This window comes from Stegastes partitus, unplaced genomic scaffold (assembly GCF_000690725.1).
Source record: "Stegastes partitus isolate 25-593 unplaced genomic scaffold, Stegastes_partitus-1.0.2 Scaffold7, whole genome shotgun sequence".
NCBI lineage: Eukaryota > Metazoa > Chordata > Actinopteri > Pomacentridae > Stegastes > Stegastes partitus.
In genome coordinates, this window is record NW_007577738.1 from 1,576,844 (window position 1) to 1,647,736 (window position 70,893).

The 70,893-nt window shown below is 40.0% G+C and overlaps 4 protein-coding genes across 7 annotated transcripts; 1 reads left to right on the plus strand and 3 right to left on the minus strand.

Annotated features, from left to right (window-relative positions):
- Positions 1–1,348: 1,348 nt before the first annotated feature.
- Positions 1,349–22,745, plus strand: ppp2r3b (protein phosphatase 2, regulatory subunit B'', beta). Of its 3 annotated transcripts, XM_008282367.1 has the most exons (14): positions 1,349–1,521; positions 1,994–2,387; positions 12,371–12,556; positions 12,917–13,020; positions 13,692–13,794; positions 15,213–15,287; positions 15,379–15,465; positions 16,080–16,236; positions 16,894–16,942; positions 17,030–17,119; positions 17,217–17,392; positions 18,886–19,004; positions 19,093–19,199; positions 21,404–22,734. In XM_008282367.1, the coding sequence occupies exons 2-14, from the start codon at positions 2,034–2,036 to the stop codon at positions 21,540–21,542; spliced, it is 1,746 nt and encodes a 581-aa protein (XP_008280589.1). In that variant the 5' UTR covers positions 1,349–1,521; positions 1,994–2,033; the 3' UTR covers positions 21,543–22,734. The 3 variants fall into 3 exon arrangements, with proteins under 3 accessions (XP_008280589.1, XP_008280604.1, XP_008280596.1); XM_008282382.1 differs by lacking the exon at positions 1,994–2,387 and having other exon boundaries at positions 21,404–22,740; XM_008282374.1 differs by lacking the exons at positions 1,349–1,521; positions 1,994–2,387 and adding an exon at positions 9,070–9,428 and having other exon boundaries at positions 21,404–22,745.
- Positions 22,746–22,837: 92 nt separating this feature from the next.
- On the minus strand, positions 22,838–43,526 carry LOC103357720 (cohesin subunit SA-2). The gene is made up of 32 exons (XM_008282394.1): positions 43,407–43,526; positions 42,919–43,014; positions 42,716–42,803; positions 41,388–41,552; positions 41,009–41,105; positions 40,851–40,927; positions 40,695–40,766; positions 39,308–39,512; positions 39,062–39,213; positions 38,874–38,947; positions 38,654–38,777; positions 38,411–38,509; positions 37,970–38,049; positions 37,776–37,883; positions 37,581–37,701; positions 37,370–37,487; positions 34,841–34,944; positions 34,659–34,751; positions 34,447–34,533; positions 32,980–33,180; positions 31,619–31,695; positions 31,428–31,515; positions 31,264–31,344; positions 30,173–30,265; positions 29,911–30,085; positions 27,600–27,736; positions 25,240–25,341; positions 24,992–25,143; positions 24,776–24,904; positions 24,507–24,697; positions 24,354–24,429; positions 22,838–23,960 (listed from the first exon to the last, which is right to left on the minus strand). The coding sequence occupies exons 2-32, from the start codon at positions 42,966–42,968 to the stop codon at positions 23,825–23,827; spliced, it is 3,552 nt and encodes a 1,183-aa protein (XP_008280616.1). The 5' UTR covers positions 42,969–43,014; positions 43,407–43,526; the 3' UTR covers positions 22,838–23,824.
- A 2,417-nt stretch (positions 43,527–45,943) lies between these two features.
- LOC103357839 (uncharacterized) lies at positions 45,944–52,063 on the minus strand. Its single transcript, XM_008282568.1, has 11 exons — positions 51,910–52,063; positions 51,586–51,704; positions 50,095–50,155; positions 49,938–50,005; positions 49,696–49,798; positions 49,168–49,242; positions 49,011–49,078; positions 48,769–48,871; positions 46,718–46,836; positions 46,449–46,594; positions 45,944–46,360 (listed from the first exon to the last, which is right to left on the minus strand). The coding sequence occupies exons 1-11, from the start codon at positions 51,968–51,970 to the stop codon at positions 46,252–46,254; spliced, it is 1,032 nt and encodes a 343-aa protein (XP_008280790.1). The 5' UTR covers positions 51,971–52,063; the 3' UTR covers positions 45,944–46,251.
- Positions 52,064–55,523: 3,460 nt separating this feature from the next.
- On the minus strand, positions 55,524–69,838 carry med14 (mediator complex subunit 14). Of its 2 annotated transcripts, XM_008282407.1 has the most exons (29): positions 69,407–69,838; positions 68,893–68,919; positions 68,664–68,769; positions 68,357–68,530; positions 68,104–68,233; positions 67,456–67,584; positions 67,181–67,288; positions 66,156–66,288; positions 65,846–65,996; positions 65,626–65,737; positions 65,229–65,354; positions 64,890–64,968; positions 64,376–64,535; positions 64,058–64,252; positions 63,561–63,695; positions 63,389–63,465; positions 63,102–63,262; positions 62,645–62,791; positions 62,012–62,256; positions 60,950–61,219; positions 60,101–60,347; positions 59,488–59,610; positions 59,088–59,264; positions 58,535–58,773; positions 57,494–57,673; positions 57,188–57,295; positions 56,746–56,871; positions 56,454–56,643; positions 55,524–56,312 (listed from the first exon to the last, which is right to left on the minus strand). In XM_008282407.1, the coding sequence occupies exons 1-29, from the start codon at positions 69,580–69,582 to the stop codon at positions 56,239–56,241; spliced, it is 4,305 nt and encodes a 1,434-aa protein (XP_008280629.1). In that variant the 5' UTR covers positions 69,583–69,838; the 3' UTR covers positions 55,524–56,238. The 2 variants fall into 2 exon arrangements, with proteins under 2 accessions (XP_008280629.1, XP_008280639.1); XM_008282417.1 differs by lacking the exon at positions 59,488–59,610.
- Positions 69,839–70,893: the final 1,055 nt, after the last annotated feature.

The following is a 70,893-nucleotide window of genomic DNA, read 5'->3' on the forward strand; positions in this document are numbered from 1 at the left end:
TGTACTTTAGTACAATTTTAAGTTAATTAAATTATTTATAATTTTCCTACCTTACACTCCCACCTCATTTTGACAAATGTAGCCTCAGTGGCATTGTTAGGTTAGGCAAAGGAGGCTATTGGCCTGAGTGTTTATGAATAGTCCTGAAGGTAGTTTTATATTTGTTTTACAAATGTATGAATGGTAAAAAAAAATAGTCCTGGTACTAATCATCTGTTGTAGTGATTATGTGTTCAAGCCCACGAAAACAATGATATGATATAGTTGCTCAAGACGGTGAGAAATTACTTTACAGTTTATAAAAGTATGATCTGTTTACTAAAGTAAATGTTTTTCCTTTCACTAAAACACTGTGTTTTATTCTGATTTTTTTTTTCATTTCTCAGTTACACAGCAGGATATCTGCAGCAGTGACATGATTATGTGTATGGATGTTCTCCCATAGCTACATTTAGAACACAATCTCTCTAATCATTAAAGTAACTCACATAATATGACAACAGGTAGCAGAGTACCAATGTAAACACATTTTATTGTTTTATTGTAAGCTGCTGTAGGAAACTTTTCCTCTTGCCAGCAGCTGCGTCTCTTATCCTGGGTGCAAAACCCTAAATACTACTAAACAAAAAGTATGAAAACAAGTATTTTCAAGGCATGCCTTTACATGTGAGTATAGCTCTATAAAACAGTGTAATTAAGACGAATTCCAAGGCATACAGTTAGCCCTTGGTCTAGCTGGCCTGCACTCACTGTGATATTAATGTGGACTAAGCACACAAAGAAAGTGGGAAAACTGAACTTTGCAGAGAATACAGTGTCTCACATTTTATCTCCATTTTACACTGAAATAATTTGAAAATGGCGTAATTATCAGATGAAAATGTGAAAACTGCTGGGCTGGGCTAACCCCGTAATCTGCCTCTGGGTGGTCTACTTTATTTAAAATTCGACGTAAAATCTCGTAAACTTATAAAAACATAACAGCCAAGATTATTTGATTAACACATTTAATAAAAAAAAAAAAAACAAACGTCTCTGTAAGCATTGTGTCGATATTACTTACCAACTTCCAACGAGAAAAGATTTCAGGTGTAAGGCTTTTAATATTACTTAGGTTCACTGCAATATTGAAACATTTACGTTAATTAACGCTTTAAATAACCGGCTGTTGTGATGAAGACAAACGCAGCACGATACAGTGCAGCAGAAGAAACGATAAGTGGCGAAATACATGTGTGATTCTCAAACTTTTTACCTTACAGGTGAGGACCTCCTGGTGGGAAAACGTTTGGGTGACTTCACAGAGCCTACGGAAAATCTCGCGATAGCGCCTTGTGGTTACCAGGGGAACGCGAGCCTGAAAAGTTGCGCTTGTCTGTTCTGCTTTCCTCCAAATGTATGAACGCCGAAGACTCACTATTGTGCTTCACAGTTTGCTAAACATGCGTTCAACAGCGTCGCTTATGGAGGAAGAGTAATGCACAGTCGATGCATTTGGATTTACCGTCAATTCACAGCAAGGTTGGTACATTAGTTAGCCGGTTAGCGTTAGCTTGCTAAAGCCACCGTAGCTTGTAGTTTTTAAGCTAGCTTGAACACCAACTTCACCAGCTGCGTGACACTTTACTCCATTACGAGGCAGTTGTAAGTGATGTTCGTTAACTAAATACTGACCGTAACCAGCTGTGTATCCAGCTGTTGAGTTAACATAGCTCGTATTATTACTTGGGTCAGTATGAGTTCACGTTTACTTTCGCCTGTGGGCTAACGCATTGATGGTTCGCGCTAAAATTCAATAACGTTAGAGAGTGTTTGTTGTGTAGTCGAAGCAAGGGCGGCCGACATCAAGCTAATGCTTGTGTTGTTTTCTGTCATTCACCCATTGCTTTTATAGTAGCCCAGTTAGCTCCACGGCTCGTTAATGGATGTTGTTTTGGAGATGTACAACCAGAGGGGTGTGCTGTGACAGCAATCTTAATTTTTTTCGTCACAGGTTCCCTTGTCATTGGAGCAAATAAATAATATACAGAAAAATGCCGTCACCACAAGTTCTCCAGCCGGTTCTTAAAATGAAGGTGGATGAGCTGTTTCTCAACTGGTTGAGTGATCCTGCGACTCAGTCACTACTCAAAGATTATCTTGACCTAATCAAAAGTGGACAGCATATTGATTTGAGCTCCAGGGATGCCCAGGATAAAAGGTCACTGAGCTTCAATGAAAACAACAATGTGGCATCTCAGAAGAACCTGGCAGAGAAGAAGCCTGCTCCTCTCAGTATTGCCTCCAGCCCCCCATCTGCCAGCACCCTGCCCTCTCGCAGCAGCAATAACACCAGAGTGACAGGACCCAATGGCAGAGTACTACGGAGGTCTGTCAGCACAAAGAAGGTAAATTACCTATTCAAACAGTCAGAAGATTGAACAACATCTATCTGATTGGTCAGTTTTCCCAAACATTTTATCAAATGGCAATGAAAGAGTTTCAGGAGTTCAGTATAGATTGAGGAACTCTCAGAATGTCGTGCAACTTCATCCTTGGCTGCTGGTAGCAGTATAAACAACAAGGTGTGTCCTGCTGTTCTTGTGTTCATCTTGGAGTCACCTGAGGTACCTGTGACACAAGGTGTGTTGCAGATTTATAGTTTCAGTAAGCCCTACCTTTGTTCAGTAACAGGTATTAGCAGTTCAATCTCACGTGTAGATAGCAGTTATATCATTGTAATGTTATGTTTGTTGATCATATTTAATTCATTTAAATCTGTCACATACTTAAAAATTGTGTTTTTTTAGTGCCCTGCACATTTTATGGACATTTTTGAGATTTACTGATATTAAGCATTCAGAAAAAGAAAGAGCATTACATTGTACAGCTAAAATATGTATTTGTCACCGCTCTCTGGTTGACAAACTATAATAACAGTAAGCCTCTTTTTTTTAAATTACATCAAAGTTCATTTTCCATTTTTGTACCACAACTTGTCTGCCTTGTCAGTTTATAACTAGATCTGGTACACTTCTTATGTACTTCTTTATTTACACTTATTTGTTCGTACTTATGTGTACATGTCTGCAGTGTAGTGCAATACAATACAGTAGCCTGAAATGAATTCTGTATTTGAAAAGCTACGTGAATTATCACTTAGTGTGTTTACTTGACTTTGACTGCAAGATTAGGATATATTACACTTGTAAATGGGGCATCTCTGAGTGTCTTTATTTTCAGAGGTTTTAACATTTCACTGTTGTCCAAACAATCCACACTTACATCATATACACACAATGTTGCACATAGGGGACACTTCGAAATGTTCTTTAAGTGCTGCAGTTTCAGTATCAGGGTCCTGGCATGGTGTATGCTTGCCCATTGTCAGACTTTCAAGGCTGACTAGGACAAAACAGACCTATTGTAAATGTTTCGAGTAACACTTGTATTTTGACAGGTTAAACTGTCTGCTGTGAGAAAGTCTAAAAACATAACTGATGTAAATATTATGTTGATGCTAAGCAGCCCAGCCAGAAGTTGTGCCCTACTACACATAGCATTAATATCAAATTTAAAATTCATGTCAATGGACTGAGTTACAGAGTTTACAGTAGATTATTTCTGCCACTTTGTAGAGGTTTCTTATAACTTATCATTTATTAATCCATCCTAAGACTGATTTAACTTTAGTTTTTCACGCTTTGCAGTAATGCAGTGGTTCTAACTTTTTTCCCACAATTTTTAACAATCTTTGACAATGATAGGGGAATAAGCTAATAGAAAAACGGGCTCCAAGTTTAATTTTCATGAATTAAGATCGGCACGATACCCTCAGCAGACTCTTATGTTTCTTATATAAATCATACTCATTTGAAGAAGTTTCACTCCATTTTTTTCCCCCCTCGGCCATCCATGCCCTCCTTGCACTGGTTCTGTGTCCACTCAGGAGGGCCTGGTTTAAAAACCGCTGCACTCATGTATCCTCTGGGATCTTTAGTTTCCCTGACTGGCCACAAGAGGCTGCTGAGCCACCTACAGTATCAAAGATGTTGAGAGGCTGTCCACTCTGGGCTATCATAGTGGGGCTTTCATGTCTGTAGGCATATTTAGTGATTATTAGTCAAATACCAAATGTTCAGGCCTCACCCAGAAATTAGTGCAGTATGGGAGGTGGGGGTGTCTGAACCAAGCCTATCCCTGGCACTCTGTTTTTTAACCTATGTGTTGTGGATCTAATTATGATGTGACTGAGGTCTCCAGAGAGACATAGTATTTTTTGCTTTGGACTGTTTCAATTATGAGACAAATTACAGCTGCACAAAACAATTAAAATGCTTCAGATGTTTGTATGTCTTCTCAAGGACTCACACTATGTAAAGATGAGAAGTGCAACGTGAAAGCACGGGCTAGTGGTGGATTGTGGACATGAGTGTAAGTGTGATGACAGTGAGACAGCCAGACAGCTGGGGGCACATGCTCCTCAAGACTCCTCCTTCTACATGTTGTTGACATGCTAAAGATGGGCATAAGGCGACGTTCAAGTAGCCACCAGTGCGACATCTGTTCTCTCTGTGACTGGAACGCCAGGGGCAGGAGAAATAGACCTAAACATAGACTCAGCAAGACATTTATTTTTTTATATCAAGATGATGGCAATGGTCATTATTACTGTGTTTTGCATATAGCCATACTTACGCATGGATTTACAAGTTATCATGTGGGCTTTTAAGCATGCTCTTTCGTATTGTTTCAAACCGGAATACAGTGTCAGTCAGTACTATAAAGAGTCCAAAATAGGGGATACCAGCTCACATAGTACATATTCATAGATTATTAATCCCAACTCTAGAATTTCAGCTTCAAATGCAGATTGCATTCTGTTTTAGTAATCAAAGAAAAGTAAAATACTTCAAGTTAAACATCCATTTAAATTTTTCATCTTCTATATATATGTATTATATTGGTCTAACTGAGGCCTTTTGTGAACTGATGAAAAATAATTTATAAATAATGTAACCTCATAACAAGAAGAATTTTAGGTTGCAGTTTTAGTTTTTCCAACTAAAGTGATCAGTTGACTTTGAATCTTTACTCAGATTCCATCCTGTTTGTTTATCATGACTCCTTATGATAATAACTTAGGAGTGTTGCCAGATATATGCTTATTTATGTAAACTGTAATTTTTCACATCTTTCTTCTCAGTGACCTTTGCCCCTTAATGCCTTCTCTCCTCAGATTAATGTAAAGCATCTGCTGGACAGTGTGTGTATTCTGCTGTGATGTGTCATGACATGTGGCTACTCTGTGTCACTCAATATTAAGGGGATTGTGAGGTTGTATAAATGTAATACTTCTATTTTAAGACAACAAAACGAATTCCTGCATACAGATGCATTCTTCAAAGGATTACTCAAAAATTCGATTTATGTCACACTGATGCAGCCTGGAACAGCTGGTCTGACTTTGACATCAGACACTGATATAGATAGCCTTGGTTCCCTTGTGTTGGCATTAGATACCCGGAACTCTGCCAGTGAGATGAGGTGTGGCAGCACATTCATCCTCTGTGTAATTTAGTTTGAAACTGCTTCTATTAGATGCTGCTCATTGTTAGGATATGTGGTCGTACATCTTTCATTTACACTATGTACAGTAAAGATCGGCTCTTCATGCTTTGGCTTTAAGGTCTGTTGTGTAGCTCAATACGAAATTGCCTCTGTGTTAGGAGTGCAATAGGTCACACAAACATCCAATAGTATGAAATCCAGAACAGTAAAAATACGCTTTCTTTGAGGGTTTGTTTTTTTATTCTGTTCTCTGTATCTGCATTTAGGATGACAGATTCCTGAAGATGTCTTTTTATAACATGCTTGGTTGTGCTCAGTAACATAGAAGCTATTTGAAGCAGGGGCTTTGGGGTCACGTTATCAGTTGCCTGACCTGTCAGAGAGAACCTGGTGTTAAACTGTTTCCCGCAAGTGCTTTTATTTTGGAATCTTAGTCTCTTGTGAGTCAAGAGTGTACAATTGCAAACTGTGGCTTTTAGCTAGGAATTGATCTAGGACTTATGTGTACTGATGATGTTAGTAATGCAATAGCAAGGTAGTAAAGAAAGAAAGAAATGTGCTTTCAAGGAATAACTCTTAAGCACTGTAGCATATTGTAAATTTATCAAACTTAAGCCAAAGTCTACTTTTGAGTCTATTAGTCTAACTTTTTAGATTTCAATATCTATGTTCTAGTTTTGTCATTAGTCATTTGGTATTGTCTTATCGCTGTTATAGATGCTGTATCTTTTTAAAAAATATAGTCTGGAGAATTTAGTATAGGAATATGTTTAAATCCTCTCAATCTCCAAAGCTACTGTCATTAATAACTAGCTGCCTTAAGTATACATTTATGTTACACTGTTGCGTATAGGGGCCCCTGTTTACTGTGACTTTTTATCTTCAGCTGCTGCTTTCTTTAGTACTCTAGACCCTTTGCTCCACTTCTCAAGCCATGTAGGCTACATAGATCTTTCACCAAACATCTATGAGTTGAACTCCACCATTGCATTATTACTCTTATGTAAGCTGGCTGATCTGCTCACATCATGTTCTACTTTTTGGCCTCCCCTGAGACCACTATGTTGTCAGTCAATGAGCCCACCATGTTATCGGTCAATCAGGCCTATTTTTGGCACACATTCACATATATCCCAAATCCCTGTCTCAGACATCCAATTGTGGTGGCTTGAGCTGGAGCTTTCTGGATTTCACCACAGCATTGGTTCTGTACTCATGCTGGTAACCAGCTGTGGCTCCACTAAAAGGTTGTGAGAAGGTTTGAATTTCCTCTGTTTGGATGTAACGATAATGTCGCTGGTTGAATCGTGTTAGTAAAGCCAATACTGAAGCCAATAGTACATAGTATTTGTGGGACACCATTTATGCCTGTATTGATTGTTTGGGGAAGGGGCAATTTGACTGGTTTTGCCCCACCCTGTTTTAATGTATTTTTCCACGCTTGGTTGTCTGTTTGCCCTGCATGTCTCTTGAATGTGACAGTTTTAGAGTAACAGTGTTGAATACCATGTCACCTGAACCTCAAGTGAAATGCAGCCTCAAAAAAATGTCACCTGACTACGTGGAATTCTAGCATCTAGACCTGTCAATGGTCACTATCTCCAGACAGTGTGTTTCATAATTTCATCTCTTACGCAATGAGGTGAACATGACTGGACATGTGTTTGTGTACAAATCAGATTTAGCAGTTTACAGATTAGACACATTGCAGGGTCAGCCTGAGTTTTCATGTTTTTCTGTTTGCCACAGTGACCCATCAGGCTGTAACCATAGTACTTCAGCAGCTTGTTTTACTGATAGTTGCCTCTCAGGGTGATTGTTGTTTGGCAAACCTGCCTATAATGGCCTTAAGATGATTTGGTTAGTAATAATGCTCGCCGGATCCTGTCCATTTTAGTTATTTAAAAAGCACATGATTCATGCAATCCTGTAGGACGATTATATATTGAGAACCTGTGCACTGTCACTGCTGTTTTCTCCATGTGTGTCTGTATTTCAGAACACTAATGGGGCTATTTTTACATGTGTAAAACAATACATTGTTATCCCTGCTGTGTTGTGATGCCTCTGTTTATGGAACAGACTTCAGATTTTGTTTGCTCAAACCATATACTGTACATATACAGTCTCTGGCTCAAATAGAAAAATGGACTGAACAGTACAAGCCAGTTGATAGTTTCATGACGCCCACCAGTTTTTTTGGCCTTGGTGCTTTCCTTTCCATGTTTTGTTTGAACTGATGAGCATGAACAAAAGGCAGGCAACGTGAAAAGCCTTCATACAAACAGCTTATCAAGCATGTGCAGTGTCCTGTGTGGAGGACAACAGGAACTGGGTTTGAGCAGAAACCAGTGGAAAACTGTGGACTTGGTGATCCTGTCATCTAAAAATACTGAGGGTGTGCTTTTTGTTTCTGTAAACAGTAACAGTGACATTAACAGATATGAGTTTATTTATGTAATCCTCTTATGTGGACATCACTATGCCACTTTTGTTTAATTGGCCATGTAGGTGTTCCTATGTGCCGTCTGTGCAGTGAAGGCACCTCCAGCGCTGTTAGATCAGAGTTTTTACAGAGAATTGATGTAATTGCCATCATTCCCTGATAGCACAACCGGAAGTGGATGTTTGTTTGGGGACTAAAGATACACTCTTGTTTCTCCAGATCCAGTTTCTTGGATTGACCAAATGGTGCTTGGTGATGCTTTTAATAGGCGCAGACTGGTTCGGTCATCAGTCTTTGAATTTGACATGTCCCGTTCCCCCCTCTATTGCCCATCAACTATAATAAGACACGGAATGGCTGGCAGCCCAAGCTTGCTAAGGGAAGGCAAAACAAAGACCACCATAAGATAGGATGCAGAGAAGTTTAAAATATGTTTGTCTTGTAGTTGTGTTGACTTACGCTCTTTTTATCTAATATCAAATAGTCATACCTTGCTTATTGTCTTGATTTGTCTATGCCTCATTAGTTAGTTTTGTCAGCCATTTCTTCTTGAGAGTTATGCTTTCAGATTTACAGACTTAGGTAGAAGCAATATGTAGCTTCTATCACTTCAGGAGGTTTATTTTGAATTTTCTCATTAGCATCTGCATATCTTGTCCAAAGGAAAGGGGTTCTAGTTTTCAGGGCACGTAGCACAAGCAAAGTTTCTCTGAAGTATTTTGTTGTGTGGAAGCTTCTCAGAAGGAAAGTCACTAACCATAAGCAGTGTGTCGTCATGGTACGGAGGTGCATCCTTCAATTGAACCCTACGGCTGCTGCAAGCCGCAACAACAGGTCTGTCTCTTTGCATAACCTTCCATGAGCACTGAGGAATGCAAACTGCAAAGGGCAGATCTCACACCCCTCCCATCCCACACATACAGTAAGTGACTGCCACACACATGCACCCAGTCACTCCTTATCTCCCCAGCAGCTTTGAGGCAAGGGCTCCCTGACCCTGCAGTACATGTGTGTATGTGCATGTTGGGTAGAGACTGGGACAGAGCAGCAGGCTGAGCTGAGATTGTGCGACCAGATCTGGAATGGGAGAGAGAGTCACAGTAGCAGCTGCTCCCTTGCATTAAGAGGCTCTCACTCTGACAGAGGACAATCACAGGGACATACACACAGAGGACCTCCACTTGTTCCACTGCCTTTTACTCACAGTGCTGACTGCAAGTGGTTTGTACAGTCGAGAGGATAACGCTGGATTGAGTGTTGTGCTTTTGTATATGTGCACCCCATCCTGTCTGGAGCGAGGATGAGGATGAGGGAACTGTCTCTGCGTCAGGACCCTGACCTGAGGAAGGAGCTGGCTCTGCTGGCACGTGGATGTGACTTTGTTCTGCCCTCTCGGTTCAAGAAAAGGCTCAGAGCCTTCCAACAAGGACAGGCAGGTGTTTGTATGAGTGTACGCTCTCACACACAGGCTTTGCTGGCCTGTCAGCCAGGCAGCAAGTCTATTAATGTGGACTGGTATTTGTGGGCTTCATGTCTCGGTATTCGGATTGCATTGCAGTACAATTACTGTTAAAGTACACTAATTGTTTGGACAAGTGAAGATAAATGAGCAGCTATATCACTTTTTTTGGCACATTTAAAACTTTTATGAAACAACTACCACATATAACTATGGTGTGTAAAACCTGATTGTTGTGCAGTCGCTTTCACTTTTGTTAGTGAATTACTTTTGCTGTTGTTGGGGAAAAGATCATCTTCATCTATACAAAGAAATATGAGATGTGAGCTTCGGTTACTGGATAATGTTTCTTCTTGCGTGGTATGTTGTGCTCAGCCGCTTTGCTGTCCTCTTTCGGAGCACATCATTGTGAATGTGCAAAATGTTGTGTGGCTTAGCAGTTGTGCTCAAGAGCTCTGCTAGCGGTTAGCATTAAGTGAGAGAGAGGGGACAGTGCAGGGCAGGGCAACAGGAGATGTTTATGTCCTTTTATAGCCATGGCAGACACCAACGCACAGGACAGAAGAGCTTAGGATCAGCAGCATTTATCATTTATCAGGTTAAAATGACCAGCTTACTGCTGGCAGAATACAGCAAAACATTTTCTGCCAGTGTTGACACACATACATGAACAAATTTAAATGGAAAGATTTGCCCATGTAACATCTGACTCCATAATTGAGATATATTTGAAAGATTTATTGTTGCAGACATGATGTTATGTGTAGGCTTGGTCAAATGAACAGTGGGTGGAAAGTGTCGCACCAAAACAAACACCAAGATGATAATTTTTATGTCTTAGCAGAGCACTGTGTGGGTGTGTTTATGTGATTATTAAAGGCCACACAGAATGATTCAGTTAGCAAATTCTTGAGTCATGTAAATAGTCTTTGGCTATGAGATGATGATTGAGTGCAAAGCAGGCTGTGCTCTTGCTGTTTTTAGTAACTGGCTGATATATGCAGCATAACAACTCATTTGGCTCCTGGTGTATTCTGGCTTTATATGTGTATGACTATGAAAATATTGTCACTGGTTCATGTTTTGTAGAACAATCAGAAAGTTACTGAGATGAGATTTTATCAATGAGTGAGATTTCTTTATAGTGTATCAGCTCTGCTCAGTTGGTATGGTGACTCATACTGGTTGAGAATCTGATTTATTGTGAAACTCAGGCCTGGGCCCAATGTTACACGATGCCATTGTTGTTAGAATTAGAATAAAGATAACTCCAGTTTCCAGTGTCACGACACACACATCTCTTCCTGGTTAAACAAGTTTTAAATAAATAGAATGATGATTATAGACTATAATAGCTCATGCTGCAGAGCCCTCACATACAAATCTATTTTCTGCTGAGGTCATAGTAGTTATTAGAACAAAAACACAGATGTATCCAAGCTGTGACGTATATGATGGCTTCTATATTACTGAGAACTGAGTGCCATGTAAAAGTGTACTAAGCACTTGGCAGTGGCACCTATTACAGGTAGCTACTGGGAACATTCAATTTCTTTTCATTTAAGGCATGTATGCAATACATGACTCCTACTTAAGAAACCACATTCCTACTGTGCCTCCCGTCTGAAGTTCACACTTTGTGCATACTGTACATAGATGACATGCCTGCCTTAATTGTATCTCTAAGGCTGTAATTGACAACTACTGTTTGCCATTAATCAGGTATGCTGCTTATTTCAAGCCAAGGCTGTTCTTTTATCTTCTCTATTGCTTTGTTTTTGAGGCACACACATTCTTGCATCATAACAATCACAATCACTTAGTTCTTTATTGACTACAGTCACAGGTTTAGGTTTAATTAATTACATTAATAAAGCTGATATATATTTAATTTAGACTTATCTAATTTAGACTCCGTTTGGAAACCCTGACATTGCTTGTTGGCTCTTGGTTTACTGATACACTTAAATGTATTGAATTTATTTATTATCAATTAGTTATTAATATGTGCATGTTCTGCTATGTCACGTAAAATTGTCTCCTGTGAAAAGGCTAAGTTATTGATTTATTTTCTTTTGTAGATAAGTGCAGTAATAAGGCTGTAATAAGATGTAAAGATCTAGCCAGTATTTGTGAGCATATGCTATAAAAACATATTAACAGTTAGATTTTTAGATGCAATCAAAATATGAATAGTTTTCCTCAACTAGAAACAAGAAATGACTAATAACAAAGTTTTAATAACACCTCTAAGCATAAGTAGATTTGTTTTTTTTGCTGCTATATCTTTATTGTGTTGGACCACCACATAGTGCACAATTCAGATGTATTCTTAAACTTTATAGTAAGCTATTGTGTTATAGATTTCCATAGGTATTAAGCACTGATGAATACTACATATTTCCCAAGACCAAATGATTGACTTAACTAAAATAAGGTAGTGTTCCCTGTAAATTGCTATCTAGCCCAGTCTGTTGTTATTATGTTTTATGTAGCCTTAAACTGGTGATTCTGTTAGACATAATTTAATAATCAAATTACAATAACAAGTGGCAAACATTGCGAGATCAATCACAAGTTTTAACAACAAACTGAAATGACTTGTCCAGCTACAATTTGCATATTAATACGAAATTACGCATCTCATTTGAATTCTGTTATAGAGCGAGTCTCTGCTATACAGGAATGTCAGTCACAGGGGTATCTGTTACAGATGAATGGACAATGATTATCATTGCTGAGTAGTTACAACTCTCCCCTGATAGGTCTTTGGGCTGTTTAGAGGTACAGTTACATGAGCACTAGCAATGTAGGGCATGTGTTACGGTGAACACATGCAGGAACACTTGAGCTAAGAGGTGTTAGCATTTGCTAGCATCAGTGGATAACAGTTTGTTTCTCTGTGTTTGTCTCAGGCCCAGGTGAGGACGGAGGAGCCAGTCACCACAGCACTGAGTGAAAGCATTCCCAAGTTTTACTTCCCACAGGGCCGGCCCAGAGCCAACCTCAACATCGACAGCCTCATTTCCAAAATTGAGAAAATATTTTCCCAATTCCCAAATGAAAGGGCCACCATTGAGGACATGGGGCAGGTTGCCAAGGTGAGAATGTGATTTGTAGCGCTGAGGTTCAACTGCCACCCAGCAAAGTATTTTCACTAGTGCCATTTAGCTCCTGACTTTACGAATGTTTGCTAATTTTAAATCCCCACGGAAAATATTATTTCCATGTCCCTGAGGAATGTGAGCAATGTCCTGAGGAGAACTTGAGTGAAGAGAGCAATGACAGCAAGGTTTCCTCAGGGAAGTCTTCAAATGATGCAACGCTACTTTTCTACCAGCATTATGTGTCTTTGTGCTCTTCTTTCCTGCATTAATGGTCACATGTATTTAAGAAGTTTTAAGCTCTTATTTAATGTTTTCTCCTCTCTCTACACTGCCCCATTTTTCCTGCCTCCTTAGGCTTGCGAGTGTCCCCTCTACTGGAAAGTGCCATTGTTCTGCTTAGCTGGAGGCGACAGGACGGGCTTCGTGTCCGTTCACAAGTTTGTGGCTATGTGGAGAAAGTAAGACAATAGCTGCTCTTATTCTCACTAAACCACTGGTGCATTCACTCACAGCCAAATGGCTCATACAATCTCCTCTGAACAATGATGACCACTCGCTTGGGATCACAGACACTGCATGCAGCTCTCTGCTATTATGGCTTTTTCCTTTTCATTCCTTAACAGTAATCATTGCCCTCATAAGCACCACAAGGGGGAAGTCGCTGTGCATATCCAGTATATAAATGAAAACATCCATTCAGTGTCTTTCTGCATGAAGCTGAAAGGAATACCATTGGGCTTTTTTTTTTTTTTTTTTTTTTTTTAAATAATGGCCGTGTGTTGAATGCTGTTGTGTGCAAAAGGCATGCTCTTGTATTAATGTGTGAGCCTCCAGAGAACTGGACAGACCTGGCCTTTGACTTGAGCTCATGACTGAGCCATTCTTAGATGAGAGGCCACAACAGACGCCTGCATTATTTTTGTGTCGCTACCATAACACTCTGCGCTTATAATCACCCAGCAGCAATTCAGAATCCTAATTTCAGAATGTATTATACCTACACTTGCAATTTTTATTGGAACAATTTGAAACTTGTGCTCTTGAAACAATGATAAAAAAGGATCGAGAAAACATAATAGCCAAAGTGGGAGTAACCTTGCAACCATCTGTTCTCTCTTTTCTTCTCCAGAACTCTGCAGACCTGTCACGATGACGCTTCTAAATTTGTACACCTCTTGGCCAAGCCTGGCTGTAATTACCTGGAACAAGACGACTTTATTCCATTCCTGCAGGTACTGGCTGCAGCTCACCCAGGGAGAGGGCTGGACTTGGCAGTGTGGGATGGCAAAATTGCATTGGCCTGGGTGGTGCGAACTGGACTTAATTTTTGGACTGCCCTGCTGAGGCAGTGCTTTTTCATGTGGCGGACGTCTAATTCCGGGATGTTACTGTAAGCTAGTACAGTGCAAGAGAGTATGCTGAAGGAAGAGTCCCCTGACACAGTATTCATGCTCAGTGGTTTTTAACTAGGGGGAAGTGGAGATGAAAGCATGTCTCATATCATAAACACATGATAGTACCAAAGTAATCCTAGAAAACATGGACTCATGGTCCACTTATTTGTTTTGTAAGACAGGTTTAATTGAGTGTTCAGAAATTCTTACCATGTGGACCCGCTGTGGTGGCTATTTGTATTCTCATTCCATCTGACAAGCTGTTGGTGTGCCACACTGGCTCCGCCCTACACCTGATTCATTTTCATGCTGGCAGGAGCGACCAGTCTGAGCCGAACACCCGTTAGCATACCAGCAGAGATGCCTTGTGGCACACGCTGTTTAATTTGTATGGTTCCACTAGGCGAATCGTCTTTGACTGTTTTGATGAATGAAAGGCGGATTGCAGTGGAGTAGATTTGACTGTCCCCGCCTGTTTCCTGTGCCCTGTGATTTATGTGTTTCTCTATGATTTAATTTCTCACAGTAAGAGTCAAAGAGGCACGACGGCTGCCCTGAAATAAGACCTTTTAATTTCATTGCCGCCTTCGCATTTATGTCAACAATTCTTTCCCCCAGTAGAAGGAGAGGCGATAGAATAAAGAAAAGACATGAAGGAGTTTCATGGCTAGAAAATAGCTAGTTTATTCGAAATGCAGCACACTCCCCATGACTTTATGGTGTGATGAAGGAGACGAGTTTAACAGCAGTCACCAGCAAACATCTTTTCTTTTTTTTCTTCTTCTTTTTTTTTTGGGGCCCTCCCACCACTTTGGCAAATCAAAAAGGTTTAAGCTCATCCCAAAACCAGTTGGCCCAGTGATTTGTGATTTCAAAGAAACGTTTAAGTTGGATGGCCTCTTCCCACACGGCCTGGAGCTTTTTCTTCACATTGCACAATTCATAAAGCATATGGCATGACAGAGTAATGGAGATGGACACTGGCAACTTCTGATGTTTGAATCAGTATGCATTCATATTCCTACTTTGAAAGTCATGTGTTCTGTCTACCAGAAAAGAGAGACAGATGTGGTATGCCATTTACCTCGTCTCTGAAAGTAACTACAGACTTGAACTGAACATGTGTATTTGTTAGTGTAGTAGGCGTAGCATGTCATTGAGTTTGTCTTCAACGGTTGTGTTTGTCCATTTTGTTATGGAAATGAAGCAGATGTGGAGTAAAGACAAAGTGAGCTGACTTTGCTTTATGTTTTCAGGATGTGGTGAACTCACACGCAGGCCTGGCCTTTCTTAAAGAGGCACCGGACTTTCACTCACGATACATCACAACGGTAACCCTGCACTTTACAAGTAGTAAAAACATAGAAAAATGGCATTGATCAAAGTTTGCTTATGTAGTTTATTTACTTTTTTTTTTTTTAGGTGATTCAAAGGATATTTTACAATGTGAACCGGTCATGGACTGGAAAAATAACATGTTCTGAGCTCAGGAAAAGTAACTTTCTTCAGGTAAATCCTCACATATTGTGCATCTTTTCTATTTATACTCAAATGCATCGTAGCTACTTTGCTCATTCAGTTTTCAGGTCAATAAAATATTGAAAAGATGTTTTTTTTTTTTTAAATAGGAGAATTAAAGGTGTAGTGTTTTAAATATTCATTTTGAAGAATTCTGCATTAAGAAAGTATTAACAAAGACTTAATAGATAGAAGGCCTAATGCTAACCTAATACACATGAATACAGATATATTTTTAACCAATCACTTTGCCTTATCTCCTGAAGGTAGCTGGCTTTGAGAATTCCAAATTTACTTTTGTCTCATTTTTTAAAATCATTTCTATCTTCCATGGTCATGTGGAACAAGAAACACGAACAGTCAGATGAAAAGACATGTTGTAAACAAAACAACAAGTTAGCCAATTTATCAAAACCACCATCCAGAAGTTAGTGCACCATGCACCAAAAAAACTGCATACAATTACAACAAGGGAAGGTTAAGCAAAGAAGTCTATAAACTTTTCTAAATGTTTACAGTGCCTGTTTGATTAATAGTTTATATGTAATTAATAATCAGAATAATATAATTTTGTAGTCATAACTTTTTTTTTTCCCGTTTCCCAGAATGTGGCATTGCTGGAGCAGGAAGAGGATGTGAACCAGCTTACAGAGTTCTTCTCCTATGAACATTTCTATGTGATCTACTGCAAGTTCTGGGAGCTGGACACTGACCATGACCTCTACATAGACCAGACAGACCTGGCAAGGCACAATGACCAAGGTACACACACACCTCTCACCTTCACAGTAGACTTGATTTAAAAGCCTTTTTTTTAGTTTGTTTGTTTGCATTTATTTTAGCATTGTGTTAAAATGCATGGTTGAAAAATGCATGCACAAGAGGCAGAATGAGTCCTTGATTTTTGTCAGAACTTAATAAATTTTTCCCTAAATCTTCCTGCCACTTGACATTACAGTCAGTAGGCTGAAATTACATGTAACAATAAAAGGCATTTGTAAATGTTATTTCAACCAGGTTTACTCCTCACACACAAACACATAGCCAGGAAAAAGATTAGTCTTTGACGCTTCCTCGCCTCACACTCCACACCACATGTTCTTGGTTGATGGTCTGAGAGTGAGGCAGGGGAAATGAGACACAAGATCAATAAGAGAGCAGCTTATATACTCCACTCCAATGACGCCATGTCTGGAACAATTTCTACCACTATATGGTCAAAATGATGACCGGAGGATTTATGGTATTGTCAAGATAAAAAACAGCTACCCCCGCCATTCTGGATTTACAGTCTGTGAGAATGGATTACATGTGTTGTGAAAAAGTTGTACAGTAACTGAGAGAGCTGTTGTCCAAGAGAGACTTTTTTGTCCTAACACAGTGGATTGTTAGTAACCTTTTTCGCTGTGTGTTTTCCAGCCATCTCACATAAGATGATTGAGAGAATATTCTCAGGAACAGTAACAAAGTAAGTTGATGCCATTTAGTTTAAAATGATGGTTATCTCATCTCCAGTGGCAGTTTTAAATCCTGGTTTTGTGGTTTATTCCGTCAGGGACAGACGTGTGTATAAGGAGGGGCGGCTGAGTTATGCTGATTTTGTCTGGTTCCTCATCTCTGAGGAAGACAAGAAGACCGACACCAGGTATCTTAACACTCACCCACACTGATCACATCCTCCTTTTCTTTACAGTTTTTATGTCTTTGCTAACCCCTGCCCCCCTCCTCCACGTTGTCACCAGTATAGAGTACTGGTTCCGCTGCATGGACCTGGATGGTGATGGGGTGCTCAGCATGTACGAGCTGGAGTACTTCTACGATGAGCAGTGCCAGAAGCTGGAGACCATGGCTATCGAACCCCTTCCCTTCGAGGACTGCCTCTGCCAAATGCTTGACCTTGTGAAACCCGAGGTCGAAGGTCAGACCTGTTTTACATTTATACACTCTCTCAGAAGTTCACCTACCAGAGAGTCTGACAGTTTCCACTTTGTCCACGGTCACAGCAGCGGACACACACGTACACATTTTCAGGCCAGATCATTGATTATTAGCTGAGGGAACGGTCATAGATAAGAGACTGACTGATCTACACTGCCAGCTGCTGGTGTCATCCACACTGTCAGCAAATCCCCTCCAGCACTTAGCTCTTCCACTGTGTCATTTAGAAGATACTAGTGCACGGTGAGGGTGAGCATGTTCGGTATTGACGGCCACAGCAAGAATGTGACCCTCAGGCAGCCTGGTGGTATGCAGCACTAGTGGAGCTGTGTAATGTGACATGTAACATGAGATGGAAAAGCGTCTTCATGGAATATTCGACATGTTTTCTTGAACAGTTGAAAAGACGGTACAACTTGTCCAATTGTAACAGATGAAAAAGACAGCTAAGATTTCACATTTAATGATGTCGTTGGTGAGATTTTGGGTTTCTGGCGCAGGAAAATGAACGTAAAGACTAGCTGTAGATGTTACAAAGCTCGTGACGTAATATGCATGTCATGTATTTGTAGAATATTTACTTTACCGCTGTAAAAAAAACAACTGCATAGCTTTTTTCCCTAAACCAAAAGCGTTTTCTATACTCTGTCAAAAGTGAAATTAGCCACTTGTACTGCTAAAAATACACAAAAATCACAGCAGTACATTTTATGTATTGCATATATAGTTATGTGAGGGGTGCTGAGTTAATATCAATATTCTACACCCTACTTTCAGAAAACATGTATTTTTTACTGTAAGACAAATGTATTTAAAGGCATCAAACTAATGCTGATTTGGCTTTTGCTATCATGACCCTTGAGTTTTAAAAGCAGCTATAAAAGACAACCAGTTAGGCAGAATATAAATGATAATTAAAAAGACTCTTTTTGCCTCAGTTACACCACACATTTTATCTATTTTTTTTTTTTTAAATTTCACAGATTAATGATATTGTTGCTGCTACAGTTAATGTTAACCAATCACAAAATCAAACAAATTGTTCATCAAATTCCTTTAAAATCAAGAACATTTACATTTTTCTTTCCTAAATTTAAAAATGTTAGCTTTTGAATGAATGTAAAGATTTTTATATATATATATATATATTTGTATTTTTTAAAAAAAAGGCTAAATAGTCATTGAGAAAGAGTTAATTAATCAATCATTGGTTGCAGCCGTTCTGTAGTTTGACCAATATGCTAGAGACCACATCCTTAAATCCTTAGAACACAATAAGGGGGGCAGTTAGGCGACTTAGTGGATGTTGTAACAGTGATGTCAGTACTAAGTGTCAGGCCACTTCTAAAGGCTAACACCCTTGTAGTGAGACCCAATCCCTCTGAAATGATGTAATAATGCCCTTGCCATAAATCATCTGTCACATGCTAAGTCTGTGTTTGAGAACTTAAGTACCTGATTTATCCCATCCAGGTAAGGTCACGCTGCGGGACCTCAAGAGGTGCAAGTTGTCCCACATTTTCTTTGACACCTTCTTCAACATCGAAAAGTACCTGGAACACGAGCAGAAGGATCCCTTCTCTGTTATCAGGGTAAGTGAGAGTAAATTGTGATCCTTCAGAACACATTTGTTTTCCTGTCAGAGATCAAGCTGATCATGTAACCTGTCATGTTTTGAAGGAGGTGGAGACCGACGGCCAGGAGGTCTCCGACTGGGAGAAGTACGCTGCCGAGGAGTACGACTTACTCGTGGCTGAGGAGGCTGCCAATGATCAGTGTAATGATGTGTAAGTGTGACGTTACTGAGATTTGTCAAACTGATAAAAACATTGCAGTTATTTAAGTGAGAGACAAAAGAAGAAAAAAAAAAGACTCCCTTTCATTCCTACTTATGAAGCTTTTAAATTTCATTTCATTTTTAAAATTTAGAGGTCTCTTAAGTTAGATGAGAATAGTTGATGGTTAGGGTTAGGGTTGCAAAAAACAATAAAATGGCCGTTAACTCACTTCTTATTATTTTAATCATACTAGTATTTTCTAAATATGTTAGATTAGTGTGATTTTCACTTCAGTTGCTACTAGAGATAATTATTTCACACAAACTAAATTATAAAAGAATAATTTTTATGTCAATTTCACAACTTTAAACAATACCAAAGAACAGTAGGGCAGATGAAAGGGAAATCTTTATCTCTTATTGTCTTCAAGCATACATGTGATTACTTAAAGCTGCTTGTTTAATGGATTTATTTCATAACTTATTGGTGTAATTCTTGAAACTTCGATAAATGGGCCCCGATTATCGTGTTAGATTGATTACAAATGTTTGTCATAATCATGAGCGCTGTAGGACCAATATAACATGGTTATTAGATATGGAAGCATACAGTTTGTTACATTTTTACAACATTTTGGCACGTTCAAGACTGAGGGGTTGTTAAAAAGTTAATGCACTAAAAGCTACCGTAGCTAAAGTAGTTCTCAGGTCAGCTGAGGTCAAGCTGATTTCAGTTTTCTAAGTGGGCAGCCTTTATGGCAGAGTGACGGAGCTTGATGTCCTGTTGCTAAGAGGATAACGTCCAGCAGCAGAGCCCCTCTGACAGTGAGTCTGCGATTAACAAGGCTGTTGACAGGTATGTTGTGTGGCGATTTTAGGAACACCACCGACTTCTAAAGACAGGCTGCTAACCAGAGCAGGTAAGACATTCAGGGTACCAGCATAGACTAAGTTTTCTCCTCCTCCTCCACCTGTCTGGGCGAGTCTAATCCCAAACCCACTCCTAGTTTCTACCCACATCCACCCCCCAACCAATCTGAGCATACTGTTGACAGCAGGTCGTTGTTTCGTCAGCCGGCACAGTGTCATGTGTACGTGGTCATATCTTAGAACTGGGAGTCTGTTTTTGAACCAGACAGCTTCTGTTTTTATCGTTCCTCTTCTTTAAAAAAAAAGAAAAACAAAGCTGTTCTCCTGCCCTATCTCTGTTCATGCCTTCATGTGGTGCTCCTGTGTCTTTTCCAGTCACACTGGCTTGTTACAAATCTCCTCTGTTTTAAGAAGTTGTTCAACATTTTGGGAAATGCACTTACTCGCTTTCTTGGTAAGAATTAAAAAGAGAAGATTAACGTCACTCATGTCTACTGATAAATATGAAGTTATCATCAACAGCCTGTTAGCTTAGCATCAAGAATCCTCCTACCATCACTTCAAAATCTTCTTTGCTTAATCAAAGTATAAAAATGTTGATTTCTCAACTTGGCACAAAAATGTGTTCATGTTGAATCGCCAACAGGTAGATGAAGTTTTTTCTTTGTGCTTAGCTAAGCTACCTAGCACCTTCTCTTCTTCTCATTTCATCCAAGTCTCTGCAAGAAGGTGAATGTGTATTTCCCAAACGTGGTTATTCCTGGGCACATTCACCACAGTTTTATTCTTGAATGTGGTCGACTGTATCATACACTTTGTTTAAAATTTGTTTTATTATCAAAACGTAATTTTTTCATATCTTAAAACTAAACATGTCCAGATGTGCATTCAAAGAGTTTTTGCTCACTGTAATCATTCCTTTTGTGCGTACTGGCTGGTAAATCTCTTCCCAACATGTTCCCAAAGGACAGAAAGGACAATATCCACAGCATTCATTCAGTGTAAAAACGTATTCTAAAGTTTTTCTAACAGAAATGTAAAGCAAGACTTAAGTGTTGTATTACAAAATCAGAGTTTCCTTGCTGAGCTCCTAAATTGTCAAACTGTGATTGCTGAAGCCTCATAAACTTTGTAGTAGATTTTTGTCTGGAATGAGGTCTGCATTTTAGGTCACATCACTTAAATTGGAAGCTCATTATTGGCTTATATGAACAGGAGGAATAATTACAGGAAGAAAAAAACTGTTTTGATGTTCATATGGGCATGTGATTTTTGTTTGAGGACAGCTAAAAGGTCTCCTTTTTCATTGAGATGACTGATTCTTTTCTCCATGTGTCTGTTCAGGTATGATAATCCTCTGAGCCCTTTGGGGCAGCACATCTCCACTGAGCTGGGTCTGACAAAGAGACACTTCTTTGAGATCCCCAGTCCACACTGCAACCTGGACCTGGATGAATACGAATATGAAGATGACTTTGAATGATGCTCTATGCATTTTCTCAGAAGTACCTTCCACTCCCAGAAACAGAAGTCAGTAGGCCGTGTTAGTGGTTGAATCGCATCAAGCCAACATCCACAGATTGAGCTTGACTCCCATCCTGCAAAACAGGACTCACTTCACCAAACAGAGTAAACACAAAGAAGACAGCCAGAGCATTGGTGGAGGCAGATTTTCTGCGAATAGCAGGAGAATGTTCTCACACATTTGACAAACAGGAGGAAGTGGTCTTTCAGGACCGAACCAGATTAACATTTTCACCTGTCGCACTTAAAGAATTCACCACAGCTGACTTCACGTGATCACAAGCAGCATGTTTTAGACCTTTGCTCCCTCCCCACACGTTAACAAGTTGTTTTCTGCATGTAATCTTGTGCATCAATAATGTTTTGGGGCGAGTTTTTGTGTCATCTGAATATCGGTGTTGTGTAATAACGTCACATGAGCCAAATCACATTCGTCACAGACTTGAGCTCCCCTGAATTCTTGGACAGAAACCATGTTGATTTGCTTCAGTATCGAACTTATTAGCTAGTGTTACATTCCAGTGATCAGAACGAAGGGTTTTCTTTGAGGCTGTAAATTCATTCATGGTTTGTCAGAAGTTACCTTAATGCCAAACAAGCCACCGTTGAGCCTTCTGCACACACACAAGCACACAGTTAAGACGGCCGCACACAGCGTATGTTGTACAGGTCTGTATCCGTTATGACTTTAACGTATGTGTGAGATGGGTTTATAAATTATTAGAGATGAATTTATAAATGACTGTAAATATTTATTTTGTGCTTGCTGTGTTGTAAATGAATTGGGCAAGTGTTACAGACATTCTTTTTTCTATGTTGCAAAGTACTTCAATGGAATGTACTTTGGGAGAACAAAAGGAACCATTTTAAAACGTTTTGCTTTTTTCTTTAAATTAATAATAAAGCCTTGGTTAATGGAAGAGTAACGGAAGCAGACTGTGCAGTTTAATGTGGTACATCTAGTAAACACAAGTTGTGATATGTTTACTGCTATATGTTGTAAATTAGAAATGTGTGTCAGCTGAAAGCCATATTACTAGAATATTTTCAAAATGTGAAAAGCACTTTGTTGGTGATAAATGCTATTCTGTCACTTAAGCTGCTGTACACAAACATACATAAATGTGCACATATTAAAAAGGTAAAGACATGCTTTTTGAAATATTGTAAAATGTATTAATGGATGTTAAGTCAAACAAGGCATAATGGTATTTATAGAAGTGTACATGTTGCAAACTAATGCAGAGATTTGCATGATTTTTAAAAATTTTTATTTAAATTATTTTTGCATTAAATACATAAGTAGTGATAAAGTGGCAAGTAGGAAAATAAAGCACAATTCTCAATTGACCCTCTATAATTTTTGATCTAAGTATGACCCAAAAGTAAAATTAAAGGATAAATTATTTAGTGTTACTTTTAACAGTCAAGTTCAATTTACAGTAAAGCTGTATGTATAAAATAAAATAAAGTATTATAATAATAATAATCTATACACATACTGATACGCATGGTCCTCAAATTAAACCATTCAATGAATAATCATACCAGAATAAGACTGGTATTCGTAAATATATATTTTTTCATGAAAAGACTAAAACCAACAAATTGTTTAACTGACAATTAAGATCTTACCCAGTCTGCATTGCTCAGCCCAAAACCCATTAATAAGTCCTGAAAATGGAAACCTTTCTTAAAAATGGTCATAAATATGTAATTTATGTTTGAAAACAGGCTTAATGATTTACTGAAACACCTCAGCACTGTAATCTCCAACAAAAGATACTACAATAAGCAAAAAGTGCATATGTTGGGGACTATTTTCAGCTGCGGAATAATACACGTTTACAGCATTTCAAATTGGTGTTTGTGGGACCGACTGTAAACAAATTACAGTCTGCATTTATGGTGATGAGGACATACAGTGTGCACTGTAACTGTGTCGCTTCTTCTTGAGGGAGTAAGATGTGTCAGACTTTGGAGCTAATATCTAATAATTCATTGTTGGTTTTGGTCTTCACATGGGTGAAACATCACCGTTTAGGATTGCATCCTCCGAAAAGCATAATACACTGCATGTTCAACATGTTCATAATTGTACAAAAATTGCACGCCCAGATGTCTGGACATCAAACAGAGAAGACACTGCTTACAAGGTGCAAGAAAAAAAGGAAAACATCTCTCAGAGTCTGTGATATCCAGTGATGTTTTTACACAGGAGCACCGATTCTACCCTCATATTTACAGCTCAACCTCTACGGTGTCATCATCGGGCTCATTGCCGGTGCTCAGGACAGATCCCTCAGTGTTGAGTCTTTTTGCAGGAGGCTCCAGAGGGACAGAAAATGGATCCATTTCAGCGGCCTTCTCCTGATGGCTGAGGAGTTTGGTGAGATTACAATAAGTAATGTGAATGAGAGGAAGAAGATTTGACACTCCATAAGGTTAAAAAAAAACAAAAAAAACAGGGTTTTTCCTGCCTCAAATTGGGCCTTTGGGGCCCTTTTTAGGGTACAGTGAATTAAATTAGTTTGTGTTACCTAATTTGACAGAAATCTGCATTTTCCAGTTATCTCTGATAATTTCATAAAATGTGTTATGCTTGAGTACATTAAACCCTAACCAACGAAAGAGATTTAAAAGTTGAATTGCTATTCTGATCGTCAGTTTTTATCATTTTGGTGCTGGCTAATTGCCCTTTTGGGGACGCCAGAAATTAATCTATGCAAAAAAAACTGTGAGCAAGTGAGAAAGCACTGCTGAACCTCACCTTGGACTGAAGCTAGGTCTGTGACCTTTGCTAACTTTGGAATCAACAGGGCTGAATGGACACGGGGACTTGCTCCCTAAAAAAAACAAAGAGAAAGCACTTGGTGACAATGCAGACATATTTCAGACTTAGATGAGTTGTGTCGTGCCATACCTTCCAGTTTGGGTTTGGAGAAAGGAGAGCGGTGGGGCTGGTAGGGCTTTCTGTCTGAGCTTACATAAGATACAGCATCCTCCCCTTCAGCTGCAGCCAATAGGGATGCACGGTAGTAAATAAGCGGCTGCCAGCACTCCTCCCTCAGGTCAATAATGTGCTCGGCAGTGTGCTTCTGCAGGTAGGAGAACCTGCACAGACACGAACAGACTTTCAGAAATTTCAGCGTTAATTATTTTGTAACCAAGCATGTTGCCTGCAGCACTTACACCGTCTTCTTGTCTGGTTTGAGCAGTTTGCTGGAGAACTCGCTGAGGATGGTCAGGTAGGAGAGGTACAGCGGTGTGGCTGTTGCCGGAGTCTGGCTAAACTCTTGGAACACAAACTCAATGCCGTTCCTAAACATATTACAAACATATGAATTTCAGGCACAAAAACTCACCAAAACAAATCCAAAACTGTGAGAAACAAGAATCCCTGCTGACCTGTGGATCATCACCACACACTCGCGAAACTTGACGAGGTCCCCGAAGGTGAGGGCGAATCGCCTGGCCAGCTCTTTAATGCTGGTGAAAGTCTGGACTCCTGGGTGAACTCTGCCGCCGCTCTCTTGTTCCCGTTTAAGTCGCATGAACAGCTGGGGAGTGCAGAGAAAAACGCATCAGCATCTTTCTGAATACCAGTGACAGCGTGTGGCTGCAGCTCATTTTTTTTGATATACAGAGTGACTTACCTGCTGCAAACTGAGCACCATTGTTCGAGCACTCTCTATCTTATCCACCTGCCTGGTCCTATACATGGTCTCCTTGATGATGTCTCCAAAGTCATTGTAATACTGAGGACAGAGAGAGAGAAAAAGATACAGCACACTGTATCCAGAGATATGTAGAACATCAACAGCAGCATTAGATGGAGACTAATTTACTGTCTTCTCATGTATTGCCATTCTGGAGGGATTGAAGCAAATCCCTCCATTGCACAATAAAAACTATTATAACCTGCTTCTCAGAGTGCAGCTTTATTTCCTTATACATGTACTCAGACATAACATATATCGATCAGCCACAACATTAACACCACTGAGAGGTTAATAATATATCACCTCGTTACAAAGCAATGCTCTGTTTTGAATCTTGGGTCCAGGCATTCATGTGGATCTTACTTTGACATGTACCACCCACAAAAACACTGTTGCACACCAATCACACCCCCTCAATGGTAACAGTACTCCCCGATGGCAGCACCTTCCCCTGAAGGACAATGCAGCTTGCCACACTGTGAAAACTACTCAAGGAATCACACATGGAGCCCACGGCGTTGATCCAAACTCCTCAGATCCTAGTCTGATCCAGCATATATGGGATGAGGTAATACAAGCCTGATCCACGGATGCTCCACCCTTCAACCCACAGAACCCAAAGGAGCCATTGCCAAGATCCCAGTGCAAGACACCACAGGAAACCCCCTGAGGTGCTGCGTTCGTGTCTCAGCTATACAGAACTGTTTTGGCAGCATGAGGGGAACATAAACAATATCAGACAGGTAGTCCACAGAGCTCTAACAACTGGACTTCTCTTTTTGGTTTCCTAAAGCTGTTTCTGTCTCATCTGAGAAGATTCTTCAGTTCCTCCTGATTGATTGGAAGTTCTAGATATATGTTGTTACAACCAAATCACATGGCAAATGGCCCATTAATGACCCAAGAGTCAGGGGCTTCGGGGTAAGAATGGTGTGATGGTGTGAAACTGCCATGTCAGGGATGACTCAGGGTGTCAATGGTCATGTTACCTTCTTGGGTAAGATCTCAAGACTGCAATATAAGTACCTGATGAGTGGTTTCGTAGGTGATTAAGAATGTACACAGATAGGCAGATGGTTTAATTTTGTGGTTGATTAGTGCATGCCCTCATTTTAAAAACATGAACAACACATATAACATATGGTAAAGACGTGTAAATTAGAAATAAAGATAGGCCTGGTTTGTTACACAGAAGACAGATATTATTTTGTATCCGGACGATGAAAAGTATTACTTTTTTTGGGAAACAGAATGCTTAGCAGTGTGACAAAAATCTAATGAGAAGCATAAACTGGGGCCAGATGGAGTCAGTAGCCAGCTAGCTTAGCTTAGCACAAAGACTGGAAACAGGAGGAAATTATTAGCCTGACTCTTTTTATAGGTAATAAACTCCACTAACAGCAGTTCTGAAGCTCTGTGTTTAACATATTATGTCATGTTTGTTTAACTGATGCAAAAAAAAAAAGTGCAGGGATGAAGTTGTGGGTTTAAAGGGAGCTATGTGTCCGTCTTCACAGTCTGCTTATTCTGTGTTTTAAATGTTGAGAGCAAGCTTACGTCAAACATCCGATTTGGCTCCTATGCTCAATTTCACTGTACATTTTTGCTTTTCTTTCTGTTGGAACGCCCTTTTAAACAAGCGGCATCCTGAAGCCAAAGCTTAAGTGATAAAAACTGCAGTTCCTGAAATGGTCACTGGAGGCTGCCTCCAAAAACAAACCAATCACCACAGACCCATATGTGAAAAACGACCAACTTTACAGCAGAAATAAACTCATTTACAGCCTGGTACAAAGACAGTTTTGGTCTCTATAGCTAATTTCCCCATTTATGAGAACTGTACAGTGGTGAATCTTTAATTTACTTACTTGTTTGAGTGTATAAAGGCTACACAAAGTTGCATAATTAAGGGTGTGGGTGGTGGTGTTGTCATAGGCAAGTCCATGGCCTGCAGATAACTGTATGGCACACCAGAGTCACACTCCACCTCTTTGCTCATTTTTGGATAAATTGAGAGTTGGGAAGAGTTAGGCACTACCAAGATGGGAACAGTAAGCTTCAAACCCTTCCTACAAAAAACCTGTGGGTGATATCCAGGGGGATCGTCCATCTCTATATACAGTCAGTGCCTTTCCCAATGTTTTCAGTTCTCATGCTAAGTTAAACCAACAGGCTGCTGACTGTAGCCTCAGATTTACCATTCAGATATGAGAGTGTCTGTTACAAGCAAATTAGTGTATTTCCCCATATTTCCCCAAAATGTCAAACCAATCCTTTGAGTAGTTAACCTTTACCTTCATGTAGTACATGAAGACCTCCACCGCCATGTTCATCTCCAGCACTCCATGCACTATGAGTTTGCAGTAGGCCGCAAGCAGATTTCTTCTCCTGTGAAGGTCCTCCAGCCTCTCCACTTCAGAGTTTTCACTGACTGAGGGAGCCCAGATGGAGTTGAAGCGTGTGATTGGATGTGAAGTGGTCGAGAGCGAGAGAGAAGGGGAAAGGGGGCGAAGAACGAAGAGTGATTAATCATGAGAAATCATATAAGAGAAAGAAAAGAACAAAGCAGAGGCAGGAAAGTGTTTTAGTTAGTTTCAGGACAATGGCTTTAGCAGGTGGAAATCAAAGATAACATAAGACTGGAGTTATGGTTGTGACACCATGTGGCTTCAATCTTTCACAAGGCTAATAAAATAGGCTCGGAGGTGAGCCAGAGTTGATGGAATTTTCTCACGGAAAGAGATTGCCCTGATTTTATGATTTAACTCAGTGCCCTTGCCCTCCGAGTGATCTCTGATCCAGCAGCTAATAGAAAACACTGTCTATATAACAAAATCGTTACCAGGCAAATCCAATAAAACAATAGCTTTTTATTACATGTTCAAAAACCAATAATCCTGTATTGTATTGGTTGAACATTTAAGAGATTCCCACCAGGACAGTTATTGACTTCTCTGGACTATCCCATATTTGGATGCAATATGTCTCTGAAAGCAGAAGCTATTGTAAAGATAATAAAATGTTTTAGTTACAGTGCGCTATGAATGAATTCATAAGTTTACCTGCAGGACTTCACAAAGAGAACACCCCTATGTATTTCCAACATGTCAATCTTACTTTCTTCATTTTAGAGCAGACAGGAGCATACTGCCGTCATCAATTTACAAGCTGCATCGCTTTGCATAACAAAGTCTAACATCCTTTCATACAAATTAGTCAACCCTGTTTCAGTCTGAGGATATTAACAGGGCTTCCTTTGTAATTGAGGGTCAATTGTCAGGTCAGGTTGGAAATCAGACCCCATTTACAGTCAGCAGGCAGCTCTGTAGTGACTTATTAAGGCAAATGTGTGGCCGTGCATTTAATATCTGCATGTTTTTACTACAGCGAGCTGCTCCACTGGATCACTGCTTCATTTAGAGAACCGGCAGAGTGAGAGTGCCATCTACTGTGCAGTACTACAGTGCTGATTCTATCGGGCATGTTTGCAGTACTGCAAAGTAGTAGAAGTACAATTTTTAGGAACTCTTACTGTCATTTTATGCTACTTTAAACTTTTTACTCTGCTAAGTTTATTCAATAGATTTAGTTATGATTTACATTAAACAAACCATAACCTTTAAAGAAACAATCTAGTGGTCAAATTAAACCAGCGGTTCCCACACTTTCTGCCGTTTTGCACCCTTTACTACGAGCCGAGCCGTGGGGCCTCCCTGTCATGTTTCAGGTGTCTATGAGTTGTTGAGCAGTTCCACCAAAGAGGCATTTCCCTCTGAACTCCTCAGATGGTTTCATTTAACTAAATGTTCGAGGCCCAAAGAGGTCAAATTATAAACTGCATCACTAAAAAAAAGCAAGGATTAGGTAAAAGTTTGAAAAATTACTACAAATGTGCGCATCAGATCTTCGTTTCCGGACCTATTCATCTTTTCACGATGCCTTCAGATCTGAACTTGTGAGCCTTCGTAGCCTTGTTAAAGTAGCTCCACATCAACCTGCTACAGCACAACAAGTCAGCCTACGCTCTGACGCATCAGTAATAGAAATCCGATCATGTAGGTTAAAATAATATACCAGTTGTAGCGCATATTGAGCACTTAGGTTCTGCTGTTGCTTTTGTTTCTCTGCTTGCATCTGATTTTGAATGCATCACTTTTACTTGTAATGGAGGACTTTGTTGTTTTGTTGTTTTTACTTTCAAGATTATGATACTTGTTCCACCACTGTTTCTTTGCTGCATGTAATGGCCCTTCTCTCTCCTAACAACCTCTCCTCTGTTCACTATCAGATAAACAAAAAAATGTCATGCTTGAAAAAAAATAACCTATTTATATAATAATTTGTGTTCCATACTTTTTCAAAAAACCCTGCTCACATCTCTAAATCAGTCTAAAGTTGACACAGGGACAACAGATGAATGTAAACAGCCGATGTACAACTCTGAACATCCCACTGCACAGTGAAACCTCCAAAACTTTTCAAAGTGAATATTCAAAACATGTTTTCAGATGAAGAGGAAGTCTGTGTTTTCAGCTTTTTATAGATTAAGATCTGCACGAAGGTGGAAGTGAAAGACAAAATCCTGTAAACATGCTCAGGTCTCACCCCTGCTCTGGCTGTCACAGTCTGAGCCGACAAAGACGTGCATGCACACGAAGGTCAACAGCGCCCTCTGCAGCTTGGGACTGGTTGTGTACAGCAGTGGACCAAAGGAAGTAGGATCCCAAACATGTAGCTGGTAGGAATGAGCCGTCAGGACGTCACACACACCGAGAAAAGCCTAAAATGGAAGAATGAGAGGATGTAAGAAAAGTTAGACGGAGAAGAAGAAGATGCGAGAAGGATCAGCTGGTGCTTTACGTTTTACCTGTTGCCTCACGCCAAGGTCGCAATGTGACAGACAACGATAACTTCTTTCACAGAAGAGACGCAGCTGGAGCCTCTGAGCCACAGCCTTCTCCTGAAATACACAAAAACACACACAAAGAGGAACAAAATGTGAAGCATTTTATCGTCAAAGTTTTCTAGACATCCTTTCTAGAAATAGTGTTTCTCTAACTCTGTGTCAGTTTCTGCACTTGCATATTGACACAATATACTCTTTAGTTAATTTCTCTTTTCTCATCTGTTGGGATGGAACCAATTTAACATTTAATCACTTATTTGGTTTATTGAATATGATAGAATAGTTTATAGAACTCCATCTTCCAACAAACAGTCTCAAACCTAAAGATACTTAGTTTAATGTCACAGAAGAAACCCCCCAAAAATGTTTTAAAAAATCATATTAAAGCATCTGGAACAATAGAATTTTTTTTACATTTGTGTCTATATAGTTCTTATATTAATCAAAGTTATTTGCTAAAAAATGTTCTGTATATTAGCTCATCAACTGATATATCTTTGCAACCTTTATTGTTCTTTATGCTGATCGGTAATTGTGATCTTAAGACTGCTCTTCTACTGTAATACTGTAGGCAGGGACCAATAATAGACAAATAATGCAGTGAAATCAATAAGAAAATGAAAAAAAATAAGCAATAACAGTGACTTCTGTTAAAATAATCAGTTTTTCAAAGGCATGAAACATCTCTGTTAAAAAATAAAATTTAAAAAAAATATAGCTGTTTAATTACAAACAAATTATATTCTTATTTATTCAAGTGCATACTTTTAAAAAAATCTTTCATAACATTTTATAATTCTATAACTTAAGGGGACAGTTTCAGGAGAATTCTTCTGATTTAACATGATGTTTAACTGTGACTTTGTCGAACAGCACTCATAAAGCAAACAAAAACAACTAAACAAAGACCAATAAATGTAAGTTTTAAGAAAGATATTGATGCTGGCAATGCATACAATGCTTTCTGTGTATGTATACATACACAGTTGTTAATGTCCCATAGCTTCATGCTCACAGTCATACAACAAGCATCAGTGTCAGTGGTAACTCACTCTGCAGGTTAGAGTTTCGCCGCTCATGTTGAGAGACCAGAGCATGACGTAAGACAAACACTGCAGCACTTCCAGCAGCACCTACAGACAAGATTAGACGCAAACACTGAGGACAGGTGTGATGACAGCGGCTGCGTTCGGTTATTCAGAGGCAGCGGCGGTACCTCAGGCGGAGCTCCTCCCTGGTTGCTCTCCACTGACAGGAGGGGGGACAGCAGATCAAACAGACTCCACCCAGAGAGGTCGTGACAGCTACCACAATACCCCAACAACACACATGTACAGCACGTAAGTACACATCAGCGGCACAATACGGTGGACTCAAACTTCATTGTGAACAACTGTCAAATCTTACTTGTGGAAAGCCCTGAGTTTCTTCAGTGTCGCTAGAATTTCTCTTAATTTGTCCTCATCAGCAGAGAAACAGTCACCCTACATACAAAAGTGGAAAGTGACAAGTTGTCTTGTTAAGCAAGAATCTTTATTAATTGCATTTTATTTGTGGTTCCAAACCCTCATGGGTTGTGACCTCAATTGAATTGCATTTCCCTTCTGGGTGCCTCCATCTCTAATCATCAGGGGCCTTTTGCTCAGCCGTCACTGATATGTTTGAAACATTTTTTTTAAATCATAAATTATGGTAATGGTATCTGTGAAATTTCAGCTTCATACGTCAAGTACCTCCTAAATTTTGTTTCAAGAAATGCCTGTTGACCCACTTTAAGTACGTCTTTTTGCACATTGAAATTTGAGCCTTTGGGATCATCAGCATCTCAAAAACTATTAAAGATAGAAGATAAAAAACCTGAAATTTTTACTGTTATTTATCATTATGTCATTAATTCAGAACCTGCAATACTGTCATTTTGTCGCTCCAGACCTCCATTCTACTCAGACTATATTTTTGTTTTGTGGTACAACTCATCATATCTGCTCAACTAGTTATTAAAGCTCAGCAAAAAATACTTCATCTTCATTTTTGTGATCAGGTATTTCATATTACAAGCATTCTATATTTTTTTGTTTGTATTTTTGTGACATGCCACAGCATATGGTTCAGAAAACATCACTAGTTGACTATACATTATCAATTTCCTTGCTAATGTGTGCTCAAAGTTTAGAATTTTTAATCACTGCTTCAACTTATTTTCATGTTTCAACTCACCCATAATCAGAGATTATTTGATCTACTTGTCGAGTATTGACAGATGACAGATTCTGAATCACAGGCATGATGAGTAATAACAGCGAAAAAATCTGGCTTTCATCTTCAATAGCTGCTAATATTTAGTTATTTAAACATAGTCATAAATTTCAATGTGCAAAAAACAAGCTCGAAGTGGGTCAACAGGCAATTCTTTTTTAATAAAATATACTGCAAAGTATTTAATAAATCAAGCCAAGATTTCACAAAATCTTTATAAATATCCATGTTTTATGCTATAAAATTTCAGGCAAATCAGTTGAGCAGAAACTGTCCTAAAAATTTGCTGATCTGACATGGAATGACCCTTCTCGAATTGTTAAATTGGAAGACTATGTCACCAGAAGATATGGAAATATCCTATGTTTTACAAGAAAAAAGTATCTGATAACCCCTTTTTTTTTTTTCTTGGGACTCCCTGGCCGAGTAAATACAAGTATGACAGATATAGAAAAACAACATCACAGGTTCAGAACACACCTTTGGTGCGACAGAGAAACAGTGCTCCTCACCTTGAGTGAGTCTCCCAGCAGTGCTGTCAGTTGGTCCACCCAGCGCTGGACCAGACAGTCTCTGGCGCTTCGGGCTGCGGAGCACCAGGAAGTTTCCTCCCCACACAGACTGAGGTATGTGCGGGCTGCTGCCTCCAGAACAGCAGGGCCTGAATGGAGGTCCAGAACAGCTTCCATCTCTGCCATCAGACTGGACACCATCTGTGGAAACGATACAGGAGCAACTCTTTTAAAATGAGTGAACTAGTAATGGGAAAATAAAGAAAATCCACATCACAGTGTTATTCTTTACTTTTTGGACTCAAAAGAAACTATTTAAAGACACGTTTGGTATTTAACATTGTTTTAAAGAGCACATGATTTATAATCTAGTAGAACAAAACAATAGATCAAGGAAACAATTGGCCTTGTTAAAGAGGTTTGAATCATTTTCTCTGTTCAGCTCATATTAGGTTAATTTCACTATTAATACTCTCCACTGACAACAGGGCCACAAAAATGAAGAGGATCTACATTATTCTGACAATGCTGACAAAATCAATTAATTATTCAATGAGCTGATCAACAAAAAGTTAATTCATTGCGATTTTGATGTTTGATTAATCATTTTAAGTAATTTCTCTGAACACTGCAAACATATAACAGCTTAGAGGCAAACAGATGTCAGTATTTGCAGTTTTATTTCCGTTTCATGTCATTAAATTAGTTTCTCAGCTTTGCTTTTATTCACATTTGTTCATTTGATATTTATCATTGTTTTCTTTAGTACATAATTAATAGTCTAATGAAAAAATATAGCATAAACATCAAATAATTGCTCTAGATAGAGATAGTCATTTAATGATAAATTTCCCCATGGGCTGCATGGGCTGTGGTTAGCACTGTTGCCTCGCAGCAAGAATGTCGCCGGTTTGTGTCCCGGTGAGGACACTTGGGATCTTTCTGCGTGGAGTTTACATGTTCTCCCCGTGCAGCGTGGGTTCTCTCTGGGTTCTCCGGCTTCCTCCCACACTCCAAAAACATGCTCAGGTTAACTGGTGATTCTAAATTGCCTGTAGGTGTGAATGTGAGTGTGCTTGGTTGTCTGTCTCAAAGTGTGGCCCTATGATAGACTGGTGACCTGTCCAGGGTGTCCCCTGCCTTCACCCTAAGTCAGCTTGGATAGACTCCAGCCCCCCGTGGATGGATGGATGGAATTTCCCCATTATTACCCTTATTTTTATAATACATTGATAGTTATCCCTTCATTTTAAGTTTCTGGATCAATACTAGTGGCTCAATAATCGTTTCACAGTTCAAATATCTCTGGCATTTAACATTTCATGGTTTCAATGCATTGGTGTAACACTGTAGTGGTAATAAGCTAATTAAATATGAGGCAAGTGCATCGCCACATTATTTTATATTATTATATATCTTTTATTATATAAACATAGTTTGTGTAAATTGATAAAAAGAGGTGCAGACCTGTGTGTTTTCAGCTTGTGGACACTCTGGGAGGAAGTGCTGAGGAATCCTCATCAGGGAGGCTACAATGTCATAGCTACTTGAAAACTGCACAAATATCACAAAAGAATAGACACCGTCATTGTATAAAAGGCCAAAAAGTACTTGTGCAGCACAGAGATCTGCATACAGAATCAGTGACTTATATATGAGCTGTAACATGGAATAAATACCTTGGACAGTAACTTGGGAAGCACCGCGAGGAGATGCTCGGTGAGCTTTAAACAGTCGTCAGTCTGAATCTTCTTTTCCCTGGCGTTCGTTACCTGGAGCATAAAACCATGAAGGCTGATCAGATTTAAAGCGGGATATTCGTAGCTGATGTCTCACACATGGGGATGGATCTGTCACTAACCTTCTTGGCTCCACTCCTCCCTGCCAGCGCTGGTCCCTCTGAGGCCTGACGAACCGACGCGACCAGGATCTCTACCAGTACTGCTTGTTCTGCCAGTGTAAAACCTACAAAGACCAGCAAAGGCCTTTAATGAACATGATATTCTCTCCGACAGAGGCTATTTTATGGTGGATTTCATTCAAGATATGATCAAGTATGAACATAATGTCTTGTATTATGTTATGGGGAAAAAATGTTTCCTGAAAACCAATGTGAAGCTGTTCCAAGCACCTTATAACATGTGGATGAGCAAAAAAATGCTTTTAACAAACAAACATGCTGAAAGCCCACATATCTCTTTTAATAGACTAAAATTCAAGTCGGATTAAAAATACCAAAAATGAATACTGGTTTGGCTAACACATGCTCTGAAACTTGAATGAAGAAAAAACCAAAACACTGTATTATCTTCTTACATGCTTATTAGAAAAGCTAAGATGCAAAACAATTATGTTTTTAAGAATTTCACAGAAAAGACTAAGGCCTTGGTGTCACAATCCAGTATTGCTGTCCCTCTTAGTGGAGAAGTCTAATAATCAAGCAGACGAGGACATTTTTTTCATAAAATAATGGCATGCTGTTGTGTTTTATTCATCTGGGGCATCGTAAGAATATTCACAAATGTGCTTCAGTTATCAAGGCTACATCCAAAATAACACATTTTTCAAATGTTATCTCTGTCCAGACAAGCATTTTAGTCTAGACATAACAATAATAATAATCTCTGTCAATGCTAACACACCTGAAAATACATGTCACAAGATCATTCATGCAAACTGGGCATGTGCGTGCTTGTATAAACAGGAAGTAGAGGGCTGCTCTGGTTAGTTGTACCCTGCATTCCAAATCTCATACTTATTGTTTTTTCTCACTTACAGTACGGATTGTAGCTGCAATCACAAACGACATACTGTTGCATGCAGTATGCACACAATCAGGGATACTTTGTCATAATATCGCACTTTAAGCTTTCATCGTCTTGCTCATACATATCGCAGTTTCCAGTGTAAAATCAACTGTCTGTACTCTCTTGACAGCTCAAGCTTGTTACTCAAGTGAGACATTGCTAGACAGAGGATTGTGGGTGAGATCGGCCAGAAAAGCACGCTGACTTACATACTGTAAAATGAGACCTAATGCATAGTAGTACGACATCCTGGTATTTTGGCACGCTGCATTTGACATGCTATGTATTAGGACTTAATAAACCTTCTTTCAGGCAAACTATATAGTATGATAGTACAGATATTGGAACGCACCCTTAGGCCCAATGCCAATCTCCACCCTAATGCCAAAAAACTAAATCCTCACAGACTTAAATGACACCACAGCTGTAGAGTTTGAGTTTGTGAGCATATAAAAAATCGCCATCTGTTTGTGACATGACATTGACATTACTAATAAAATACAAAAGGATGAACATCTTTAAATCCAATGTGGACATCTGACTGAAAATACAAACAACTCTACAAACATGCAATAAAGATTTCTTTCTTGCACCATCCATGCTTGGTTTGTGTACATTTTGTGAGGGCACAGCAATCATGTTTACATTTCTCCAGTTTTGCTCAGTCCCTCAGGAAAGTCTACTAGTATCTATTAGTGTATTATTATTGAACACTCTGCATTACGTGGTCAATGTCTCACAGCTCGTTCCCAAACAGCAGCATCACAAACTCATGGTCAACCTGCCATTCAGACCCATTTCACATCATGATTGACCAGCTGTGAGGAGGTAGCAAAGGACTGTACTTCTCTCTCTACCTCTCTTTTTTTTCATCGTAGTATTTTTCATGTTTACAATAACTGCTAAAGCACTTGTGATGTCTGACTTAATCACTTGAGCCCCTTCTTTTCTGGTATAACCCAGCACTTGACTCTTGAGCTTCTCCACCGGAGCTGCTCAATGACTCCGACAAGTGAGTTCAAGGTGAAAGTACCTGAGGTTTCTATGTAAAACACTGCCATCCTGTACACTATGTACTACAACACTGAACTGAATGAATTATTGTGGCAACCAAATTCACACCTAATGTATTTACTTTCTGCCACTGCCACGATTTAACAGTGGGCTCACACTAAACCGTCACGCACTGAGAGGGAACACTTAGGGAAGGAGACACAGTGAGGGAACAGACCCTATCAGTAAGCGAATATAGATGTTTCTGTCATAGTTTCCAAAAGTCTCAGTTTTTACCCTGTGTACACGTCAAAAACTACAAGTGGTGTTCCTGAAAATTGGTCTTCATGTGGACAAAAGGCCAAAAATACAGAGAAAAAACTAAAAGTACCGATGTACATCTGGACAAGTCTTAATAAACACAAAACCAAAAACAAAATTCTGCTTTTACCTAATAATACTGGAGAGGCTATTACAATTTAATCAAGTAAATGAGTGGGCAAACACATCCTTTGGTTGAATAAAAACTGAAAGGGCACCTCATTACAGTACACTAGAATAAATACTCAAAAACACACACGTCTTCTTACCTGCACTGTGTGAGGTAGAGTCCTGCAACAGTGTAGATGTGAGAGTGGGCCAGTCTTTGAGCAGAGCTCCACCACAGTCCCACAGACTGTCCACCAGGTACACCACGTGCTTGTGCAACTAAAAACATGCACGTACAAACAAATTAGTGCAACCATCATGATGATTAGTTCAAACTAGAGCCTTGAATAGAAACAATTAGTGTCTGTTCACCTCACACTCCTGGTAGAACTGCAGCAGAGCTTTCAGTCTGGCAAATGTTTGTTGTTTATGTGCTTCCTCTTCATTCATTCCATCCTGAGTATCCGACGTAGATGCAACAGTACTGAGAAGTCTGGCGAAGACAAACAAAATCTAATATAAATGCTGTTTGAGGGTTTGTTTTTCAAGTGATGGAGGCGATTGTACCTTGAGAAGAGCAGCTCTCCTGCAGTGGCAGCTAGAGGGCGCTGTGAGGAGTAAACAAACTGGAGGAGCTGCTTGTAGTCTTCAGGAGTGAGCACCTCATCAGATGTTCTGCGGAGTGAGGAGGAGTTTGATGCAAAAAGGCAGAAGAATGCAGAACATAATGTAAATCTGATCACAGCAACAAACAAACTCACTTAGAGATGAGTAGCAGTAGTTTCATGGTCTGCACTGCCACTTCGTTGTCCTTATCCAGGGTCATGGAGATTATTCGGTCCTGGGACATAAATTGGAAAACATTATGCATGAGCGGTTCTGAAAACAGACACCTGAAGCTCAGCTCTGCAGGGCTTCAAGCTTTAATTTACCATATCATTTGGTCTCACTGCTTTTATCAAGCCAATTTCCAGCAGTAAATGACAAATATTAGCAGCCAGCTGGTGAAGAAAGTCTAGCAGGTACTCAGATATGTTTCTGAGGAGTTGTTGGAGACCAAAACAGAGCCAAAAGAAGCCAAGATATTGTACTTGAATTCGTCAAGTGAACACAAACAACATTATTCCTTTGTGTAATCAAGGTAAAATAAATAAATAAATAAAGATTTTCAACAACGGGAATCTGTTTGGAGCCTTGATTACCTTGAAGCGGCTGGTGAACAGGTCAAGTTTAGTCAGGAGGAGAGCATCTCCATACAGACCCTGCAAACCTAACACACACTTGAGACGCACATCAGGAACCTGAAAGATAATATACACGAGTCTTCAGCTTGTTTTCAGTTTCATGAGAGAGGGGACAAGAAGGGCCTTTTCTAGCATAGATCACAAGCTTCTTTATCATCCACAACACTTAAACAACTTTTTAAAAAGTGATCACATGCTCACCTTGTCGTGCATCATCCAGCCCACGTACTTGAGGTAACTATCATTGAGGAATGCAGAACTGTAGAGCTTCATCCACAAACCCAACTCCTCCATACAGATGGAGCGTATTTCCGGAAGCACATCACTGTACAAACACACAAAGCCCAATGTGAATAACTAATACTGTAACATAAAATAGATTTAAATTTAAGCTGATAAAGACTATGTCAACAAACCACACCGATATCTCTTGAGAAAAACTCCTTTGAAGATGATGTCCATCATGCTTTCGACCTCCGCTCGCTTCTCCTGCAACTTGAGGAGCACCAGGAAAGGCAGAGAGAAGCCAAACATTTAGTATCATACAGCTCATTCATACAAAGCAAAGACGAAATCCTCTAAATGTGTGAATGGTGATATGGCTCTTACCTCTGTGATCTTCTTCTGAATTCTCTCCAGCTGCTGTGAGCTTTTCTGTCTGACCGTCTTTGTCTTTTGCACCTCGTGCAGTTTCTGACTGTTTTCAATCCCCACGCTCAGACTGAGAGCGACGCCCACCAGTGCGCTCAGCAGCTTCACAGCTTAACAGAGAAAACCACATCGAAAACCACAATACACATTAGTTTATCCACGACACATTTATCTATCTCTGTATTGGCGTTGTTTATCTCTTACCTGCCAGCGTGCATGTGTGTCTGAATGCTCGTACGTAAGAGTTTGACAGCTCGGTGAGCAGAGAGATGAGGGTGTTCATCAGGTAACTGTCAAAGATGACGCTGTGCTGACATTGAGAAACCAGAACCGACACAAAGTCGCAGAACTCGGTGTGAAACCAGCGACCGTAAGGTCCAGACTGTATGAGGGGATACTCTGCACTATCCTACAGTTGAGAAGAAGGTAAGAAACAAAAAACAAAACAAATCACAAATAGCAGTAAATTAATGGTAATGGGGGTTCTGTATTCCTAAATACAGTGCCATGACTGTTGATAAAGTGCAGTTTTACCAGTAATAATGTGCAACAGTACACTGTTTTCCTGACAGTTACAGTTTTTCAGCAAGTTCAAGCTTCTCATTTCATAACGGGATCCATAAAGGCCAGAATATCAGACCCAATTCCACCCCCAACATTCACAAATCGATTGACTTTGAGGCACGTTTCTGCTAAGTGTGTGAAGGTTGTCCTTCTGTCAAATCTTGAAGTGCATAAAGGCTGTGATGTGGACTTTTCAATGCCAGCATGCACCCTTTGTCTGAGTCTGCATGTCCGCGATCGTTCCTGAGTTAGCTGCCCATAGTTGTACTGAAATGTGACAAGTCATGCCCCCTTCAGAATGCACACAAATAAATCATGGATGGTGCAGGGAGAAGGAAAGGATTGTAGTTCTCTCTATAGCCCTCTTTTGTCTATTTGTAGCACTTTTCACAAGTACAATACTATGACTATTAGTGCTACTACTAGTATAACCACTGCACTTCTAGTTTTTGATGTGATCGCTCGAGCCACTTCTTGTCTAGTAAAACCCAGCCCAAAACTCTTCAGCTGCTCCTGTGCAGCTGCTCAATGGCTTCATGAGTTCACATGCAACTCATAAAGACTTGTGAGTTGCAGGTGAAAGTGAAAGTAACTGACACTGATACGCAGAACAGTGTTCCTGCAAAACCGGATTCAGGCTCAGTGAACCAACCCCATGAAAGTAAATGCACTGCGACACTGAGCTGAAATCAGAGAGGAAACAAAGGCCGCATTTCCACCTTGTAACCTGTATTTAGCTAGTGCCATTTTATAGTCACTGTGAATGTGAAATCTAAGCATAAAACTTGCACACTACATTAGAAAAACTCCAAATTTCCAACATTTGACAAAAAAACATGCAATCAAAACTGCAAAGATGACGAGAAATCAATCTGTTGGTAGTTTTGACACTTCAAAACACAATTTAGTCATTTTATTATCTATGAAATATTATACGGCAAACATTAAAAAAATGTTCCCTTAGCTTTAAAGATGACAGAGAAACACATTAAATACACAAAGTAGTAGAGAATGTGCAGGTACTGACCGTATCCATGGGCCACGTGACTGTGAGGATCCATGGAAAAGCCAGAAACTTCTTATACTGCAGACCAGAATCCTGAAACACACAATCATATCGACTTAATTGAAAATGTGCCAAAACAAGCTGCAGATATAAAGAGGTCACATGACATCCTCTCACCTCATCCAGCTCTTCCACCATCTTACTCATGACATCCCTGTCCTCTTTGCTCTGACACATCTCTGCTGTGACCACACCTGGAAAAAACAGGAAGTACAAAACTATAAACCCAATTCAAGCAGCTATTTGCACATGTGCATGTCTGCTCTTTCACTTGCCTTTGCACCCAGAGCACTGGATGAAGAAGCTGATGAGGTCGAGGAGAGAAGAGTCTCTGTCTGCTACATACGCCTCAATCCAGTCATCTATCACCGCCTGCTCAGGCATCGCAGGAGAGTCAGTGAGTGCGTTTTTATTCGATAGGATATCATCTTTATGCCAGCTAGTATCTTTAGGCATAAAGACAATAAGGGATTTTTGGTAAGCTGCTGCAAATGTTTACATGCAATTCTGCAGATCAAGTGCTACTTTATTGTCATTTAACAGTGATTTTTGACAAAGGAGGTTGGACAGACATTGGACATTCGCCTGTGAACAGTTTTGATTTCCAAATTACAAAACAATCCACATGTCCATTACTGAGGCTGATCATTTTACCTGCATGGCACTCCTGCCCATGGTGATGACCTCAAACAGCGTGACGGCCTCCACATGCTTCTGTTTGCTGTGGCCGCCTCCGGCTCTGCTGACGCTGCTGCAGCCGGCTTTGGCACTTTTGCGTTTGACATTCTCTGAGCCTTTGTGCGCTCTTTTCCTTCGTCTCTGTGGTGTTTGGAAACGTGAGATATAAGAAAGAAAGGATATAGATGCTTGAGAAATAAGCTTCTACCAGCGTTCTACATTCTAAACTGGCCAAACAAAAAATTTCTGAATGAAGGACTTTGCTGTGTGAGCACTGACGCACCTCTGTTATCAAAGTGGAGTCAGTCAGACACCTGAAACTTTGCTCGTCCACCTGCACCAACTTTATCATACTTCAGTAACACTTGTAGCTTTCAGCATAGGGTAGTGCTCTTTTATTTATTATAAATGAGTAAATGAAAGTTTTTGCTTTATCAGTATGAGCATTTACAGTGTATAAAAATACATTGAAAATACCTAATGAAGCGTATGTTTTCTCATTTCCTTTCAGTGAATATAAAGGCTGTTTCTGCTGCTATTCTCTTCCTCACTTCAGTTTTCCCACACTGTCAAAAACTATTTGCTCTCAATTTCAAGGTCACTACTCTCTGATCTAGCTGCCTGCTGTCTCCTAGACTTTGTTCTTAAAAATAATAGTAATTCTGTCCCTCTTCCTCCCAGGCCACTGATCCTACATCCCTCCTCCTCTCCATCTCCACCTCATCCAGGCTGTCCAGGCCTGTCTCAGTCAGTCTCCATCAGCCATCTGCTTCTCAATCTAACTGCCTGAATATTTCAATTTAGCAGGCTCATGTTTCTGCAATACACTTTGGTTCTCTACTCTCATACGATACTGAGAAATGCTCAGAAATGTCAATTAGAATTTCTCTGAGTTTCTGTTTTTTCCAGCTAACAATCCAAAACCTGAACATAATCAGTTGACAGCCATATCTTGACTAAGAAAAGCAGCACCTCGTCATGTCTGAGAGGCTTAAAAATCAGAGATTTGTTGTTATTTTCATGAAAAACTAATATGATAATTAATCAATTAGCAAAATAGTTTTAGGTCAACTTTGTCAACCATTTCAGCTCTGAAAACATCCATAAAACCCCAACAACTGGTCTTAATTGTATCTTTTGCAGCTGTGCATCAAAACAACCTTTGTGAAAAAGACTGCTTATGATAACAAACTATGCAAAATCCACCAGAAAAGCATCATATGCTTCTTCAAACTGCTTTTCTACAACCCTGCTTCTATTTTCAGCAAAAAAACATGCATGCATGATCAGCGCATGACACCTACCACACTCTTTTGTCTGTTCTCGTTCCCTGAGTCATCCTCTGAGTGATTGACAGCTCCAGAGGAGGTTGCCTCTGCATGAGAGTTCGTACTGTGAAGACAAAAACATGACATGTTGATTCCCTGTATAGAAAATAAAGTTTGTAGGAATTCATGGAAACACTGCCAGCTTATATGTTTGGTTGTTTTTTGATTTTTTTTCTTACTTCTGCTCTGAGGACCTGGATGCAGCTGTCGCAGTGGGCTCTGGTATCATGTCCTCCTCAGATGTTTACACAGGGCTCAGGTGTGTGTCTCTGCATCTGACAACACAGTATGACAAGTAGATGTTTCAGACAACCTGTGTAACCAAAATCATGCAAACGGGATCACTAAAAAAGCGTCATCTTGTTCGAGAGATTTGTTGAACCATAACTCTTTTTCAATGGAAAGGGGGTCGCAGGGAGTCCACCTCCAGCTGGCAGGGTTGCTCAAGGACACTTCGGCACACTGGATGCTTGGCCCCATGAGAGTTGAACGAAACACCTCACTATGCTGACACTAACTAGCATATATCGTCTCAGAAACGAAGATGTGCGTAATATTTTCCAGCTGTAACGTCAGTCACTTGGTTCACAGACTATAATGCCCACAAATTAAAACTCACAAGTAGACAAAGAGACGTAGAGGTCGATTCTAAACTTTTCAAACTTACCATTTTTACACACATTCATCTTTCTGTGATGTTCAGTCATGTGCAGTTTTCCTTCAGAAGCCTGTCAGACTCGTATAATTCAAATGTTTCCACGGATATCCTCCTTCTTTGCCCCAGCTCTCACAGTCAAGTTGCCGGACAGCCTAACACATTCTGATTGGCTACAGAGCTGAAATGGGGTTATGTGATTGCTTGATCAGAAATGTCACTCACAGTTAAGTCCCTCCCCCGGCGGCTGTGACAGACGGGCACCGTCCGGTTTGGTTTTCTGCGTGCCGAAGCTCTGCGAACATCTGCAGGAGTAGACTCGGGAGGGTTTTTGCTTCCACACACCACAAATAAACAACATTACATCAAAATGTAATTGTGTTATTGTTTCTGCTGTTGTTTTAGTGTAAAATATCCTGCACACCAGGTCTTGAATGCGTCTCCTGTGTATTATAAGTAGTTGTTAATTCAGCAGGGAGCTGTTATGGTATTCTCTGATTTAACATGTGGCAGGTTTTGAACAGCAGGAGGCGCTGTTTACTCATGTTAGGCTAGCAAAGTTGCCCTATATGTAACAGGTGGGACTACAAATATGGAGATACAGTATAGTAAAGTAAAATATCACCATCGTGATAAAGGTTTTAATCTTTTTTTTGTTTGTTTTCCAATCTGAAATCCCTAAACAGTGGCCCTACTTATTACATGCAACAACATGCAAAAAACATATTTTGACGGATATTGCGATTGTGATATTTTTGTATTGATTTTCGTTACAAAGAATTTGGGATGTTCAGGCCCCCCCTTTGGAAAGCATTTAAAACTGAATGAATGTGATGTACACTGTATGTACAAAAAAAAAGTAAATTAAACAAAAGGTAATACTGCAGCAGCTGGGCCAGCAAAAATACAGTAAAAAATAAAATTATAAAATAACTATGAAATAACAAAATAATTAAAAAATAAGACATTCATTATTTTATATTTACAGTATTTAACTGGAAATTATTGGTTTCATTCATCAAATTGTTTTTAAAAGGTGAAATTATGATACATTTACAAGTTGACTTTACATTTTCTTTTGTGTTTTTAAAAGGAAAATGGAAATTTTAGAGTTATTCAACATTGCAGGTTGTTTTACTTTATGTCATGTCAATTCACATTTTAAAAAATTCTACATTGTAATGGTGCAAGACATCCAGGGAGCATGACAAACTTCCTCACTGCAGATATGTTGCCATGTAACAGCAGGAAGGCATAGGTGTAATTAATGACATTATTTATTAATGGCTGCAGTGATCCACTTCTACAGTTCTTGTACTGTGCATGTTGGCCCACAGGACTACTGGGATGTGAGTGGAACAGATGCATCTTTAATTAATATGCCTTTCTCACAGCACATGACTCACTTGTCGTGGTAGAAAAAGAACAGATAAAACTAATAACATGGCTGTGTTTTATTCTGGCATTGGAGTAAACCACAGCAGCAAGCACCTGAAACCAAAACAGATAGTTATTAATTTATATTTATATAAAAGGTTCTGCCACTAACAGCTGGTTTCTAACTTTTTATTCAGTAATAACTGCTGCTCAAGTCCAAAGCAGCAACAGTTAAATTGACATTGTTACAGCCACCATTTTGTCTTTGTCTGCAGCCAAGCTAACTGTGCTAACGTTTCAAAACAGTTTAACTTGCATGACAGCTTCAATTTTGTCTTTGTCTGCAGCCAAGCAAGCACCAAAAGACATTTATCTACTTTAAGTATTACATGTAAATAAGTTTTTACTGCTGTTTTGTGATTATTATTTGCAATATGTTCATTTAGGTGTTATTACGCTAGCTGGCTGGGGCTAATGCTTTGCTCACACAAGATTTGTAAAAGTTAGAACTACTGTTTGGTGAACTGTTAGGTATATTTTACTCTTTTTCCTTTTTTTCCTGGTCATTTTATTGCATCAAATTATGTCATTGTGGTTATTTTGTGTCTATTTGTACTCATTTTATGCCATTTTGTAGTCCCTTTGTATGTCTTCATGGTTGTTTTATGTAAGTTTGTTGTCTCTTTGTGGTCATTTTGTGTGATTAATTTGTTGGTGTATGTAGCTTTATTGTCTCTTACTTTGTGACTGTCACATTGTGGTCCTCTGGGTTTTCTTTGTGCTTGTTTTCCATCAGTTTGTGGCATTGTGTCACTTTGTGGTCATTTTGCATCTCTTAATATGTTACTTTGCTGTTTCCTTATAGTATTTTTTTGCATTAGTTGTTTGACACTGTGGTTTTGAGTTAATTTATCACTTTTTTGCATTTTACATACAATTTTGGCACTTGGTGGTCATTTTATATTTAACTCTGTGTCCTTTCATAAATGTTTTACACAACTTTGTGTTCATTTTGGGTCTTTTTGTAGTTGTTCGAGGATGTGGTCTGACCCATGCTATTGGTTGCATTGTTCTTAGCTATGATCACATCTACCTGATGTGATCCACCATTTCTGAAGTGAGGACATATACAGACTCATTAAAGAGAGGGAGAGTAAGCACATTTCCCTATTGCATTCAATTTTATTATTCCACCTCAGGTTAAAAAACGTAACAGTAGTTGTAACAGTATAGTGCAAGGAGGGATTTACCAAGCTTACATTCAATCCCAAACAACTGACTCACCACAGGGAATAATAAGGGCCACGTTCAGAAAGACAATGTAAAAAAAAAAACAACTATATGATTATCCAGTCCTGTCATTATTCAGTTGAATCAAATTGTGTAGCACCTTTTCACATTCATAACATCATCAGTTCATTTAGAAGCAGGAGACTCCTGGGGAGGGATTCATAGATACAGAGGTGTCTGTCAGGGTGAGTCAGGACAGGAACTGGGACATGAAGGTCACGGCCTGGTGAATGTCTTCTGTCAGCTGCTCCGGCAGTGACAACACCACTGCTGTTAGGCTTTGAGTTATTTCTAAGATCCTTCACAGAGAGCAGAACAGGGTTGTTATCAGACTGTTGCTGCATTAATCATCATCTCCCCCAACTCATCATTTAGATTTTAACTCACCAGTTGATATAATGAGCAGCCAGCTGAGGTTCATGCCTAGAGCCTTCCTCTGCCACCAGAGATTGTTTCATCTGTTTGAAGTTGGCCTCAATATCCCTCTTTATTTCAGAGAAGACCTGAATTCCCCTGAAAGAGCTGATGACTTGCTGCAAAAAATAGACATTAAAAAGCACACTGTTGAGTTCAGTGGCATGAAAACACACAGGCATCGAGGAAATTAAAAAGAGAGCACAGTTGAAAAGAAGAAAGTTTGAAATCATTGTCCTCACATATATAACAGAGAGCTGGTGGGCAATGTACTTATGACTTCCAAGGTGCCTGATATCCTCTTCTAGCTGTTGACTTAGCACCAGGAGCTGGTTCAGTTTGGCAATGTGGAAGAAATATTCTGCAAAAGAAGCAGTAGCAGCAGCGTTTTAGAAGAAAGATTAGAAAGCCTTCTTCAAAAACATTCATAGCATTTGTCAACTACATGGAATCTGCATATAAAAGCAAAGTGAGAGAATTAGTTGATATAACAAGCAGTGGAAACATAGTCCTTAATTGAAGTGAAGTTGCAATACTTTGATATAGGTGTAAGACCTACATTCAGCCATTTTCTTAAGAAAAAACATTGTGAATACTGTCAAAAAAGTGTGCCGAAAGTACTGCTTTATTATATAGCTTTAGCTCAATCATTAATACTGTTGCATTAATATGTAAGAAGCATTTAATGCAGTTGATAATCAATGTGAAGCCAAATTAAAATTCTTTGTTTAGGTAAATCTATGACAATGTATTATATTGTAGCCTATGTTTCCTTTATACATTTTTAATCTGCAAATTAACTACATCTGTCAAGTGGAGTACATAGTACAACACTTTTCTTAGAAATGTTTAAGAGTTAAAGTGTGACGACGCGAAAACATCACATTTCTGGTGCACTGGTTAATTTTGACATTTTGCTTAGATAACACGTTTCTTTTCAGAGCAGAAAGACACCATCCAAAATATACAATTAGATGTTTGTTTTCTAACACTTTGTCTGTTGGACATACATGCAAATTAGTGCATAAGTTGTAAGCTCATACCACATTTGAATTTTTAAACAGAACATTCAGAAAACTTGTAATACCCCCCGAAAAAATATATAACTTATTTTTCTCATACTCTGAGCCAGAAATCTCCACTTAAGTAGTATTTTGATGGACCAAACTGTTCAGTTTTATTCCTCCCTGTATTCTGAAAGATTTTGCTGAGTTGTCACATCATCCATAGCATGACTTATACAACATTTTATTCCAAAAAACATACATGTCTTGACTGTATTCTTTGATTTATGGGGTGATGAAAAAGGAGGTATTCAAAATCTCCTCTGTAAAAATCATTGAATCTAATAAGTCAATAAAATGAAGCAATAGTTTTAAAGTTGGTTTAATCCAATGTCTAGATTTCTGTTCTGGAAATGATTTCAAATTTAGGCTTTTTTAGATATACAACATCCATCCATCCACCCATCCATTATCTATACACCACTTAATCCTCACTAGGGTCACGGGGGGGCTGGAGTCTATCCCAGCTGACTTAGGGCGAAGGCGGGGGACACCCTGGACAGGTCACCAGTCTATCGCAGGGCTACACTTAGAGACAGACAACCAAGCACACTCACATTCACACCTATGGACAATTTAGAATCATCAGTTAACCTCAGCATGTTTTTGAACTGTGTGGGAGACTGTGACCTGGAGAGAACCCACGCTGCACGGGGAGATCACGCAAACTCCACGCAGAAAGATCCCACTGTGATGCAAACTGGCAACCTTCTTGGTGCGAGGCAATGGTGCTAACCACTGCTCCACCTTGCAGCCCATATATGCAATATCTTATTTGCCTATTTAAACAAAAAAAATAATCAGAAAACTTGCAATGCAAAAAATATTTGTCTTAATGTAAGTAAACAACTGGGTAAGTTAAGAGTTATTAGTTTCAAATGTTACCCTATTCGGCTATAGTGTCTCCCCTTATTTGAGGATACTTAGTTAAAGGTACATCAGGATTTTACTTGAGATCAAGAAGTTACAACCTGTCGCTAAAGCTTAGATTACTAGAAAACTCAAAGTACATGCATGTGCATATTTTTCCAATTGGAAACAAACTGTTTTTTTTCAGCTTTGCATTTGTTTTCATGCTTGTCTTGAATTGAACTCTATCTGACATAAAAAATAAATTAAAAAAAACACTTCAATGTTTTAACATCTTCCTGAAGTCTGCACTACAAAATATGTTGTTTCTTCTTCCAAGCACAGAAAGATAGGCATGAATAATGATGAGTTTCTCTCACCATCCATCAGCGGCCTCTCCAGCATGTCGACAGGACTGCCTTGAATGAGAAACACCTCTACACGAGGAAACATCGCCGACAGACCCACCATGTCCAGGTAGTCCTGAGGAAACACAGACACTCACTAATTCCTGACATAGCATGTTAACAGTAACCATGACTCACAGTCTTTTAGAGGGGCACAGTGTGTGTAGTACATTCATGTTCCTGGTTGATTTGGACATTACTGTTAGATGTGATACCTCCAGCTGTGGCATAGGCTTTGGTAGATGTTCAAGGCACTGCAGCATCTGGTCAAGAATCTCCGATCCTTTAAGAATATAATGAGAAAAAACATCAAACATCCAGAAGCTATCCAAGACTCATGTCACCCTCAGATACTTTGTCATACATACATACCTTGAGCCTGGAAGGTGTCGGACTCCTCTGGGCTACAGCCTTGTCCTAACTGCTCCTGAAACTGTAACACAGTCACTCCGAATCAACATTACAGCGTAAAAAGGACCAACATCTACACAGAATGATGTAAAATGGTTATAAACAGTGTCAGAGAGTGCTCAGCAGACATGAAACCAGTTTATATGTCTTGGAATATATCAAATTGGTAAATACACTGACTTTTANGTTAAAGGTACATCAGGATTTTACTTGAGATCAAGAAGTTACAACCTGTCGCTAAAGCTTAGATTACTAGAAAACTCAAAGTACATGCATGTGCATATTTTTCCAATTGGAAACAAACTGTTTTTTTTCAGCTTTGCATTTGTTTTCATGCTTGTCTTGAATTGAACTCTATCTGACATAAAAAATAAATTAAAAAAAACACTTCAATGTTTTAACATCTTCCTGAAGCCTGCACTACAAAATATGTTGTTTCTTCTTCCAAGCACAGAAAGATAGGCATGAATAATGATGAGTTTCTCTCACCATCCATCAGCGGCCTCTCCAGCATGTCGACAGGACTGCCTTGAATGAGAAACACCTCTACACGAGGAAACATCGCCGACAGACCCACCATGTCCAGGTAGTCCTGAGGAAACACAGACACTCACTAATTCCTGACATAGCATGTTAACAGTAACCATGACTCACAGTCTTTTAGAGGGGCACAGTGTGTGTAGTACATTCATGTTCCTGGTTGATTTGGACATTACTGTTAGATGTGATACCTCCAGCTGTGGCATAGGCTTTGGTAGATGTTCAAGGCACTGCAGCATCTGGTCAAGAATCTCCGATCCTTTAAGAATATAATGAGAAAAAACATCAAACATCCAGAAGCTATCCAAGACTCATGTCACCCTCAGATACTTTGTCATACATACATACCTTGAGCCTGGAAGGTGTCGGACTCCTCTGGGCTACAGCCTTGTCCTAACTGCTCCTGAAACTGTAACACAGTCACTCCGAATCAACATTACAGCGTAAAAAGGACCAACATCTACACAGAATGATGTAAAATGGTTATAAACAGTGTCAGAGAGTGCTCAGCAGACATGAAACCAGTTTATATGTCTTGGAATATATCAAATTGGCAAATACACTGACTTTTAAGTCAAGTGGAAGTGAGTTGTGGGAAAGGCTGACACTCCAGCACAAACAAAGAGGAAGCTAGATCCCAAAATGAATGTGCATGAAGTGGATAGTTGCTCATTAGGAGAATGGCAATTAGGAGAAAAATGCATGATTTATGTGATTTTTTTATATATACTGGATGGTGACTTTGAAAAAGATTTCAAGAAACTCAAATTAAAGACTACATGTACAACTGTTACCCGATGATGATTTAGTTATTTTGTGTCTCTTTGTACTTGTTTTCTGCCATTTTGTAGTCACTTTGCATCTCTTCTTAGTTATTTTATGCCACTTTGTCCTCTCCCAGTTGTCAGACGGCGTTAGTTTGTGCCACTTTGTGATTATTTTTTGTCTTTTTCTACCTGTTTATTGCCATTCAATAGTCACTTGGTGCCACTTTGTGCTTGTTTTGTGTCTCTTTATTGTCTCTTTGGGGTCATTTTGTGTCGTTTTGTGGTAGTTATATGTGAATTTGTTGTCTTTTTGTGGTCATTTTGCGGAAATTTTGGTTTGGTTGGTTTGTGCTTATTTAGTGTGAATTTGAGGTCATTTTATAGGATTTTTGTTTGTTTGATGTCACTTTGTCGTTTCTCAGTAGTTATTTTGTGTCAGTTATTGGTCACTTTATGGTGTTGAGTCCCTTTGTTCTATCTTTTTGTGTCTCTTCACAGATTCTGGCTGGCTGCTGGCTTTCTGAAACATTCCCAGCAACTCAAATTGAAGGCAACAAGTAAAAAATTTTCCAAATGATGATGATGTGGACTGTGTAGTAACAAACGTAGTCAAAGATTTATTTAGTTTGAAAGTGGACAGAAACTGCTTAAAATAAAAAATAAAAATACAGATGATGGGAAACTTCAAATGTAAGTCACCACTGTAAGTTTCTGCACATTAATTTGCACATCAGCTCGTTGTCAAGTATGTTTCTTGTCGTCTCAATACAATATAATCTATGGGTGCCATTAGCAGATGTACACTAATTAATGTACTGTCCACCCACAGCTAATTGACTCTCATTCACTGGGTGTGTAGGTACATTAGTTATGTGTCCAAGATGCCTGTTTATTTGCTGAGCCACACTGGGATAATTAGTGTTTGATGAATGTTCATGTCACTGCAGCATCTGGTCAAGAATCCCTGTGACGGATGATGTGACTTTTGGAAACTGACAGAAAGTAGAGGAGACAAATGTAAGCTTTGTCAGGAGTGGTTAGAATAATGCTTGCAGTGGTGTTGTCACCCTACCTGCTGCATCTGTGCCCTGATGAGGAGGTCCAGCTGCCCACAAAGACACAGCATCTCCAGGCCCACCTGCTCAGGACTCAGCTGGACAGGCATCAGAGGTCTCTTCACCTGTAACTCCACTGAGCACACAAGCAAGCACATCAGCAGCGTCCCCTGATAACCACAAGCCCACAGGAACAATCTGCACATGTCATATATCCTACAGGTCCAAGGGAGGGTGGTTGATGAGGAGAGGAGGGGAGTGGTTGGACTCCAGTAGGTAATGTAATTCAAACACCACAAGAACAATGCAGCAGCAAATAACAATGCAACACAGGGACTTACCTTTAAGGGCTCCCTGGTAAATGCACGGCTGACGGAGCGGCTCCGATATACTTACTGCCATATCTGACTGAGATTATCACACCTATTCTCCTAATGTGGTCCCGCTGGTAAAAGCCATAGGAGGCACATGAATGCGCAGATAACTTGCAACACGGGACCAGAGAAAAACAGATGATGATATGTTTATCTGCTAATCTTTTTATTGCATTTGGTCCTAATCAGGCGGTGTGACTAAAACAATGTTTCTTCATTTCCAATTCGTTGTTTCCTCGCAGATGACGACGCTCACACGCAGCCGCGCCATCGATGCTTCAAAACTGGTTGCGCGTCTAGTCAGTTTTGTACGGTAAAGTGTGGAGCGGCCAAAGGGGACCTCATGGTGCGTTCAGGTGCATCTCGTAAACTGAGAAATCTTTACGGGAGTGGCTACCAAAGGTTTTTCAAAAGGGGAAAGTTGTGGACAAAATAAGACAAGAAGGAACTTGGAGTCATTTTAGGCTTAAGAAAACGTTGAGCAATTTTATAGGCCAAACAACTCGTTAATTAATCCAGAAAATAATCAACAGAATAATTGACAATGCGAACAATCATTGGATGCAGGTTAGAGTTATTAAAAACCCCATCAAAGCGTAACATTAGACATTTTCTGCTTTTGCGGTCTCAAAAAAAAAAAAAAAAGAGGAGTAACGTTTTTACGAAGCCACCAACACGACTCAGCAGCAGCTGACCTCAACAATGGAGACGATCAATGTGGAAGACAAGAGTCAGTGCAGACACAAGTACACAAGAAAATCAGCCATATATATATACCAATCATGGCAGTAATAATAAACAACTATAATAATAGATATATTGTTAATATATGATACAATTGATTCACATATAATATTATATATACATATGTTAACACACAAAAAATTTAACACAAAATACTTTTAATAAAATCTGAAAAATCTCATTTCAATGTCTTCTCGTCATTAGCTGTTTTTTCAAAGTTTCAAAATTAATAATAAACACGTATTCCAATATTAACATTATAAACTTAATCTTTCTATAGAGTGACACTCAGCAAGTAGCAAAGTTCACTGACACGGAGGTGGTTTAAAAAAAAAACCACACACAGCAATAATGACAAAGGTGTAGTTTTTAAACAATTTTAAGAAAGCAGACATGCCATGAAATACCTGTTAAAAAAGACAGTTATTCTGCTTTGGAGTATTTTCCAGCTCACATTGTAGTCAGTGGTATGATCTAAAACTGACATTAGAAGTGAAAGTTAAAGGATATTTATCTCTGAAGTGAGTAGACAGGATCAGTCACACTTTCTTAATTTTAGTTTTCAGTGGGTATGACAGTTGTTTTTTATTTCAGTTTAGGACTCAGCTTTATCATTGAAGTTATGGTCCAGCTTTATATGTAATGCTTTTTCCTGCCATTTTGGAAAACATCCCACCTAAAACTGACAAATAAACAGAGCTGACAAGTTGAGAGTGACCTTCACAATATAGGGATTTCAGAATAAACTAGCTTGGTAGAGTTCTGTATAATATTAAGTGTCCTAACCCAACAGGTGACATCATTTTAAAAGTGGATTTCCTGCGTGACCTGAAGCTTTCACAATTGAAAACATCGCTGCAACATTTAATCAGTTCAAAATTCAAGAGTTTTTATGTCACATGCTCATACAATATGTGCATTGAAATGCAAAGTGACTGTTCTCAAGGCTGTTAATAACAATAAGACATAAAAAGAACAATAGAAAACTATAAAAAGTTAGGAAAAAAAAGTCACAATGTCATAAATAATGTAGAGTGCAGTTGTGTGTACACTGTGCAAGAATGCAGTTGTGTGTGTGGTTGTATTTTTTATGCATTAGTACATGGGTGTGTATGTGTACATATGTTATTTACATATTAACATGAACCCAGCGTGCTGTAACTGACAGATGAGATGCTATGATTTGAATTTTGACCTGAGATCACAGATCAGAGTTCACAGTAAGGACATCATGAGGAAAGAAGCTCTTCCTGAGTCTCTCTGTGTTCACTTTGATGTTCCTCAGGCGTCGGCCTGAGCGTAGCCACTCAGACTGTCTGTTGCTGGTGTGGTGGGGGTCCTGTATAAGCCTGTTTTCCCTGACGGCGCTCCTATTGGTGTAGATATCCATGAGGGTGGGGAGCTGAACCGGGGGGTGTTCTCAACTTGTTGTCCTCTAATCACAAAGTTGATGTTTTGATCCCCCGCCCCTCCACAGTCCATTTGTCCTTGAGCAAGACACTGAACCTGAAGTTGCTGACAGGCAGCACCTTGCATGGCAGCTCTGTCGCCATTCGTGTTTGAAGGCATGTCTACTCTCAGATGTACATCGCTTTGGATAAAAGAGTCTGCTAGATTAAATTGTAAATGAATGCTTATCTTGTCTTTAAAAATATGCATGTACATTGTCACATGCCTATTGGTTGTGTTAGATAGATGTAAGTATTTTTGACCAAGCAAAATAAGCAAAATACACAGATTTTTCCACTTTTTAAAAAACCTTTCATCCCATTTCAACATTTGGTCAGTTTACAAGATGCACCTGAATGCACCATGAAGCTCCTGTCTGCCATTGCACACTTTACCGTACAAAGCATACGAGCCGCGCATCCATTTTTTTTAAAGTGTAGATGGCGCGACTGCGTTTCTTCTAAGTGTAAATGGCGTGACGGCAGTTTATTAACTCCCAGAGGATCCATGTAGCTGTTGACATCTCAACAATAATCTAATAACAATACAATGCCAACGCCCTGTGCAACAACAGCTGTGCAGTCTGTGACTTGCGGCATTGAACGCCCCTTCAGCCTCCACACAGACCGAGGAGCAGCCTTTCACAATGATGTCATGTTTTAGGGATGAGGATCACAGCATCACTTGGTGAGGATGCAGACATAAAGCACAAGTGTTCACTGCAGGTTTAACCCAACACTACCAACCAATCACTGAACTTCATTGTAATTTCTTCATTGTCTTTGACTCCACTCCCTTCCTTATTTTTATATTACTTTATACCAACACTCCACAGTATTCACAAGAAAATATTTCACTTTTTACTCCGTATTTCCCTTTCAAGGCTGCAACAAACCGTTTAAGCTTTTCAGTTAACAAATAAATTATCTGTGCTACATTGTAAAAAATACAAAAAAATAACCAGTGCAAGTGGTGTGTCACTCACAGTCTAGATCCTTTTAAATTTAACATCACATCAAATCCAGAAAATGAGAAACTGACAGGAGGAAATGATCTGCATTTTTGCTAGAAAATAAGTTGTCTGCACATCAAAGTAACCGCACATTGATTTGATTGATTTTCTCAAAATTACCCAATGGCTAATAATTACTGCTTATTTATTTCACATCTATAGTTGCCTTTTTTTTTAAGTTTATAAAATAAGCTGCACTGTTGCAGATGACATTGCGCAAAACTATAAGACTTCAATATTTTATGTATATTTTGTTGCCAAGGCCTCTTTACATTTGCCCACATCTTTGCTGAAGCATGGTTAGTTGTATTTGCATGTTTCTCGCGGGTTGCTACTTTCACTTTTGCAAATGATGGGATCACTTTAGCACCGCCACTGGAAGATCCTCAAAGCACAAACCAACTCTGGGCTTGGTTTATTAAATAGCAAAGTCAGACAAGATGTCTCAAATCCTTCAATCAGGATTCAAAGTGGGTCTTAATAAAATACAACTGGCTTATAAAGTTCATCACAGTTTTACAGTATCCAAAGTGAAAGTTTTAAACAAAAATGCAGAGGTATTGACAAAGTAAAGGCAAGAAGACAGTTAAATAGTGTGCTAAGGAATATATCTTCTGATACAATATTATCAGTCTGGCATTTAAAAAAAAGAGAGAAGACAAGGCTCTAGCAAAAATCTAACTCACTTGATTCTCTTCAACACTCAAATATACAACAATGTACATATTTTCGTAAACAACCTTAATTTCAACAGATAATCTTGTTTACAAGTGTACCCGGTGGGGAAAAAAAAATAACATTTATATCCTTTTGCATCCAATGCTGTCCTTGCTCAAGATCTACAATAAATGCAAATCTTGTTTGTAAGCTTCTATCAAGAATAAAGACTGTGGTCCATGACTGTACATATTTTACTCCTTTTCTGAACAATATTTCTGCATCAGGTCAAAAGTCCAGCAAACTAAATGTAGAAGACGCATGCTAGGACCACAGCTTTTACTGTTGTATGTCTTGCTAGCTCAGGGATGGTCCTTCCTCCATTTTAAAGGGACTCCAGTTGAGTTTCAGCACTGGCTCTGAATTTGTCGTTTTTACTGACGAGTGCCAGGAGGGAGGGTGAGGTTGGCCATCAGCTCGTGAACAGATGCAAATATGGTACACTCACCTGGGAGAAAAAAAGAATTCAGTTAGCAGTAGCAAAGATATTTTGCATTGAAGTCTTGATAACAAAATAGAATATTTGGCTGGCGTCAATTTAAGTACAGTAAATTATTCAGTGTTCAGCAGGTGGGAGTGGGAGTCTCACCCTGTCTGGCGGGGTGCAGCTCGTTGAACCTCTTCAGGATATTTGAGACCATGAGCGCAGCAGCCCCAGAGGAGCTGTGCTGTCTGGGGATGTCAGCCTGCTGAGTGAGGCCTGTGGCCATGTCGTACACAATGGGCACGATGATGCTCACTGGCTCCTGGGGCACTGGGATACGCTGAGTCAGCTGCAACTGTGGAGCGAATCAGACCAAAGACACAGTGTCAGGTTGCTTCAAGTAGTCACAGGTTTATGACTTGTGTCTTGGTTGCAGACGGCTACTGCTGGGACTCACAAAGAAAAGCATCTTGGACTTGAGAACCACAGCAATGGTTCCAGGAGGAGCGATGGGAGGAGCACTGGGAGGGATGGTGAGACAGAACTGGACATTCCACTTCAGCTGTCCAGCCTGGTCAGGGAACTGCAGAGAGAAGCAAGGTAAAGTAATCAATGCTGCATCTTTTAAACAAAAAGACAATCCAAATTTCACAGTCTGAATGAAATGCATCAAGATATGATACACAGAAACACAAACTTGCATTGTGTATAGTGTACCTATAGTCCAATGTTTCCATTTTCATTTTACAGCTGTAAGATATACTGATGGGTTATATTGAGATGTTTTCTACATTTTGAAGAGAAACATATTCAAAACTAATCCCAGTGACACTAGTGAGACTCACAATCCTAACTCAAAAGGCGCAATAGCCCTTCTTACTAAAGAGGCAGCAACTCACCAGTTCGAGCTTCATGATGCGCACACAGTCCCTAAGGATGTGAGTGGGTGCCCCGAGTAGCTTTGTGAAGGCATTTAGAGTGTTGTATTTAAAGGGAGGACCAGCAACCTAAGGAGGAGGACAACAGAAGACGGATTAAAGAAAATAACACTGGTGCAGATTCCAATAAGTGGCCTTTAAGGCACCATTCTGTAAACCCTGTTAATACCAAATTGTCAAATTAACTTACGGATCTTTTAATAAAAGCACTACATGACATCCCAAGTTTTACATGGTAGAGACAAAGTGCATGCTGCTTCCACTTACACGGGTCTCAAAGAACCTCTCCAGCACCTGAAGCTCCTCCTGGGACCAGGGACCTGCGTTTTCTGGAGTGACTTTGAGCTGCAGCGTCTGGTAGTTCTTTGGGTTGAGAGCCACCCGGCACTTGAGCACGTCCGTCTTGAACATGATCACGCCCGGCTCATTGGAGTTCAAAATAGATAACTGCAGGAGATGTGACACAGTAGGGGTGGTTACTGTCGCGCAGACCAGACAATGCAATATGAGAAATTGATGCTGTGTTCCAATACACAGTACAATACAGTTTGTGAGAAAAATATTTTGTATTTCCCACTACAGAGCACCGTAAATTCCTGACAATAAGCCACTCTTTTTTTTATATGCTTTGAACACCGCAGCTTAAACAATGATGTGGCTAATTTATGGATTTGTACGAGTTTTACGAATTTGCCTCGAGACAAAAGTGACATTGACATTTGTGTATGTTAGTGGTACGCATTTTATTAAAAGTTTTAAAAATCTTTCTGTGTAAATATCTCATGTTACACCATGGACACCTGCTGCTTACAGACAAGTGTGGCCTATATATGCACAAAACTTGTTTTCTTTTTAAAGTTAGTGGGTGTGGCTTATATTCAGGTACACTCAATAGTCCGGAATTTACAGTATGTTAAATGTAGCAGGCCATAAAAACCCAGATGTCCTACTACATCTGGTCAGATTTTGCAGTTTTCATGCTGCCGTGCTTTTCTGGATATTCTGACCCACAATCCTCTGCGCAGTGACGTCACAGACATTGCTGTGTCTTGCGCGAGTATAAACAAGCTTGAGCTGCCAACAGTGTACAGCTCATTTCACACTACAGACTGCAACAGTCACAGTCACAGTATTACGACTTAGCAGTATGTCCCATTTTTATGCCATTTTATGAAACACTACATGCTTTGTCAGGGCAATTGCAGCATGTACTTAAAGTAAAGAAGAAAACAAAATAAAATTATGCAACATGAAATGCAGCCAAAATACCACACACTGATTTCTGTGGATGGTTCATATGACACTCACATTGGCCTCCTGCTGGATGATCCTTTGTAGGTGCCGTCTCATGATAACTGAACCCAGAAAGCGCTCCAGCGGCGAGCAGAGGTAGCTTCCTGCCAGGCCTGGCACCAAGCAGGGAGTGGGTGAGGGGAGCAGGAGCACATGCAAAGCATTGTGGGTGAGGATTGTGGGAATGGAGGCAGCCCAGGGGCGCTGAGGTAGCTTGCGGGGTGGAGGCATACTGGTAGGCATGACTTGTGAACCTAAATCAAAGAGGGAGAGATGTGCAGAAATTATGAGGCTGTAAAGAAACACTGACATTTTCAATACACTGATATGCTTATTCAGACAGACCTATTTTGTCACCTGATAAATACTAAAGCAACAGGATTAGTATCAAGAGTCATCAAAATTGTCTGTTCGTTTGTTTTTTATAAATGAACAAAAACCAGCACATTTTCACCACATTTTTTGAAACTCCCAGATATCTGAACCAGGATTGGTTTCAACGCTTCAGTATCAGTATTCGTTGAAGGATAAAAATATCGTAAGGCAATACTGAGGAAGCAGTACTTACTGGTCCCAGCACGTGGAGAATGAGGGTCAGGAATAGGTGAGTGCAGTGAAGGGTTACCAGGGGACATGCCAGGCATCCTGGCCCCAGGAGAAGGTCCTGAGACTTGAGGTGAACCTGGCCACTGGCCCCTGTGGCTGGGAGACACCATGGCATAAGGAGAGCTGGGGTCCAAAGCACCTAGAATGAAGGACAGCCAGTCATCAGCCACATTGTAAGGCCGAACATTCAACAATAAACACAAATAAATAGACCACTGTGTGCCCACGCTTTACAAGTCATTTGTCTTATGCTTGCTAACGTCTGCAGCCTTTTGAAGAGGTTCACTTCAGCCCGATTCAGCCCCTGCCCAGCAGAGCAGATTTACCACCAGGCCAGCAATTACGGCCGCCCTGCTGCTTACCGTGGGGACTGGCAAAGCTGGTCTGGCCCATGGCTATGCCCAGAGAAGACGGAGATGGGGTGGGCCCAAAAGGAGAGGGTGCCCTCAGAGCTCCACTAGGGGAGCCAGAGGCATGGATGTTCCCTGCACACACACACATACACACATCAAAGGGCTCATCAGACTCTAAGGACGACAAGTTCTCCTTACACACAACCTCACACTCACTCATGTGCACACAAGCTAAAGCCGGGCAGAAGGGCTGTAGTCTCTGGCCGTGGGCTGAGATGGAGAAGAATGGAAGGAGCACGACTAAATGCATGCTTTGTTCACTCTTGGCTGCGAGGTGTGTACATGTTGCATGAGAAACACAACTGATCTCATGGTTTCACAAATTTGAAATGGGCACACATGGTTGCGCTGTCTCGTCTGACATACAAACATTTTGCTCTTGCAACAAATACAGAAGTCAGCAGGGAGGCTGATGACAGCAATGTGGTACAGTCATAAAACAATGATTTGCCGTTCATCATGCTCTATGACAGCTTAACAAGCCCAGATGACACAAACAACACCGGGTGACATTCACTCACACCTAATTAGACAAACACCAAAGCACAACACATCCCATTACCTGGTGACTGGGTGGGCATCATGGATGGTGAGGGAGTGACAGCGTGGTAATTTGGTGGCGGTGAAGTGAGAGGAGGATATACACCTCCTGCACCCCCTCTCATAGTCTGTGGTGGCTGTTGAGGTTGCAACTGGTTTAACAAAGTGTCCATCATGTCCACACCCACCGGCGAGGGCGGGTTATCGTCTTCATTTACCGAGCGCCTGCGAGCATCCTGATTGCTGTCTACAAACATGTTGAGGAATGTCTAGAAAATGAGGAGAAAGAATAAAGGGGGGTGGTCAGTGCCTGACGTGATACCTGAATTGAAATGCTGAAGCTGTTGGTCTCAAAAATGTAAATATTTATTACAAGTGTTGTTGGAATTCTTTAGTTGCACTCATTTAAGAAAAATGAACGCAGAAGTAATGACTGTCAAAATAGGTGCGAATGACTTGTTTAGGATACAATCTATTCTCCCCTTCATGTTTAATTTCTGTGTTTGCTAAAATAATCAAACATTTGGAGGAAATCAGAGTTTCCTTTTCTTGCCAGGAGTCAGATTAAAAGACTGATAGTGCTTTATGTCTGAGACTACTACAAACAGCCTTCCGCTTAACCCACCACTTAGAGCAGAGCCAGGCTGACACTTTCTGCTGCTGTCCAGTGTTTACATGCTTTCACTGCATCACAATTCTTAGTCTTTAGTTGGATTAGTGTACTTGTAACAATTTTAAATGTATAGGCAAGAAAACTGTAAGTTGAGAATTTTTTACTAGCACTTCAAATACGATTTTAAGTTTAAGAGAAACCTGTTCACATAGTGTCTGCCATTTTTGTATTACTAGTACGCCTCCAATACTGGTATACCTTGAGTCCTGGAGCAGGGTAAAAGCCCTCTACAATCTTAGTGTTGTCAAAGAGACTGTAGGCGCCGTCTCTGATGGCCACCACTCCACGGCTGCGGCAGTAGATGTCAATGCAGTACATGTTTCGAAACGCCAGTCGGATGTGTGTGGGTGACTGGGGTAGGATGGAGAAGCACTGGTAGGCAGTGTTGGTGCGCTGGGTGAGGCCCAGCATGGGCACTGTCGGTAGCTTGTTGATTGCATTCAGAGGAGCCTGTGTGTCGGAAAGCACCTGGAGAAACAGAAGAAATGGTACCCAAGAAATTGCATTACAAAACTGCAGTAAATTGTGACAAATGGAGAACAGGACATAAAGAACAATGGCAGATAGCTTAATATTTAAGAATTAGCATACTTTGTGCTGTAGGGCAGTATGGTTGAATTGTCCCCTGATATTAAAGTTGCTACGAAATGAAAAATACGTTTTCCAAACTCAAATCCTGTGTCCATATCTTGGTTTTTCCTTCGTTTCTTAAGGTAAACATTTGTTCCCCCAAAATATTTTATTTCAGACATTTTCATATCAAAATACCTCTTTTTCCTCTTCCTGTAAAATTGAAAAATATCTTTGATGAATCATCCTGCACTTGGGGGTGGTTATATAATTGTATCCAATAAAATGTGATTGAAGTTGACTTGCAACTCCACCCCACATAAAAAATAAGTGGGTAGCTAGTGGAGCAGTAACATAGTAGGAAGTGTGTGTTTGGATTTCATTTGAAAATAAATGTGCTTGAGGTCTGGTTCATTTTGGTGCCCGTTTCTCCTCCTCCCGCTTTTACAGCACAGATGATGGAGGTGTGTGGTTTCCTCTGCTGTTCAGTAGCACCATACTTCTCCTCAGTAATTTAGCATTGTTGTATTCACCAAGCCACACCACATGTTTTAATCTATCAAATCACATCTGCTGGATTTTTTATTCCACTTTTAACAAATCCAAAACATATTAAATTGTTATTCAATAAAAATCTGACAAGTGCACATGTGCACTGGGTGGCTGAATAAGAATTGTGCTGTTGTGTACCTGCAGCAGCTGCATCACATTGGGACTTTTGTTGAACATTTCCTGCAGCTGATGGAGGATGATATTATGGCAGTTTGAGCAGCCAGAGTTAGGCCCCACAGTGCCCAGCGCAAGGTGGAAACGATGGCTGCTGGAGTTCCACTGGATGGTGACAGAGCTGCCCTTGGTGGTGCCGTAACACAGCACCAGCTTACGGTAGTTATACAGCCGCACCTCTGAGAACAGGCTCAGGTAAGATGGCATCTCTGGAGGGAATAAGTCATAAAGTGCAGCAATATTAAATGGGTGTGTTGCTTTTAGCACTGGAGACTCTGATGAATTAAACATGACATTGCACTCAGACTGTAATTCTGCCTGTGTATACATTTCTACATGCACATCCATTCATCCACATCTACAGCAGTAAAACAGATTACACAGGATTTTTTAAATGTGATGTTACAACTCGTGTTATCTATTTTAACTTCAGTTGCAATCATAAAAGCGGTTCAATAAAACTTCCTCTGTCATTGAATTTCCACACACCTGAAATAAAACACACTAAAACACTGACCAATTTAAGATCAAATGACCGACCCAATTCATTCACATATAAGGGCAATCTTGGTTTCTAAGGTGAACATTTACACTTACCTGGCAGTGCACGAGAGAAGTTGAGAACACACTGGTAGAGCTGACTAATGGCGTTCCAGTCATTAAGAAACATCTCAACAACCTTTCGCCCGCCCACTGGCTCCGACAGAGGGTTTTCATAGGTCAGATACACATGCCGCGTGGAAGCTATTGGAGGGGACAGATTGGCCATCAAACAGATGTAGACAGTTTCTTCTATTCACATGAAGGCAAAGCCCTTGATGATGATTCTATTAACAGAATGAGTGTTCTTGGCATTCTATATTGTATGGCTTTACTCAGTTCCTAATGTGTGACCTTTATTTTAGAATGGAGTTTGTTGGTTTTTTTTACAGCTCCAACACCAAAAGTTTTTGCTGCGCATTTTAGACAGGACACTTTAGAGGACTTTCAATATAAATTTAATTACTGTGGATAAAGCCAGGTAAATAAATGACACTGTGTAAATGCTGCGTACCTTGCTCTTTGCTGTGAGTGCTGTTAAGAGGGCAGTTGGCCAGCACCAGTTCAGCCACCCAGGTCCGGTTGTTCCTGCCCTGCAGGCGGATGGTGCAGTCCAGGAGGGAACGATCTAAGGCTCTTCTGGTTTCCTCTCCTACACCTTTACAGGGAGGAATCCTGCAAAATAAAATCAACACACTTTAGACTCAAAGTGGTTTAAAGCTTTTACAATTCATGACACTTTGAACAAAAGAATTTGTTTGTATAGATGCATGTTTATATGTTTGTCATTTTGTGCCTTACTTAAGTAGACGTATCGCATGACTGCTGCCATCTCCCTCCACTTGGACACCCTGGTTAGGAATCTCCATGTTGGACAGCTACTCGGAGACAGAGAGAAAGACATGAAGCGGTAGTCTCAAAACCCCACACTGGTACACATTAAAATGATTCAAGCTATCTAACGACAATATACCTCTGTTCTGAGGCCAATGAAAGGCATGTTGGTATCGCACATCGCTACTAGGTGAGCCAGTTCTTTGTTGAAGGCACAAATTTCTCCAGACCGCTTAGGTTTCTTTGGCTCAGGGTCCACCTGGTCTCCTGGAATCTACAGAGAAACGGGAGGAAAAAAAATATGTTGAAAGGACATTCATTTGGATGTACATATCCAGCTGGACACATATGTTTTTACTGAGCAATGCCTTAGCACAGACAAGGAAGATAACAAGAATGACCAAAAGCCAAATTAATAGTAATACTGTCCATGACAAAACTAATCAGGAAGATTAAATCTGAAACATTGTCTCTGTATAATATGTCAACAGTATCTTGTTTTTCAGGGGCGTCAGAAAATTACATATTTCTCCAACCCAGAAGTAAGCATATGTCTAACCTCTAGTCTAGCATCACATCCATGAAAAACCAAACAGACATTCATTCATGCATAATGAAAGATAACTGTATAACTACCTTTCTCTTAGTCCCAGGTCGAGCGCCTCTCCCCGTTGTAGTGTCCTGGACAAGGTGTTCTAGGTTGGGCTTGAAATGCTGCAGAAGCTGTGCACACATGGGCCCATCCTCTCCCTCCAACTGAGAGACTGACAGGAAGGAGTACTTGTACTGCAGTGCTGTGGGACTGCTTGGCACTTCAAGCATTTCCACCACCTACAAAAAAGGAAAGTAAGGAAAAAATTATGAATGCGAGTAATGGGGGGGGAGAATTAAAGTAGTTTTCTTTCAGTGATTTCAGTTCAGCCCTTTTCAGCACATGCTGGCTGAGAAACTCACAATGTAGTACTGTGGAAGACGTGTCAGCTTGATGAAGAGTTTGTGTTTGGACAAGTTGCCAGTGGGGTGAGAAGCAGAGTTGGAGAGGTGAAGGACATCAGTACACACAGTGGGAAGGTGTTTCACAGACTGTCGACAGCGCTGCTCTCCCAACCAGAACCTGGCAGAGAGAGAAAAAGAGTCAGTCTTCGCAAAAGCTATGCTGCAAAAGGTCCAATGTCCATAGCTCATACTCAGTGCCTTAACACTGTTCCCTAGTGCTAGACTCTCACAGCACAGGCAATTCATCTCAGCACCCATCATCGCACCTGCTTAGCCAAGTGTTGCTACTAACTGCAATTAGTCAATTTTGACAAGCTGGAATCAGGCGTCAGACTGTCTCCAACTGTTGACTCTTTGCTCTTCATTACTATCTACTGAACTTTTGCTGCATTTTATACACACGTTTCAAACCTTTAACTGTGAACATAAGTTTTTATTTATTTATTTATTTATTTATTTGAGGTGGACTTACTTGAGTTGTTGAAGCCAAGTTATAATGCGCTTCATATCGTCGTTGATGGTCTTTTCAATGTCATCCAGCATGGACTGATCTACAGAGAGAACATACCAATTTGTTATGTCCACATAGCTGAGCATACAAAATAGCAGAACAACAGAGAAACTGATTATGAATTGAAATCATCCAAGTCAAGTTACCAGAAAAACAGGTAATTAATTTCACGCTGAACACAAAATCAAAGCCTTACATACACACACGCTGGACACAAGAACCTAACTGGAACCAACACAATGAACACATAGAAAGATATAAAGAAAAAATAGCTGTGGGTTAATATTTGCTCCTGCTTACCTAATCCATATAGCATGGGTTGGAACATGCCAGAGTGCAGATCTACAAAAATGTGTAGGCACTCTGAACGACCACAGGGCTCGAGTATTGGAATAACCAGTGTGGGTAAAGCAGTTTCGATGAATGCTGAAATAAACAAAAATACACTTAAGCTTGTTTTTTTTTTTTTTTCCAATGCTGCAAATGACTCAAAAGCGTGGTTACAGATTTTAGTTGACAGAAGGACAATGTGGGATGCGTGAACATCTCTAAGAGCTAATTGGAGTTTTGAACGTGTAAATCATCATAGTTAAGACCACAAAAATCATCCCATTAGATTTTCTTCAAGGATGAAATGAGGCCTTCTGCATTTAAATAATGTTGACACAAGGTAATAGCGCCAAGAATGATTACATACAGTTGTCGTTGGGATTGCTGGTCTTTAGAATGGCCTTCAGTTCCTGCAGCTTCTGATGGGACCGGGCATGCACGCTGTCAATCAAAAGTTTCTCCACTGACAGGTGGTCAATCTAAAAACAAGTGAGAGAAAAACATTGTAAGGTAATTGGACATTAAGCCACACAGGCCTCAAATTTATATGACATTAAAAATAAATGTAAAATATTTGTGCACCTTACCTTCATAGCTCTCTCCATCAATTTAGAGTCGCAGGCAGGGAGAGGAGGCTCATGAGATATTTGTAATGGCTTAGATCCGTCTGATTCATCAATCTTGATAGTGACTTTGTGTACTGACGCTGTACCCGTTTTCCTACCCAAAACTTGTTGGCTAGAGAAACAAAGTAAAAAGACAACAGTGAGAAGAGGATGGAAACTGTATGAAGGCAATCTGCCATTTTGAGCCTTCACTCGTCAGTCAATTTTGTTTGTTTTTTGAGAACACAGTATTCCTGTCCATATACAAAGGAAACACTTCACAAGGTCTTACTTCCAGACAGTGAGTGTGAGGTATTTTGCAGGCACATATCTCTCTTCCTGCACTAGGTCTCCCCAGCGCTCTCTGATCAGCATCAGTGTCTGAGAGTGTAGTACCTCTAGCTGCAGTGACAGACAGAAGGAATCTGGGAACAATGCGGTTAAAGAAAACACAGTGTGGGAAAATACTGGTCAAGGTGGACAGAAATAAAGTATTATAGACATCTTCCCATTTAAATTCACAACACACTTGCACACATATCCTCATGACACACTCCATTAGTAAAAGGGGCGTTTGTGCCTCACACAGACTGCTCTTTGACATGGTGGCGGAGGAAAGGAAAAGCAGAGATGTACTGATTAGCATTGTGATTAGCACAGTTGTGCTCAGCTCGCATGCATGATTAAGGACTATGACGGTAGCATGAATGCTAACGAGCAGTTGTTTCTCTCTCTGCATGAAAGCGACATTTTACCAAAGATTTATTAGTCATGCTCTCTGACTGACAGGTCAGACAGGTCTGTACTCTGATTACTACCTGATGAAACAAATGTTAGCTTAAATGGTTTTGATGTTGATAAGATGATGCACTTATTTTTTAAAGAAAATGTAGCTTAGCTATATATTCAATACACAAGGGCACAATCAAATTAAAAATGTTTTTTTTTTTTTTTTTTACTATAACATCAACATGTGTGAAAGCAAACACCTCCATTAGGAGTTAAGTACACCTCACATGACCTGCTGGGTGACAGAAAAAACAGTGCTGCCATTTCCTTGTCATGAACAAAAGGCTGTTGTGTGCGTTTGAGAATTAATGAAGGGGGGCTAAGAAGGATGCAATTCTGCAGCTGTGTTTCTCATTGGAATGCTGCACTTGTCTGCTTGACCAGTCAATACTCTATATGCTCCGACACACACTCCTGCCCTACTGCAGTAGTTCACAGCAGACTGGGATAAAAGCCAAGTGGTTGCAGGCAGGACATAACAAAAATGCCTGTGTGTGTGTGGATAAACAAAGCCTAACAAAAGGATACGCAAGCAGTTGTACATGTCCTGTAGGGGTTTTTCATCTGCACAGAGACGTGCCTGGACCAACTCATGGATGAAGTTCACCTGCAAACTGTGGACCAAGGCCCGGCCATCTGCCAATACAGAGTGGGAGGGGGGAATAGATGGACCGTGGGAATGGGGTGACAGAAACACAAACCAAGATGGAGAGTGAAACGTTAGCACTGAAGTACACGGTCAATCAGCTTGTAAATGTTACACTCTGTGATGTGAAGCCAAGCTGCAAGAGTGCGTGCCTCACCTCCAGTTTCTTTGTCTTCCACCAGAATCTCCAACTTCAGAAGCCTCCAGGGAATATCAGGGTCATCTCCCATCACGGTCAAGGTAGCCTCAAACTCTCCCTCCACACGAAACTTTACACGCCCATTAGCTGCACAAATATACAAACGAGCAAAACATACACATAAGAGCTTCCCAATACAGCTGAAAACAAACTGCTATAGAAGTCAGAAGCATAGCTGTCAATTAAAGGTGGAGTCTTGTATTCTCGAGAAAGACTGTTGATATTCAGTTAGTTAATTAGCACCTATAGCAGATTTCATTGTCATTGTCACTCCTGCTGCCACCTTTCCAAACATCTCCGCTCCCCGTCTCATCTTGTGCATGAACAGGCATGACTGCAAATGCGCACAGAACAAGCTGTAATATGTTGTTGCTGTAGTATGCTGTTGCATGGATTGGTCTAAGCCACTTTGTATGTTTCCATTTTATAGCACCATGGTTGTGTACAAACACCAGATTTAGTACTTTTTTCAGCACACATACAGACAGGATAGCTAGCAAATAGTAAGAAGTCATTTGCAAAATTTCCCAAAAGAAAAAGTACTAGATTAAACTCACGTACTCCACCTTTAAAACACAACACAGTAAATTCAGACAAACTGCTCACCAACTGTGAGATTCGCTAGTTGAGGTGGCAAGTCTGTGGTGACAAGGCGGTGTCGTAGAATCTGATTAAGCTGGTTCAGGGTCGTCTGCTTCTCAACCTTTGTAATGGGGTCTGGAGGAATTATCTTATCCTACATAAACGGCCAAAAAAAATAATTGTGCTGACATATCAAACAAACAAGAGAAAAAGTTCCATCACCTTTTCATACAAGTCTATTTCTAGAAAACCACAGCAAAGGTAGTTTAACACTCACTCTTATGCAGGTGGGCAAACGTGGGTACGACCCTGTGGTGAGCACATCGATGGCAAAGGGGATGGCGAAGCTGGGCAAACGGGCATGCACCAAGGCATCTCTGGCCAGCGATGCCAGCCTATCAGCCGTATCTACAAACAAGATGGTCTGCTGATCCAGGAAGCTGGAGATCATCTGTTACCATGGATACCGTGGGAGAGAGGAAAGGATACGTTGATTTTGTGCTCTGATGGACACAAAGCAATTAGCAGTTCATTATGAAAATCCATCAACACACAGTAATATCGGTAAAATGTCAACAACATACCGCACACTTCTCAACTTTCCCTGCATTGCTTGCCCACTTCACCAGGGCGAGGAGACGGACAAACAGCTGCCTGGTGCGACTTGCGAACTGGACGATTTCAATTTTTCTGAAAAAGGATCAGCAGTTAAATTAGATGTTGTGTTTTTTGTTTTTTTAAATGACCTGGCTGAACAAGTGGCTTATTGAGCAAGGAGACAAAAATGAATGAATGAAATTTATATACACATACCTCTCCATGTCCGTTTTTCTGGGAAGCCTGAAACAACAACGTTATTAGAATTATTTTTACATCTATTATTATCATAGTGCCTTCATCCTCTAAGTAGAGCAACAGCACGACATATTTGCTACAAAACTATCTGCATCCCTGCATTCATGACAGCATCTTTAAACAAAAAGGACAAAAGGGAGCAATGCACTGTATTTTGGACAGCAGACAGATATCTACAGCTTCACACAAGTAATTATCAGGGCTAATAAGCCGTTAGTCAACAAGTTTGATTCAGACATTTGGTGCTGTGCTGTTTACCTGGACGCCCCCTCACAATGGCAGTAGTTATCTGTGACAACTGCTATCTATCGTGAATGTGAAAAGCAACTTGCTAGTCCCAACTTTAAGGGGCCGTGAGGATGTATTTTAGAGGATGTATGAAGAGCATCCTCTGAGTTTACGTTAGCTTGTTAGCCCGCCACTTATCCTAGTTTTCTGTGAGTGAGGCCTACAATGCTAACATGTTACTTACAGTTCCGCCAGCAGGGTGATTTCATGGTAGGTCCTCTGGAGAAGAAACTCAATTAGCAAGCTCAACCGGACCCCCTGGGTGGCTGGAGCCCCGGGTGGTGGCGGCTGTGGACCCGAAACCACCGGACCTCCGAGTGGGACGAGCTGCCCATCTGACCCGATCTGCACCGGAGCCATTTTACAATGACGCTACAGACTAGTTAGCTGCGCCGATGCACACCCAGCGCTACAAAGGAAAACTATGGGGGTTGTAGTCGCTAACTCCCTGTGAAAAGACTTTTTTGGCAGTCTCACAACATTTTCTTGACGAGAAGAGTTTCTCGGCGTTGACTTGGTTTCCTTGTTTAGCGGAAAACTCAGCAAATACACAAATTTTGGTAACTCATTACGGAGAACACTCAGCGCCGCGGAACCGCCATCTTTGCTGTCGGGGATGATTACCATAGGTGCGGTGGGACAGAAAACCCAGACAAGACTTTTGAGGAGTGAGACTCATGAACGTCTTTCAGTCTATGTGATTTTTGCCAGACTGTGGTGGCCAAACTATTTGTTTATTGTCACGTTTGCAAGGCTACATACGTGTATGGTGCTTGTATTTCACACGATTAACTTAGCACGATAACGGTCAATAAGTAAAGGAATAAACAAATAAATAAACCAGCAAAAAAAAAATAAAAAATAGGACTGCGACTATCCAATATTGCTTGTTGATTAATCCATTAGTTGTTAGGTATAAAATGTCCCCAAAAAAAGTGGATCAGTGGTTCTAACAGCCCAAGATCAGAATCAGAATCTGTTTTATTGCAAAGTAGGTTTTCACAGACAAGGAATCTGACTTAAGGTTTAATAACTGATAAAATATATTTTTAAAGCAACTGCAGCAAATCAAAACTAAAGTAATAGAAGTGTTTACAGTGTTATTTAATTGCGATAACAGTATGGATTGTGCAGGAATATGCACATCATTTGCCTAGGAATGTGCAAAATCTCATAGTATGTAGTGTAAACAACTTGAAATGTGCATCAGGATAATATATAAAAGCAGTGTTTTAATGTAATGCATTTAGCAGTATCTACGGTATCTACCCAGCTGCTGTTGGGATGTCCTCAAATGTCTTGTTTTATTTAAAGACTGTAATAACATAATAAGTAAACCAGTGAGAGAATTAAAAGCCTTGAACTGATTTTTCAATTACCAAACTAACTACCGATAGTTGACAACTAATCAATTAATCGATTAATAATTGCAGCAGCAGACTTGATAGTTTTAGGATTAGAAGGGTCTGAATATGTGAGAATAGTAACTTGTCTGCAGGCAGATAAGTCCTTTGTTTATTGTGTGTGTTTATTCTACATCTGAAACTAATCAAGCAAATCTCTAATTAGAGGAGAAAGAATACAGGACTGTTGGATTAGATTGTGTGTGTTAAGCAACTGAGTAATTAGAGTGCACTCACTAAGACAAGTGAGTGACAGTCTTTTAGTGCA

Coding starts and splice junctions, on each gene's coding strand:
- ppp2r3b (XM_008282367.1), top strand. CDS start 2,034: ATGCCGTCACCACAAGTTCTCCAGCCGGTTCTTAAAATGAAGGTGGAT. Junction 19,005..19,092: donor ATCCCTTCTCTGTTATCAGG/GTAAGTGAGAGT, acceptor CATGTTTTGAAG/GAGGTGGAGACCGACGGCCA. Junction 19,200..21,403: donor AATGATCAGTGTAATGATGT/GTAAGTGTGACG, acceptor GTGTCTGTTCAG/GTATGATAATCCTCTGAGCC.
- LOC103357720 (XM_008282394.1), bottom strand. CDS start 42,968: ATGATACCAGAGCCCACTGCGACAGCTGCATCCAGGTCCTCAGAGCAG. Junction 38,948..39,061: donor TTCAGAAGAAGATCACAGAG/GTAAGAGCCATA, acceptor GTGCTCCTCAAG/TTGCAGGAGAAGCGAGCGGA. Junction 24,905..24,991: donor TGTGTGGTGATGATCCACAG/GTCAGCAGGGAT, acceptor TAATATGTTTAG/GAACGGCATTGAGTTTGTGT.
- LOC103357839 (XM_008282568.1), bottom strand. CDS start 51,970: ATGGCAGTAAGTATATCGGAGCCGCTCCGTCAGCCGTGCATTTACCAG. Junction 50,156..51,585: donor TCAGGGCACAGATGCAGCAG/GTAGGGTGACAA, acceptor ACTGTGTTACAG/TTTCAGGAGCAGTTAGGACA. Junction 49,799..49,937: donor AGCCTATGCCACAGCTGGAG/GTATCACATCTA, acceptor GTGTTTCCTCAG/GACTACCTGGACATGGTGGG.
- med14 (XM_008282407.1), bottom strand. CDS start 69,582: ATGGCTCCGGTGCAGATCGGGTCAGATGGGCAGCTCGTCCCACTCGGA. Junction 57,674..58,534: donor TCATCCAGCAGGAGGCCAAT/GTGAGTGTCATA, acceptor CATCTCCTGCAG/TTATCTATTTTGAACTCCAA. Junction 56,644..56,745: donor AGTCCAAGATGCTTTTCTTT/GTGAGTCCCAGC, acceptor TTCGCTCCACAG/TTGCAGCTGACTCAGCGTAT.